This window comes from Miscanthus floridulus, chromosome 18 (genome assembly GCF_019320115.1).
Source record: "Miscanthus floridulus cultivar M001 chromosome 18, ASM1932011v1, whole genome shotgun sequence".
NCBI classification, from domain to species: Eukaryota; Viridiplantae; Streptophyta; class Magnoliopsida; order Poales; family Poaceae; genus Miscanthus; species Miscanthus floridulus.
The window spans coordinates 54925073-54997161 of record NC_089597.1 but is presented as its reverse complement, the minus strand read 5'-3'; the positions used below and the strand labels follow the sequence as shown (position 1 = coordinate 54997161).

The 72089-nt window shown below is 43.0% G+C and overlaps 1 protein-coding gene, 1 long non-coding RNA gene and 1 pseudogene across 3 annotated transcripts; 1 reads left to right on the top strand and 2 right to left on the bottom strand.

Annotated features, from left to right (window-relative positions):
* Positions 1 to 25648: 25648 nt before the first annotated feature.
* Positions 25649 to 27235, bottom strand: LOC136520839 (3-ketoacyl-CoA synthase 5-like). Its single transcript, XM_066514500.1, has one exon. The coding sequence runs from the start codon at positions 27174 to 27176 to the stop codon at positions 25704 to 25706; it is 1473 nt and encodes a 490-aa protein (XP_066370597.1). The 5' UTR covers positions 27177 to 27235; the 3' UTR covers positions 25649 to 25703.
* Positions 27236 to 45722: 18487 nt separating this feature from the next.
* Positions 45723 to 48234, top strand: LOC136521872 (uncharacterized). Of its 2 annotated transcripts, none has more exons than XR_010775688.1 (4): positions 45723 to 46139; positions 46348 to 46488; positions 46953 to 47213; positions 47581 to 48234. It is a non-coding gene; the product is annotated as an uncharacterized lncRNA (long non-coding RNA). The 2 variants fall into 2 exon arrangements; XR_010775689.1 differs by having other exon boundaries at positions 46953 to 47721; positions 47793 to 48234.
* Positions 48235 to 60482: 12248 nt separating this feature from the next.
* The window catches only part of LOC136523866 (3-ketoacyl-CoA synthase 5-like), a 14219-nt pseudogene continuing 2612 nt past the window's right edge, over positions 60483 to 72089 (bottom strand).

Genomic DNA, 72089 nt, shown 5'->3' with positions numbered 1-72089 from the left:
CAGAAAATTGGTAGATCGTCCAAGACCTCTCGTGCGAGACCCCGAGCGAGGTAGAAATTCAGTAGGCCATCTAAGGCCTTCCGTGCGAGGCCTCTAGTGAGGCAGAGAGTAGGTGGCCTTGGACATGGCCGGGGTTTAGCCAATAGTTGTCCCTTGGTTTTGATTTTGACGGGATCTAAGTGATTTTTTCGATTGTTGCTTAGGGGACCCCTTCTCATGGTACCCGACACGTAGTCATTATGATGAAAATCATGTTAGACCCTTCCATCGATATAGCATCTGGTTTTAAGGACAAAACCAGATACACACCATATGTGAGCCCAGGAAGTCAAATCTCACATATAGCTACAAATAAAGGTAATATCAATAGATAATGCTTAATATATAACATACTTAGTGTAAAGGACATAACCTTAGATAGCAAACAGCGAAAAGATAACTCTGATCTTCGGGTGAAGACTCCAATACCACGGGGACAACTGACTGGTTGATCACAAGCCTAATTCCTTCAAACTCTAGCAATCTGGTACCCATCCTGAATTTTTATCCAAATATTTAAAAAGTAAAGCAAGCGTAAGTACATGTCATACTCAACAAATATAATATAGGGTTCATGAGGCTCAAAAGGTTGACACTGGTTTACTGCGATTAGCTTTTAGTTAGTCACAATTTTAAGCAATTGAGTAGCAACAAGTTTATCACAACCCATGCAAACACATGATTAGGTAAACATGAATAATGAACAGCTTAAACAGTAATCATTAGTGTACATCTTCATCATCGGTATCATCCATGTTCTTCATCTATTCCATAAGGGTCCAAGGCCGCTCGTGGCTGTGAGCACGGCTGATATACTAGTTTTACACTCTACAGAGGTTGTACACTTTCACTATGAGCCGTGATTTACCGTTTCACTCGAGGCGGCCAACCTCTTGACCTACTACCAAGGAAGGTCAACAAGGTTTACTATGAAGCCTTTCAAAGGTTCGTCTAACAAGTTAGGGCTGCTAAGGTTTCCCCATCAATAAGCATAAACCCCCCTCCAAGGAGTGACTAACAAAATACCAAGAAATCAAAGTGCACCCTCTTGGTAGGCTGAGATCATACCTATCAGAGCCTCTTTTGCACCATAAAGGTAACCACTAACAAGCTAGAAAAGGTCCTCATACTGAGCTAAAGCTAGAGCCATGTAGCCCTCCTAGTTGTACTGTAAGTCCCGGATGTTCGCTTACAGATAAGTCCTTAGGGAGAGGAATCTAGAGCACCATAAAATAGTCCAATGCTCTAGTCCCCTTATTCCTTGTTGCTAAAAAATATCTTTTAATATTTATTGCATATACCATTAGTCAAGTTACAAGATCATGGCTTTAGTTGAGCATAGCATCATACTACCCAATGCAATAACCCATAGGAATCAAGGAATCCAGGATATCAAATAGCTAGGAAAATTACTACGGTTGCCAAGGTAGACACATGCATATGATTAAAATGGTATTAAGGTGAATAGGACAACAAGGAAGATCCCATGCTACACTTGCCTTAAACTCAGATCCTTCTTCTAGTCCAAATCTTTAATGAATTGCTTTTGGATTCACCACGAATAGCTCACCGACTAGACATGATCATAAAACACCACACAAGCATCTATGCAATCATACACGAAGCAGACAATAGAAATAAATTAGAACAATACACCAAACATAACAAACAACAGGTAAAAAGGTTTTAAAGATGTTCTACACGTTACTACGAACACACAGATATGAAAAACACTCTAATCGGAGCTATAACGAAAAAGTTATGAATTAAACAAGATTTTCTTTAATAAAATAATAGATTAAATCTAACCTTGAATTTCAAAAGTTAAAAATATATTTAACTGTAGGATGAACATGTAGATTACTCAATTATGAATCTAATGCAACTTGAATGGATCAAAACGGAGTTAAAACAAAGATTTTATGGCCTAAATAAGACTAGTGGCAAAACTGTAAATAGATGAAAGCGTATTTTGGATCTAACCGAAGAAACTATGTTTTCAAACGAAGAAAAAATATTCTGAATCTAACAGAGGAATTTTACGCTTTCTGAAAGAGAAAACGTATTCTAAATCTACTAGAAAGAAATTACGTTTTTGGAATAGGAAAACGTATTCTAGAAGTGCGCCATGGACTGTGGGTTATATTACGCGAAACTGCAGGGGCCCTTTTGCAAATAAACCCGGTGAACGGATACGGGCGATCTTGGACCGTTGGATTGAATCTGGACGGCCCAAATTAGAAAGGAGGGGGAGAGAGAGTCACCGGCCGGAGAAGAAAACCGGCGTGGCGGAGCTCCATTACCGGCGGCGAGAAGCTCCCCGGCATGCCTGGTTTGGGCCCTAGAGGCCATGGTTTGACGAGCCAAGAGCACAGGAAATAAGAGAAGAAGACGGCGAACTCACCTAGGGCCTTCTTGTGGTCGACGGCGGGTCTACGACGTCGGGCAGCGCGGCGGCGACGACGAGAGGAGGAGAAAAATCTAATTTACTACTCGAGGGATTTCCAAACTAGGGGTTCCCCTTACGGTAGTTTTGGTCTGCTTTGCCCAAGGTGTTGGTACATATTTATAGGGAGAAAAACTTCTCACATCTACATCAACTAGCAATATGGTACTAATTGATGTTGCACCGTTCATATTTACTAATGGACATAAATAATCATTAAAGCCCATTAGTAAATAAATACATGGGCCTTTGAGATTTATTAGAATTATTACACATGGGCTTTGAGAGTTGGTTGGAAAATGAGATATATTATTTATTTTCGTAATTAATTAATTTCGTGAATAAAATAATTCTTAAAAAGTCCAGAATTGATATTTAAGCCACGAAAAATACTCTGAGGCCTCCAAAAATTTGGAAAAATTTTCCAGAGACACTTTGGAACATGATGAACCCAAATAAAATATTTGGAGCTCATGAAAAGATTGTTGGGAACTTAGAATATAAAGAGTAATGTGAAGGAGGTAGGAATTAAATTCCAGAATGAAGGTGGATAAGTCCTAGAGATAGATATTCGTCTCCTAAATGTATTTAAAAAACACATTTTGCATCATAGAAACACAAGGTGCGACCGGCATGAATGCAACAAACATGTTTCTACTTTAAGATAAATTTTAATCTAATGAAAATTTATTATTTCCCCATGTTTTCATGAGCATAAAAATACAAAATTAAATCGTTTTAGCTCTAATTCAAGAGAAGCAAATTTTAGGATGTTACAGTCGATGTTAAGTGTGTAATAGCACTTGTTCAAGGAGCCTTTGTAGCGATTGTTCCCTGTTAGAGTCCCGCCCCAAAGTGAACGAATCAGGTACCTTGCTTCTGAGAATCACCCTACCAGGACAACATGTGATAGTTTAACTAAATGTCGGTAATTGGCGCACACCGGCCATAGAGATGTGAGCCGTCCAAGTAGTCGGCGTATCTCGCAAAAAGGCAATATAGCCAAGTCTCCAGCGTATGCAACTTGTCAAGATTGTGTGCTGGGTGACAACATCATAGTCGGAGACATGTGTAGCAGCGTGGATAGCCAAACTATCTCGCAGTTTAGAAAGTAGCAGCATGACTACTTGTCGAAGAAGTAAACAACGCTAGGTTGTGTACCTTGTATAATAGATGTGAGCTTAGTCGCAGAGATGTGAGCCGTCAACGGCATATCTATGTAGCGGACGTAAGGTAGCGGCGTGGCCACCCGTTCGTGTAGTGACAAGGAACGAACGGGGCCGTTGCATGCTGACGGTGATAACCGCCGTGTATGCTGACAACGATGGTCAGAGCCATTGACGACGAGGGCCAAGGCAGCGGCAGCGGCGAGTTGTCGACGCAAGCCTCGGTGGCGAGTCGTCGATGAGGGCCAACGAGAGCCATAGCGGCGAGTTGTCGACGAGGGCCGACGAGAGCCATGGCGGCGAGTTGTCGACGAAAGGCAATCCACGGAGGCACGTACCTCACCCAACGAAGTAGTAGTCCGAGTAAGGTAGCCTGCGAAGGCACGTACCTCACCCAGATCTGGTTCTTTGTAAGATAAATATACAAATTTTATAGTTATTGATATTCGGGATATCAAGTCAGGAGCAGGTCCTATGCATTTAAAATAATAAGTCGGGAACGGATCCCAGTATTATGAAAGGCATGTAGAATTTTTCGTGTCTTGCTCTTGTTGGACTGTGTAAATGCCCTGAGTAGCTGACCCCATATGTGTAAGCACTTGTGTCTCTGACGTATGGTTGTGAGGTTTATGACCGTGGCCATGTGAGCCATGTGAGTAAACAGTGCGTCACATGTGAGTTCGTATTACTCAAGTTATTTCACAACCGTTAAGAGAAGACTAGAGCAGTCGGCGCTGCGCTAAAAAAGAGAATGCTACGGAGCACATGTTATACTACAAGCGTGGAGCTATATGGGTAGTCGGAATACAACTATTGTATGGCTGCGGAGACGCATGTATAATATCCGGAGATATATAAAAATTAAAAAAATATATAGAAAAATATTAAAGCTTGACTTAGCTTGATTCATGGCCGGGTGGAGTAGTCGGCGTATCATGGAGGTGTAGTCGGACGGCTTGATGCAGTCAGACATCTTGCTTCTGGCATGGATGGCTTGATGCAGTCGGACGGGTACGTGGAGTAATAGTCAAGCTGTGTTAGTCGAGCTAAGGTTGAAAACCCCCCAGTATCAGCTTGACCATTGTGGCCGAGTAGTGACATGGTGGTCAAGTAGTCGGTTGGCACGGCCGAGTAGTTCTTGATCGTCTGGAACCCTTGCCGACTAGTACGTGGAATCCGAGTGATCAGCAGCAGCTAGGTCCCGTGCCGACTAGTACGTGGAATCCGAGTGATAATCAGCAGCAGCTATATCCGGGTCCGAGTATGCCGAGTATATTGGTCAATATGCTGAATCTGGAGGCCCCGTCTCGGTGTCTTAATTTTCTTCATTAGCTTGGATAGTACTCGGCTCTAAGTCTTGCCGTAGAGTCGTACATGACCGTGATGATAGATCGCCGCTCCGTGTCAAACGCCGCTTGGTTGCCGAGTACCTCCAGGTGAACTCGTGCTCTGATCCGTGTCTGCCGCATCGTATTGGCCTTGTCCCGGAGTCGGATAGTCAGATCATGGAAGTATAGACGCCGTGCTTTGTATGATGTACGTATACGTGCAAGTCAGTCTGGTATGAGCGTTTGCATGCGAGAAGATCTTCTCGCATCCCTTTGTAAGCCCTACGTCACCAGATTGACTCTGCCTTGGAGTTGCGTGCTGAATCAACTTGCCCTTTTGCGTCTGCAACTCGCTGCATATGTGTAAAGTCTGGACGTTGCGTGCCGCAGTAAAATAGTCTTCATAGTTTTTCCCGGTACCGCTTTGCAATACAAATAGCAGTTTTAGTAGATCGAAAATTGGCGAGACCAGAGTGCCTTTTGCTCGATCACCGAAATCAAGTCCTTGTTGACTCTGACTCGACCCCATGACAAACAGGAGACGTCTCGTCGAACAGGAATCCACAACAGATCGCAGCGGAGATCAATACGCGCCGAGTCGACGAATTTGTCTAGCTCCTTCATACACATGCCGTGTACGCCGATGTAGATGGAATCCAGCACCGCGGCGGACTGTTTGCAAACTGCCTCCAGAACGTGCGGTGACAACGAGGTGTCCTGAGGTCATTGGAGGGCGTGGCGACGTTGTCGGCTCGGGCCGAGAAGAGCAGCCGCCTCGGGCCGATGATCTGCGGAAGGATGCCTTAATAGTGCGCCGTTGACGGGACACCGTCTCATGGATCCGAGTCGATGTCGACTTGATATGGCCGATGTATTGACCATATAGAACGATGGGGATCAGCATGGAGAAACCCAGCTGCCGCGGACGGCATGGGAGATACATGTTGATCCCGCCGAAAAATCATGTTGTCGAGGTCCATCGAGCTCTTGATCGCGAAGTCGCCGAAAGCCCCTACCTGGCGCGCCAACTGTCGATATTTGATGACCGACAACTCTTCAACGGGATTACCCGGGACAATGATTGAAGGGCTTCGGCGTACGCAGAACTCGACAGTAAACGCAAAGAGACAAATGATCTATACTGGTTCAGGCCCTCGTGATCGAGTAATAGCCTTTACGTCCAGTCGACGTGTAGCCTTTTGCATTGGATTAACTGATATGATTGTGTATCATGGTCTGCCAATCTAGGGACCCCTGCCCTTCTTTATATAGTCCAGGAGGCAAGTCTCCTAGTCGGTTACAATATAAGAGTCCTAGTAGGATTACAGGGTAGCAATGTTACTAGAATTACATGTGGAGAATTCCTAGTCGGACTAGATCTTCTTCCTTCCTTGCGGGGTACCCGGGCACTATGTCCCACAACTACCGGGTTTATATAAGTGACGGTATGCGCGTATCATCATGTTTAACGGGGACGGTCATACTTAATCTTGTATAAATTGGGCAGTTCTGTCACACCCGGCATTAGAGCAAGATTAAGTGTAATACTATCATGTACATAGTTTGAAAACAAAGTCTTGGTTTTGAAAAGCCTATTTTGACAAAAAAAACTTAGCTATATGCAACTTGTTTCAAACCAGGGTTTCAAAACTATGCTAGCGACAACCTCCATTAAGCCCTACTTAAGGATTACAAGGTGGCTAAGTAAACTAACACTAACTATGGAGAGATTTATCTTATTGTAATTTTTATTTCGTCGTCCATACGTCGTGCTATTGTATGGATGCCATTCACTAATGGTAATGTATGGATCACTATACCCCTACGCTCAGTCAGGTAAGCAGGTAAGAATGACCGCTTTTGCTAACTAGTGGCCAAATGGTGGAGGAAAAATCTTATGTATTTACATTCTAGTGTAGCTACGCTCTTGTAATTAGTTTGAGAGCTAGCTAGTTTCTCAAATAGCTTGGTTAGTGAGTCTCTTTAGTTTAGTCTTTGAGAGCTCACTAACTTAGTAATTAATGACTTAGTCCTTGCTTGATATAGAGATCATGGATAACTTTACTTTCGATATATATATATATGTATGTGGGGTTGGGCTGAAATGAAATCTTCTGCAGGTACACTGACCATGAATGCATAGATTGAATGTAGCTAACGACTAGCTATATATATCGAGAGAGTACGTGTTATGCCACCGAAATAGAACGTGATTGCCCTTATTAGAATGGCAACTTTGTGAGGACGAATAGGACGAGCATGCATCATGATTGTTATCATGCGCATTAACACGCCTTCCTCTCCTCTGTTCTAGTAATAACTTGCTACAATTAATAATCAGTGTAATGTTGCTATCTTCTTTGTGTAAAGCTAAGCAAAATGCCTTGTTCCATGCTGCTTGAATAGTTGTGTTTGAAGATAGTGTGTGATTAGTTTTGTCTTGTATGTTTGCTTTCAAAGAAAATAGATGACAAGTTAGTAGTTAACAAAAACTTCAATCTTTTGAAACTAAAGCTTGTAGTTGTATCTTGCTAGTAGCCTGCACATGCATTTTTTAATATAATGTCAGGTTCTTCCTTTCAAATTAACTTCACATGAGTTCTTTATGTATGTGATTGTCCTGTTATCTAGATGATACCATAGTTTGTCCAACCTTTTGTCCTCAGTAAGCATATGAGTTGTTATCGAGCCTTATCGTTGTGCTAATCTCGTGGTTGCCTTTAAGTAGACCTCCTTGCTTAAAGATCTGAGCCTATGCATGTGGTTGCTAACCTTAGATACCTTTTCTTAAAAATATGTACCTATGTATGCCTTGAGCTTTTGTTTAATTAGTTAGTCGGAGTTAAGTTTTCCCAAATGCTAACTTAACACCGTTGAGTTTTCAGAAAAATGCTAACTCTTGCCTGTGGTATGTCCATGTGCCTGTTTGTGAAGCTATGCCCAAAACCCTTTTGGGACCTCTTTTGTTGCCTATCCTAACAACCATCTTGTCTCTAAAAACTTGATCATATCCACACTCTTGTTTAACTAAAATTTAATAGTATCATGTTAAAGGTAGCACATATTCGCATTATGATCTTTAAACTAAGAACCAATGTGTTACACCTTCATCGACATGTCATATCAAGAATCATGCATCACGACTGTTGTCACTCTTAAGCATTGCAACATGTCGCATTGGTATTACTTCGACATCATGAGTCCCTCATCTTTTTAACCACATGCACACATATGCATGATTGAAAGGGATATGCTTATAGTTAGTGGGACGTAGCATGTTTGAATGCGAAGTTTCTTGATTTGGTGCTTGTTGGTCGTTCTTCTTCCTCACTTTTGGTGTTGTTCTTTGGTTTTTGGTGTCTCGATTAGTGGTGGTGTTACCATGTCCGACCAACTATGGTGCTGCGATGGGATTAGTGTCCCTGTATGTGCGCGCCATACAGTTGTGCCGTTGGTTTCGTATGTGCGCGCCATATAGCTGCTACTGATGAGAGCACAAATTTGGATTTTTGTTGGGTTTTCTAATAATCTTCCTTTTTGTGTTGACGTGACCGAACGAATCGGAAGAAAACATGAAATTATGGGACGCTTTTGTACATGGCAGTACAACATCATATCTTTTACACTAATTCATGATCATGCTACATATGCATCATGTCATAAGCTAAGATCTATGCATCACCAAGTTGCACTACGTATATCATCATGTAGGATGCACCATATTATAACCATTTCATTCATACATGGTGTCATCCCATATATGCATTGCACCCTTCATGATGGCATTGCACCATGGGTTGCATCATCATTCCCTTAACATAGTGTTATGCATATGAGATGCATCATGATGTCGTTCATATTGGCATCTTGCATGTAGGAGTCGTGTAATTAAATAATAAAAACCCCTCAGGATCGTGTTAGACCCATTTCAGTTTTTCATTTACATCAGCTCTGGAGCCCTCAAGATAACACCAAGTGATTTGTAGTTGGCAGTGCTGATTTAGTTGCAATGTCTACAAAACAGTGGTTAGAAAAGATGCAGACACTACTCATTAGCAAGCTTTGGATGCCCTGGAAGACTTCCCTAATTATTCCCATCTGTTTATATCTTTGGGCCTTGTTCCTTGATTTTTCAATCCCATGAGATAAATTATTGTTGCCTAACTCCACCCACATATTCATTGTCCATATATGACTCAATTCGTGCCATGTGGGATTTCTCATTGGTTGTGTGTTCAGTAATTGTGTTATGATTGACGACTGACGATGCCATGACAAAACCGAAGACATCCTGTGGACTGTAGCCACATGGTTGTGCTGCTCGGCATGCGCTGGTATCGTAGTTTCTAATCATGACCCATTGTAGAGCTACACCGATGTGTTATCTCCTCGTGATCTTCTCTTGATCTATACCTCAATGTTTGGTAAGAAGATCTATATATCAGACCAAATGCAGCCGGACTTCCTCCTAATGTTGCAAAGAGGATAACCTCTGAAGAACAGGTCACCGACATAAACATTAATAGATTGCAAGAGGTGTTAGACAAAAGACTCTGCTCGACTGTCTCTGTAAGTAATGCTAACCATCAATCAAGCCGCATATGCCATCATTGTTGGATCAAAAGGACACACAACACTTAAAGTTAGACAAGTCATCAGTCGGGCAAGAATCAATGGAAATGTTATGCTCCTTAATAGGTCACCCTGTGTTCATGATCTTTCTGTCCAAGTTCTCAATCTTTATGTGTATGGTGATCATAAAGTCAAAATCAATTTTCTCTAGTGTGACCCCTTTTCTATTGACTTCGATAGTGATTGTTTGTATGCCTCAACTATGATTATCGCTACTGGTCACCCTGTGTTCATGATCTTTCTATCCAAGTTCTCAATCTTTATGTGTATGGTGATCATAAAGTCAAAATCAATTTTCTCTAGTGTGACCCCTTTTCTATTGACTTCGATAGTGATTGTCTGTATGCCTCAACTATGATTATCGCTACCAAGAACGAAAGCTTGGAACTTTTAGTGTTGAGAGACAACTAATTAGTTGCCATAGTGGGAAGGTTAACCTCTAGCTAGGTAACGGCTCTCTGGTAGCTACGAAGGCTATGTCTCACAAAACAATGTTAAGCAAAAGAACCAGTAAACTAGTCAGCAATGCTTGTACCACTTTCATTTCTAGACCCTGAGGAAATCAAGTCAATTCCACCTTGAACAATCACTTATATAGTACAAGATGTATTATTAGCTAAGTGGATGTCCAAGGAGAATACATCCTTCATTAAGGCCAGCACTGTAACACATGTGGATACTAACGAAGAATCGGTTCAGGACTCATTCTCGGATTTGTTGTCCTCCAACCTTCGTGATAAGTGTCTAAGTGAAGCTCTGAAAATTTTGGATATACTAGATCTGCTATCGATGAAGCTATATATATTCCGTGATAATTAGAGAAGTAACCTGTAAGAATTACAAGGTTCCCCAAACTCTTTTTGGATGAAGCACAGAAGGACCTTTAGAAACAGTCCCTTATTCTTGAGCAGTCAAGGTGTCTAAGTAATTAACTCATAGCAGTGCCAATTGAAGATAAGTTGAAAAGTGTCACACAACAGATTTCGGATTATGTTGTGAAATCCTCATACTTTGAGCTGCTGATTGATTTTGAGAAGATTTGCTCAATGCCAAAGTAGTTCAACAAGTAGGTTTTAATTGGCTTGTAACTGTACTGTAAGGGAAATTAGAACTCAAGCCGTTTGATAGAGGACTATTTTTCAAACTTGGTGAATAAACACTCAGCCATTGAAGATAAGTATTTTCCAGAAGCCTAAGCATGTACCAGTTTCTCATAACACAAAGTTCATCTCCTCATGGTCTCAAACGATATGAAAGATTATATATGCTATATTCGCTAGAAAAACAGATGATCTAAAGTTACTAGCCTTTACTTGAGACCAAATTCTTGTCAATACACCGAAGGCAAAGTACTTTAGAGAATGTTATCTTGGATTCCTCCCAAAGTAGCAATGTTGTCTTGGATCTTCCCAGAATATACAATACCTCGTGGGAGCCAATAAAGAAAATTCTCCAGATAAAGTCAGCCACAAAAGGATGTGAAAGTTCATAAAGTTGTCCTGTTTTTAATAAGCTGGTGTGCTACTGCCATTTACATTCTATTTGGAACCAAGTAACAACTTACATCTGGCATTCTTGTGGAGTTGTAAGAAGCTAAGTGTTATCTCAGATGTTGGAAAAGCTGACATGCTTATCTCCCCTTGAAAAGTCTTTCGCCCTGAATCTCGGGACGAGATTCTATTAAGGGGGGAGGGCTGTGACACCCCAGGTGTCAATTTCAAGTTAAGCAGTGAATTAACTCTAATCTAAACAAGTCAAAGGATGATTGTGAGCTTTAGTTTAACACCTGACAAGTGGTGATAGAGGTGGAGTCAAATTTTTTCAAATATGACCTAACTTAAACTTTTCAAAGGCAAAGACAAAACTCTTTATTGCACTCATCCTTGGTGGAAGTTGTAGTGCATACTTGTCTCCCCTTGAAAAGTCCATCATGTCTTTTCATGGGCATCACCTAATCATGAACATATCCTAGTCACATGAAAAAAAATACATGTTGTTTTGGATAAAAAAGTTATAAAAATTATAATTTCCGCTTTGCTTAAAAACACTTTTGTTAATTGAGTAGAAACATGTGATGTCAACTAAACCTTGCATTCATGTTCAAACAACTCTAATTTAACTCTTGAACAAAAGTTAGTTAAGGTTTATATTTGAAAAATGTGAAGAAAATGCTAAAAATAACTGAAACTCTAGTTTAAACCTTTTCATGTTGCTACTTTGGTCAATATAGAACTTTGGTTTCTATTTCAGTTTTGAGGTTTGGCCTTTAATAAAAAGTTGTAGTTTAGTTTGTGTACAGCGAACCTTGTTTTTGGACCCAAGCCTAAATCAACCTCTAACATGTCCAAATAGTGATCACAAGTATAAATGCAGTGCTGTTTTAGCTTTCCAAAAATCTGTCCCTAAATATCAGTTATTAAGTTCAATATTTGGTGAATTATTAAATCAATTTTCATAAATAAAATTTGTGCAACTTTGCTTCTATGGATTAGTGTGATGTTTGCACTTTGATATCGAACTATTGGTTGGATTGTTTGATCAATGTTTGGCTATTAATTATTTGCCCAAAGTAGCAAATCAATTCATTTGTAGCACTGTAAACTGAATGCAGTTTTCAGTTTCAGGGTTAGGTTTTCAAAATTCAAAACCATCCAAACTATCAAGTTTATGTGGATACTCATTTAAGCAATGTTGGAGATCCCTTTTAGTTCTACAACTTTTAGTAATGGAGTTTTAACCCAGGATGAATGGTTTGAGAGAAAAATAGAGAGGGAGAGGCACTGTCAGTTGTCAGTTGGTGAGCAGTGACCGGCTGGCAACAGCCTGCTCAGCTGCTACACTGCCGCCGATGGCCACCTTCTCGGCGTTTTGCCGTCTAGGCCACGCCATCACCATGAACAGGGGCTGAGCTGCGCTGGTGAACCTGGAGAAGACTCGCCACACCCAATTAATGCTCCCAACACCGGCAACTCCTCCTTTGCTTCCTCCTCTATTGCCGCCGCCCTCCTCTGCTCGCCAATCAAATTCGTCGTCACCGTTCAACCCCCGCTCAATTCGTTGCACCAGTAGTTGCGCCTACACTGCCCTTCCTTCCCCACCTAGCTGCGACATGCCTCGTCGTAAGGTGAGCGCTCCTAGCCCAATGCCACCGCCATGGGCGCCATGGCCGCTGAGCTCGCGCTCGCCGTGGCCAGCGCGTCTCTGTCTCCCTTTTTCTTCTTCTCCTTCTTGTTTTAGCTTCACCAGGAACCTATTTGTAACACCCCAAAATTTGCCTCTTTTGAAAATTGGTTTAAAATGGTTTATTTATGAATTTTGTGCTCATGACAGTGTAGGAAATAAAACTCTTTGTTAAATTAAAATTCATCATAAGGTAGCAACATGTTTGAGCATACATGCCCTTGCATTTGATTTATTTGGGTTGAGTGGTTTTGATTGAAAATTTAAAATGATTTAAATTGCTTTTACAAATGAAATTAAAATTAACTTTGTAATAAAAGAAAAGAAAATTTGAAAATAAAAGGATTTAAAAAGTTGTAAAAATTTATTTTTGAAAACCTACCAAAATTTCTCACTTTTATTTGAATTGAAAAGTATATTCAAAACTCTATTTGAATTTGGTTCAAAATTGAATTTGGTTTTGAAAACAAAATAGAAAAAGAGTTGGGAAATGGAAAACTTCTCTCCTCCCAATCTTTCCCGTGCGGCCCACTCAGCTCCACAATGGCCCAGCACCACTTCTCCCCGCTTGGCCTAGCATTTCCCTTCCACCCTTCTGGCCTGGAAGCACAGCAGCCAAGCAGGCCAGCGGAGCCCAGCAGCTGGGTCGGCCCACTCTTCCGTCCTCTCGGGCCGCTCCACCTCTCCTCTCTCGTGGCTTGTTTCCCCCTTAACCCGCGCGGGCTGTCTCTGAGCCGGCCCAATTTCCTCTCCCTACCGAAGGCCGCAGCCCAGCTCAGCAACAAGCCACGCAAGCGCACGCTCCTCCGTCTCTCTCTGGCTAACAGCTCGACCCCGCCTCTTCTCTCACCGACAGGTGGGACCTACCTGTTAGCTTCATCCCTTAGCTCGAGCTCGTAACCAGCACGGAGTTCTTTGGCCGTGTCCGTCTCCGTCTCCACCCCACTCCGCTGATTTGCGTGCGCCACAAGCCGTCTCGCTCCCATAAATAGCAGTCGCACCAGCACCGCTTTCCCCGAACCCTAGAAGCAAGCGCTGCCGCCTAGAAACGAGCTCTAGTGCCGTTTGTGCCCTAATCCACGCCGCCGCGAACTTCAAGCCACCTAACCGTGCCCGAGGCCTCCACCATGCCGTCGCAGCTTCCCCCAAACCATCCATCGAGCTCGCCTCGAGCTTCTCTTGCTCCCCGTAATCCTCCCATGCCCTGTGGTGACAGAGAATGTCGAAGCCGACGCCACCGATGAGGTCCAGCCATGGCACCGCCGTCCAGGTACTGTGCCGGCGACCCCCATCTTCCCCTCTCCGCTCTCAGCTGTCCGATCCAAAATCAAGGGCCAGGATTAGAACATACCGATTCGCTTGTAGTTTTGCAAAAAGGCCATTACAATTATTTGAATCTTAACCCGCCGTCCCTGGTTTCTTTCAAAAGATCCCCTAAGCTTTTGCTAAATAGGATCCGCCGTCCTCGGCGGGTTTAAAAATCATATTTTATTTATTTTAATTCAAAAACCAAGTTCCACTTATTTACAGAATTGCCACAATCTTCTATAGGCCATAAAATCTCTGTTTTAATTCTGATTTAATACGTTCAACTTGCGTTAGGTTCGTAATTCTATAATCTGAATGTTCATACTGCTGTTAGATATGTTTTCAACTTTTAAAATTTGAGGTTAGATTTAATCTATTATTTTACTAAAGGAAATCTTGTTTAATTCATATCTTCTACATTTTAGCCTCGATTTGACCTGTTCAAGTTGTGCTAGATTCATTACCACGAGATCTACATGTTAGTAACATTGTTTATCATATCACTATTTCTAAAATTTCATGATTTAAACTCTAACTTGAATAATAATTATGCAACTGGATTTTATAAGTAAAATATGATTTGTTTTACTTTAGTTTTATAATTCAAATTCAAATTTGACTTAATTCAATTTATATACGCTTTTATATAGTTAAAACACATGAAGCTTATAGTTTTGTATTTTCTCTTATGAGTAGATCTTTTGGTAGCCGTTTCTTTCAAACTGTAGCTCCGATTAGCGTGAACCTCGTGTCTGTGTGTTCGTAGCGATGCATAGAATCATGTTTCAAACTCTTTTACTTATTTTTCTATGATTGGTGTACTATTCTAATCTAGATCTATTGTTTGCTTCATGTATGATTGCATGGATGCTTGTGTGGTGCTTTATGATCTTGTCCAGTCGGTGAGTTATACGTGGTGAATCAAGAAGCAGATCTTTGTAGTTTTGGACTTGAAGAAGGATCTAAGTTTAAGGAAAGTATAGCATGGGATCATCCTTATTGTCCTATTCACCTCAATATCACATTAATCATATGCATGCGTCTACCTTGACTGCCACTAAGGATTTCCTAGTACTTTGTACCTTGTGCCTTGTTACCTATGGGTTATTGCATTGGGTAGTATGATGCTAGTGCTCAACTATAACCATGATCTTGTAACTTGACTAATATAATATGCAATAAACATTAAAAGATGCTTTTTAGCAACATGGAATCAAGGGTCTAGAGCATTGGGTTGTTTTATGGTGCTCTAGATTCCTCTCCCTAAGAACTTATCTGTAAGTGATCATCCGGGACTTATAGTACAGCTATGAGGGCTATATGGCTCTAGCTTTAGCTCAGTATGAGGACCTTTTCTAGCTTATTAGAGGTTACCTTTATGGCGCAAGAGGGGTGTGTTCTGGGTTGGATATAGTGCGACCTCTGTTCGTCGGTGTATAGGCTGATAGGCTATGCGTTATTGTGCCTGTTGGAAGGGGAGCCCTACATTCGCAGGCCACAGAAACCTAGCGGCCCTAACTTGTTAGACGAACCTTTGAAAGGCTTTATAGTGAACCCTGTCGACCTTCCTTGGTAGTGGGTCAAGAGGCTAATTACCTCGGGCGAAAGGGTAAATCATGACTCACAGTAAAAGTGTACAACCTCTATAGAGTGTAAAACTGGTATATCAGCCGTGCTCATGGTCACGAGCGGCCTTAGAACCCTTACGGAATAGATGATGAACACTGATAATACGGATGATAAAGATGCTCATTAATGGTTAATTGTTTATGCTATTCATTATTCATGTTTACCTGATCATGTGTTTACATGGGCTTGTGATAAACTTGTTGCCACACAATTGCTAAAAGATGACTCATTAAAAGCTAATCGCAGTTATACCAGTGTCAGCCTTTTGAGCCTCATGAACCCCATGTTATATTTGTTGAGTACGACATGTACTTACGCTTGCATTACTTTTCAATACTTTGGAAAAATCCTGGATGGGTACCAGATTGCTAGAGTTTGGAGGAATTAGGCTTGTGATCAACCAGTCAATTGTCCCTGTAGAATTGGAGTCTTCACCCGAAGATCGGAGTTGTCTTTTCGCTATTTGCTATCTAAGGTTATAGTCTTTATACTAAGTACGTTATATATTAAACATTGTCTATTGATATTACCCTTATTTATAGCTATATGTGAGATTTGACTTCCTGGGCTCACATATAGTGTGTATCTGGTTTTGTTCTTAAAACCGGGTGCTACACTCTTTTGCTTAACCGCTTGACCGTTGAACGTTTCAAGCATCGGCTTCACCATAACACTGCGCGCTGTCGCCGTGCTCTGGGTGCCGCGCCGCCATGCGCATGGCCATGCCTCACTGCAGCCTCGCCAAGCCTTAAACCTAACCCCTAGATCCCCGTGTGAGCTCCCTGGAGCCCATGCTCGTGGCCACCGGCCAAACCTTGGCTGGAGACGGTGAGTCTGTCGCCGTCGTCGTGGCTTAGCGCCACCGCACCGCCGCTAGCGCCACTGCCTAGCCTAGGAGTCGAGCGCCCCACCTTAATCTACCTTGTTAGATGTGGAGTGAGACAAGGAGTCCAACGGTGGTGGTTCCATCGCCAGCAACCTCGCCGACGGTGAGCTATCGCCTGTGGACCGGGCAACCCTGCTCTGTCCCTATGGCAAGTGGGGCCAAGCTAACCGAGGTTTCTACACGTCAGTCGCTCTGGGTGCATGGACCGGGTGCGCCTAGTGGCAGTTAGGGTGGTTTTTGTTGTTTTCTTTTTTAGAATTTGTTTCAAACTTGTAAAATTTATAACTTAAGCTTGGGAGATCCAATTTGGGTGAAACCAATTTTGTTAGTTTTGTCTTGTTTGTGCTCTACATGTTAGAATCATAAAATTTGTTGTTTGACAACTTTTTATTTACTATTTTTATTTACCTAGAATAATACCTTTTTAGCTTCCACAAATGATATCTTGGGCCATAAGTATAAAAAATTCATGAAGCCAATTTTCATGGTTTTCTAGTAACTTACTCTAGCTCAAAAACATATAATCTCTACTGTTTGGCCAACTTTTATATGTTGTACTGTTTTCCTAGTAAATTGTATGTTTAACTTGTATTGTTTGTATCCTAAATTTTTTTTTGTGTGTGTGTGTGTCTATATATATATATATATATATATATATATATATATATATATATATATATATATATATATATATATATATATATATATATAGAACTACTATCCTGTAGCTGGCTACAGAATAACTTATTCTGTAGCCACTTTGAGTTACGATAATTACTATGTTATTTTACAAGATTATAGTAACTCCTTACTAAGTGGTTTAATATAACGTTATGGTAAATATCCCCATATGTTATAGTAACCCAACTATCGTAAATATGTATTGACATTATGGTAAATTAGTATATAAAATTATAGTAAATGGAGGTGGCTACAGAATAACTTATTTTGTAGCCGGCTACTGAATAGTCTCTCCCTATATATATATATATATTGTGAGGAAATTTAGGTGATATGCTATTCACAGCATATGTGTGCTGCTGTATTTTCTAGGAATTAAATTTATACAGCAGCTGCCCTTTTTCCTTTTTGTACATTGTTGATTATATAAATATAAGATGAATATGCTAATGATAGAAAATGAATGCAATTTCAAACTTATCTATGCATACTACTTGATGCTTGCCCAACTTTTACCCTTTTTGATAAATGATTGATGATCATGCTATAGTGTTTTGTGAACCCCTGTTGATGTGCTAAAAATACATAAAACTAATGTGCCTAGGTGAATTAAAAATAATTGCCATCTCTACCAGAGAAGAGATATGCACCTACTCGGTAAAAAGAATTAAAATTTGATTAGCATCTTGCCATTTCTATGATGTATGTTTAGTAGTAGAACCTTGATCAAGATTGACATGGCTAAATTTAGTGTTACCTACATCAACCCTAGTGCTTTTGTTTGATACTAAACTTAATTAGTTCTCGATAGATAAATGTTACGGTGTTGTCTTATTGCTATCTTAGCATGACAAATTTGTGTGATGTTTAGTTGGCACTTTATTCATCCATGTGCCTAGGTCAATTTTTGTTATGACCTTATACTTGTCCTTGTTTGCAATCGCGTGATGTTTTGGTTTTGCTCTTTCTCATATGCATGCATTGCATATATTATATAGGTACGCTAGATGTATGACGAAAGGGTGAAGAACGTGGTGCTGAAACCAACCAAAAGGTGATGTTGGTGAACGGATCTAGAAGATGGGAGGACCTCGGGAATACATGTCGGGCAAGAGATGCTCGCCAAGCGAATATCATCTAACAAACACTGACCTAGTGTTGAACCCCAGGCAAGCCCCGGAGCATTCTAAGCCTCCTACCTCTCTTTTAAAATACACTTGGGTTTATATTTTGTATTGTGCATTAAGTATAGGAGCTGAATTGAAACCCATTACCGCATGTTTTAGCTTGTCTACAATATATATACCCGTATCCATACTAGTATGTATAGGTCGCTCTATGCCTAGCTATGCTTAGACCGGTAGAAGTCGGGTGATTCCTGTCGCCTGCGAGACATATGTGGCTACTCTGACACGGTTGGCTATATTTGCTATCGTGGAAAAGAACCAGGTGATAATGGATAACTGGAGATCGGACGGGATCTGGTGCTATTATGGTTGTTGTTGATGCTGGCTAGACATGTATTCTTTGATCCCGTCTGTGTCATTTAAGGACCGCTTCGTTGTCGGACCTTGGTTGAGATTCGAGGTGCCAAACACATAACAGGAGCCTAAGTTATAGTTGACCGTGAAGCCGATTAGCTCATTCGGGCTGAGTATATTGAACCGTTAGCATTGCTGGGAGGAGAGCTTGAAGGAAGGGGACTGTTCCAAGACCATGTTTGCTACGGACTATAGGGTTTATATAAGTGACGGTATGCCCATGTCAACGTGTTTAACGGTGTAAGGAAAATGGACCCTTGGCCCATTTACTTTGGATTTTGGTGTTTGATGACCAACACAACCAAATTGGACTAATGAATTTGCAAGTGTCTGTTTTGTAGTCCAATAGGGTGCAAGACGTGACTTGGACGAAGGCGACGTGATGATCTGATGATCAACACCTCAAGCAAGACATTAGAAGCACAAGTGAAGACCCAAGATATCAAGCAAAGTCCAAGCACGAAGATAGGAACCAAGCCGTATGCAAGATCACAAAGAAACGAGCTCGTAGAGGCGATCGGATGCAAGGACCGGACGCTGGCAGCAACTGACCGGATGCAGGAATGCAGCGTCCGATCGAGGACCGGTGGCTCGGTAGACAGGCGACCAGACGCGAGGACCGGACGCTGGCGGCAACTGACCGAACGTAGGAACGCAGCGTCCGATCGAGTACAGAGAGGTTCCAGGCGCGCGAAACTACGACCGGACGCGTCCGGTGGTAGGCGACCGGACGCTAGCAGCGTCCGATCGGTGGTTCACGGCTACAATGGTCGGGATGACCGGACGCGTCCGGTCAGGACGATTCAGCGTCTGGTCGGTAGCAGAATTGCGGGAGTTCGACCCCAACGGCTACTTTCTCAGTGGGGCATATAAATACAACCCCCAACCGGCCATTTGAAGGAAGTGGAGCTGAGGAAACATACCAAGGGTGTTGATACACCATTTTAGTGATCTCCACATACATAGTGCTTAGTGTTTTATTAGGTGATTAGCATAAGTGCTTTGCAAAGTGCTTAGGTTGATTAGACCACCGCTCATGCGCTTGCTCTAGGTGTTTGCCTAGTGTTTAAGTGAGGTTTGCATACCTCTTGCCACCCCGTGCTTGCGAGCACAAGTGTTGTACATCGGAGGGGCTTGAAGTCTTGCGAGATCACACCAACCGCGTTTGTGGTGTGGCCGCCACCGTGTACCAAAGGGAACAAGGCCCGCGGCGTTTCGGCCGAAAGCTTGATAGTGAAGACGGCGGGGAGCATCCGGGAGAGGCTTGCCGAGAGGCACATCGGAGACCCACTTGCGCGTGGGGAAGGCCCGAGGCTATCCACGGAGTTACCCGGCCAGGAGCTTGGCCCTTGCGAGGGATTCCTTGCGAGGGGCTCCAACGAGGACTAGGGGGAAGCTTGCGCGCTTCTCGATACCTCGGTAAAAATACCGGAGTCATCGATGGGAGTTTGCATATCTCTACCTTGCTCTTTAAGCTTCCACATTTACATTGATCATATTATTATCATTTGCGGTAGAGATAGCAACACACTAGCAAAACCGTAGTTGCACATCTAGATAGATTATCTTTTGCGTAGGTTTTGCTAGAGATTGAAAAAGAGGCCATAGTTTAGAGTTAGATTTTTTAAGTTGCTTAATTCACCCCCCCCCCCCTCTTAGGCGTCACAGTCCCTTCAATTGGTATCAGAGCCGGTTGGCTCATATTTGGACCCTTGGCTTAACCGCCGTTGAGCCGATGCGATTGTAGAGTGGTTGGGATGGATACCGCTAGGCCTCCATAATTTGACGGCACTAACTTCCCATACTATAAAGCTAGAATGGCTTGCCATCTTGAGGCGGTTGATTTAGGTGTATGGAGAGTCACTCGTGATGGGATGAAACCCATTAAGAATCCCGAAAAGCCCACAAAGAGTGACGAAAAAGAAATGCATTTTAATGCTAGAGCTAAGAATTGCTTGTTTGAATCCTTTAGCATGGATGTTTTTAACCAAGTGTTTACTTTAAATACTGCTCATGAAATTTGGTTTAAACTCCAAGAGCTCCATGATGGCACAAGTAATGTCCGTGAGCAAAAACATTGTCTAGCTAAGCAAAATTATGATTCCTTTGCTATGAATGATGATGAGCTTGTTCGTGATATGTATTCTCGATTGAATCTAATTATCAATGAGCTCCATTCTATCGGATTATTAAAGCTAGATGATGCGGACATCGTGAGGAAGATCATCTCCGTGCTACCACAAAAGAAATATGCAAGCATCATCACCATTCTTCACAACATGGAGAACTTGAGCAACATGACCCCGGGCATTGTCATTGGCAAACTAGTGGCATTTGAAATGTCACGTAAGATGGGTCAAGAAGAAGCATCTTCATCAAGCAAAGGCAAAGCTCTCGCTTGTAGCGAGAAGAAAAAGATGAAGGGCAAGAAAGTTGAGTCAAGCTCAAGCTCAAGCTCCTCAAGTGAAGAAGAAGAAGATGAGGATGATGATGATGACGAACATGAATCAAGTGATGATGATCAATCTTCCTCCTCCACCTCCGACCTTGATGAAGAATCAATCAAACTTATCAAAAAGGTGGAGAAGATGATCGTAAGGCTCAATGTCAAGGGTGTGCCCATCCAAATTCAAGACCTCATTTTCACTAATCAAAGAAACGAGCAAAGAAAGAGGGGATGCTATGGATGCGGCGAGTTGGGGCACTTTGTGGAAGTTTGTCCAAACAAGCCCACACCCAAGACAAAGAAGAAGGCGTGCAAGAACAAAGCCCTCACAATAATAAGGTCATGGGATGATTCTTCAAGTGAAGAAGAAAACCATCACAAGAGGCGAGGCCACAAGCACTCATCATCAAGCTCTTCTCGTGTGTGCCTTATGGCACGAGGTAACGAAAGCTCATCCTCTAGTGAGAGTGATAGTGATGATGACTTGCCTTCTTACAATACAATTGTGCAACAAAATCTTAAATATTCTAAAGTTTGCACTAGACAACAAAAGAAGCTCAAAACTTTAAAAGAAGAGCTAGGTAGTTCACAAGAAGCATACAAGAATTTGCTTGAACAATATGAAAACTTTGCAAATCTCAATATTGAACTATCTACTAAAATTGAGCAACTTGAGGATAGTGCAACAACAAATGCATGCACAATTAATGATAAGCAACTTGAAAAGAAAAATAAAAAATTAAAAGAAAAGTTAGCTAGCTCACAAAATGATTATCAAAGTTTGCTTGCTAAAATGGAAATCATGTGCAAACATTGTGATGAGCTAACAAATAAAGTTGCTAATCTTGAGGCCGTCAAAAACATCCCCATCAAGGCATCTAAAAGAAATGACATAATTAAAAAGGATGCATCTACCTCTTGCAATGATTTATGTTTAGACTCACCTTTGTGCAACCAAGCTTGTGTTGAGAAAGTGATTGTAGATACATGCACACAAGAGGTTGCAAAAGAGAATGAGCAACTCAAGCAAGAAGTAGCTCGCCTCACCAAGGACTTGACTCAAGTGAAAGGCAAGGCGAAGCAAACCCAACTTCATCAAGATAACACCGTCAAGGGAGTGAAGAAGCTTGATGAAGGACAAATCGTGGTTTGTTACGTGTGCCACAAGGAAGGTCACAAGTCCTATGAGTGCAAGGTGAAGAATGGGGGAGGAGCAAAGAAGAAGGAGAAAAAGCAAACAAGCAAGCTCTCCAACACCTACACCAACAAGGTGGACAAAAAGGCCTCCACACCTTATCTCTTGAAGAAGAAGAAAAATGACAAGGTGGTGGCCATCAAGGTGAACAAACAAGCCAACAATGGGGTCAAACGCTTTTGGGTGCCAAAGGAAATCATTTCAAACATGAAGAGCACCAAGAAGGTTTGGATCCCGAAAGGGAAGTGAGAAGTCCATCGGACTTTGGGGAATTTGGAGACTTGGCAAAGTATGGGTGCATTTCATGGGGTGCATCATGTTGGACAAAGTTATTGCTAAGTGGGTTAGTGAATACTATGGACCCAAATTCCCCTTCCCATGACAGGTAACTAGATTCAATTTACTTCAATTGGTATTAGACTTAAAATTTTTCCTACAATTGGTATCTTTTAGCATCTAGTTACTCTTCATGCCTATGTTTGCATTTGAATTCTTATATCTTTTGTCATGCATACACTAGGTATATCATATGGTAGGTGTGCTCAGTTTCATTCTTAACCCTTGGAGCAAACCTACACGGTTCACAATTGTTTAAGAGCACGGCACATAGCTTGTTTTACTATTGTTCATCTAATATGTGTCAATATCCAAATTGTAGATAATTTCTTCCGAATATCCATTTTTAAAAAAAATGATTCTCACATTCATGAGATGTCATCTTTCAAGTGGTATTTTTTTTCCAAAATCAATGTGCATGATTTCTCCAAAGTATTCTACTTTTGTGTGCACATATTTAAGGGGAGTAATTCTACAACTTGGATGCTTTGAGACTAACACTTTTACAAATGGTATCAATCTTTCAAACCTATCACATGTGTAGTAGTCTCATTGTAAGGAAATTGGAGTCCCTGGAGTTAAGCATCATTCTTCAATTGGCATCATCATGTTGATTTCATTTCATTTTTATATGCTTTCTCCATGCATTATATAGATTAAACTCTCTTGTGCAACAAATTGCTAATTATGCATATGCTTTGCTTTCTACCATATGTATGCATATATTTAGGGGGAGCTTAGTCTATATAATGCGAGAGTCAAATTTTGTGATCCATTTCACTCTATACACAAAGGATCATGAAATTTGACCCTCCCTTGTGCTACTAATGTCTTCCTTTTCGGTGTTTGATGCCAAAGGGGGAGAATTTGGAGGACCAAAGGCAAGCATTAAGTTAATGTTTACAAATGGTAATGGTCCAAGAAAGGGAGGATAGTGGATTATGGATTAGTTTAAGTAATGGGGAGAATTTATAAGAAGCAAAACTTTAATCCATAATGCCACATGGGGACATTTGCAAGGGCAAGCTAGGTCTTCAATTGGTATCATAGTCTTTCATGTAGTATCTCTTAGCATCATAAACTTGCCCTTTGCATTGCATCCTAGCAAGTAGGTAGTTGTTAAATTTAAAATTTTTATTATTTACTTGCTTTGGTCGTGTTGGCATCAATCACCAAAAAGGGGGAGATTGTAAGAAAAATGGACCCTTGGCCCATTTACTTTGGATTTTGGTGTTTGATGACCAACACAACCAAATTGGACTAATGAATTTGCAAGTGTCTGTTTTGTAGTCCAATAGGGTGCAAGACGTGACTTGGACGAAGGCGACGTGATGATCCGATGATCAACACCTCAAGCAAGACATTAGAAGCACAAGTGAAGACCCAAGATATCAAGCAAAGTCCAAGCATGAAGATAGGAACCAAGCCGTACGCAAGATCACGAAGAAACGAGCTCGTAGAGGCGACCGGACGCAAGGACCGGACGCTGGAAGCGCGACCGGACGCTGGACCGGTGGCTCGGTAGACAGGCGACCGGACGCGAGGACCGGACGCTGGCGGCAACCGACCGGACGCAGGAACGCAGCGTCCGATCGAGTACAGAGAGGTTCCAGGCGCGCGAAACTGCGACCGGACGCTAGCAGCGTCCGATCGGTGGTTCGCGGCTACAACGGTCGGGATGACCGGACGCGTCCGGTCAGGACGATTCAGCGTCCGGTCGGTAGCAGAATTGCGGGAGTTCGATCCCAACGGCTACTTTCTCAGTGGGGCTTATAAATACAACCCCCAACCGGCCATTTGAAGGAAGTGGAGCTGAGGAAACATACCAAGGGTGTTGATACACCATTTTAGTGATCTCCATATACATAGTGCTTAGTGTTTTATTAGGTGATTAGCATAAGTGCTTTGCGAAGTGCTTAGGTTGATTAGACCACCGCTCATGCGTTTGCTCTAGGTGTTTGCCTAGTGTTTAAGTGAGGTTTGCATACCTCTTGCCACCCCGTGCTTGCGAGCACAAGTGTTGTACATCGGAGGGGCTTGAAGTCTTGCGAGATCACACCAACCGCGTTTGTGGTGTGGCCGCCACCGTGTACCAAAGGAAACAAGGCCCGCGGCGTTTCGGCCGAAAGCTTGATAGTGAAGACGGCGGGGAGCATCCGGGAGAGGCTTGCCGAGAGGCACATCGGAGACCCACTTGCGCGTGGGGAAGGCCCGAGGCTATCCACGGAGTTACCCGGCCGGGAGCTTGGCCCTTGCGAGGGATTCCTTGCGAGGGGCTCCAACGAGGACTAGGGGGAAGCTTGCGCGCTTCTCGATACCTCGGTAAAAATACCGGAGTCATCGACGGGAGTTTGCATATCTCTACCTTGCTCTTTAAGCTTCCGCATTTACATTGATCATATTATTATCATTTGCGGTAGAGATAACAACACACTAGCAAAACCGTAGTTGCACATCTAGATAGATTATCTTTTGCGTAGATTTTGCTAAAGATTGAAAAAAAGGCCATAGTTTAGAGTTAGATTTTTTAAGTTGCCTAATTCACCCCCCCCTCTTAGGCGTCATGGTCCCTTCAAACGGGAACGGTCAAACTTAATCTTGTATAAATTGAACGGTTTTGTCACATGTCTCCCCGCCTATAGAACCACCATTTGCAATGAGATGGAGTCTTGGTGCGAACGTGGAGGCTAGAGCTCCCAGCCACGCTGCCACATTTGAGACTGCCTAGTGGGTTGGGAATACGTATCATCTTCTCTCTCTAAAGGCACTACTACTGTAGACTTGACTTGGAAATGACCTCAAACATAAGTAGTTGTTTCCTTTTTCCTTTGTGTGTGTGTGTGTGGGGGGGGGGGGGGGGGGGGGATGCAATTGTTGATGGCCAAGCTTGTTAGTGCTTCATCACGTCTGGAATGTCCACCGGGTACCTGTGGATGGACGTGGCCCAGGGTCCCTCCGCGTTGGCGGCGGGCGCGATGCACTCCCACGCCGCGCTGTTGCACTTGAACCCGGACCCAAACCCAATCATCCACACTCGGTCACCCCTCCGCATACGCCCCTTGGCCTCGATGTAGGCTAGCTCGTACCACAGCGAGCTGCTCGACGTGTTCCCGAACCGGTGCAGCGCCATCCTCGACGCCTCTACCTGCTCGTCCGACAGCTTGAGGCTGCGCTGCAGCTCGTCGATGACGGCGCGGCCGCCCGCGTGGATGCAGAAGTGCTCGAAGGCCGTGCGGAAGTCGGGGATGTACGGCTTCAACTTGCCGCTGAGCACCTTCCGCGCGATGAAGGAGAGCGCGAACAGGAGCTGCTCCGAGGCTGGGAGGACAAGGGGTCCCATGGCGGTGATGTTAGCCTTGAGCGCGTTCCCGGCGATGGTCATCAGGTCCTTGTTCAGGTTGATCCCGACGTTGCCGTTGTCGTCCTCTTGCTGGAACACGCACGTGTACGCGCTGTCCTGCGCGCCGGTGAGCGTGCGCACGACGTGCTTTAGGCGGAACCTTGCTTTGGCAGGGGAGTTTGACAGCAACGCCGTGGCGCCGCCTATGCGGAACAGGCAGTTGGGCAGGAGCATAGCGCGCTCGCTGCCGAAGTAGTAGTTGGGCGTGATGGTCTCCGTGGAGACAACCAGCGCGTGCGTGCCTTTCGGAGCGACCTGGAGGAGGTTCCTGGCAAGCCCCACGGAGATGAGCCCGGCGCTGCACCCCATGCCGGAGAGGTGCACGCTGCGGACATCGCTGCGCAGCTTGTACCTGTTGATGATCATGTCGACGAAGGACGGCGTGGGGCAGAAGAGGCTGCAGTTGACGACGACGATGTCGATGGCTCCAGGGCTGATGCTCGTCTTGGCGAACAGGTCGTCGAGCGCCGAGAAGACGACGAGGTCGACCTCGCCTCGCGCCGCGTCGAGGGTGCAGTAGTTGTAGGGCGGGATGTAGTGGTGCGCGGGAGGCAGGCACGTCTCCTCCCCGAGCCCCGAGCGCTCCAGCAGCTTGGTCATGAACCGGATGCTGCGCTCGTTGAGCACGGGCACCTGCTTGGCGTGCTCCAGGAAGCAGGAGAAGGGCACGCGGCAGTTGGACGCCGTGCGGAAGCAGGCGTAGTCCACCAGGTACACCGCGCGCGGGCGCAGCATGAGGTACACCGTGGCAGCCGCGGCCGGGACGAACGCGGCCAAGATGAGGTGCACGGGCCGCGCCTCGCGGAGCCGGCCAGCTAGTTGTTCCTCTGGTCCGAACCGCGCCACGGCGACCAGCGCGGCGGCCGTGAGCGGCACCGTCACGACGGCGAGGATGTTGTCCACGACGCGGCGGCCCACGGCCTTGAGGCCCTTGCCGAACAGAGGTGGCGAGCTCATGCTCATGATGCCCCGTTTTCTTCTCTTTTTGTGCGATGCACAGGCACTCTAGTGGGTGTGCAGTGTGCTTGCGCCTGCGTGTGGTGTGGATTCCGGTAGGGAGCACAGGGTGAGGTTGTTTTAAAGCCGTGGCGGCGCAGGAGCAGGACAGTCGCTTTCCTTGACTCACACGCGAGCAGGCTAGCTCACACTCACAGTTGCCACCTCACTACTCTACTTGTTGATAGATAAAGCTGGTGCGAGGCAGGCTATTATTAGAAAGGATTTCAGTTAAGAAATAACTGATTCTGGTTCGCCGACAAGTTCGCCGAGCGTTCTTTTTTAGTTTATTTTATTTTCCATTTGTACACGCGGGGCAGTTCTTTTTTTCCTTTTTCTATCTAGATAATAAAGAGGGGAAATTAAAAGTTGGTTGTGAACTGTGATCACTGCCGGCGAGCCAGTTCAGGCAAGCATGGCGACCAGGCCAACCGTTACGGCCTACAGATCATGTACGGCACCGCTAATCACAGTGTGCAGTGACTATTCACGTTTAGTCCGGATCACGGCATTAGTGCTTTGCCACGAGAGAATAGTACGCATGCCACCACGGAACGTACGTACGCAACTGTTGGCCAGAAGAAGAGTGAGGGAACAAAGATGAAGCTCACATGCATGCATGGCTACCGCTTTTACGGACACACTCACACTGCACGGGACTAGGGTACGGCCGTACGGGTCACCACGACGTCTGGTCAATCCGCCTGCATTGTTAAGGCAGTAGTACTGGCCAGTGGGTACTGCTGCCACGGTTTTTCCATCGCGACCATAAATTCCTGCTGCGGATTGAGCAAAGAGCGAAAGGAGGAATTCGGTGGCAAGCAGTTGAATCGTTTTGTTCATCAATGACACTGCACCCTTGGTGGCCTGCCCGCATGCCTCGGCTCTGCGGCAGGCTACGAGGGAGCATTGGGTGTTGCCGTCAGAGCAGTAATTGGCCAAGGCTGATCCATATTGGATGATGATGTTGATACACAATAATTCTTTGGAGGTATTGTCAAATGTTTTCATGCACTTTTGGCATACTTGGAGTATATGAAATAGGGTGATCCATGAGGATATCTGTCCTTTTATAGCTAGCTCGGTCACCCTTCTAACCAGGTATATGTCTTCCCTGACTAATATCCGACAACAGGGTGAGTATATGAATTCAAAAGGGAAGCGTTGTGTTGAGCCTGCAGCCAGTAATGTTCAGAGGCAGTCAGCAGTTCAGAGGAGGAAGCATTGGGTGCCACCACCGCAGGGTACCTTCAAGATTAATGTTGATGCTGCTTTTAATCAGTTATCTTGAGATGCTGCGGTGGGAGTCGTGATCCGAGAACTGCCTGGCGTATTTATCTCATTGCAGGGATGCAGAAGAGCCCGAAGCTGTAGCGTGCCTGGAGGGTGTTCACGATGAGATGGCTGGAAATTCCGATGATCCTAGAATCTGATTGCCAAACGGTGGTCACTAAATTCCATACTAAGGGTAGTGATCGTTCTTCTGTGGCAAGTTTTTGCCAAGATGCACGACGCTGGCATTTAGATCAGAATAATGTGACGCATGAGTTGGCGCATTTTGCGATTATGTCTTGCGAGAGTCAGTGTTTTTTTTTTTTTTGCTTGTTTTTCGTAGTGGGTTGTGTCCCTCTCTCGTAAGGATGTTACTTAATTTTTAATAAAGTTCTTTCTTTCGCAAACAAATAATGACAATACACCATTTTTCTGGAAGAAAACTAGGGATTTTCTTGAACCGTTGGCTTGTTCAAAAGCTGGACAGCGCGCCCCGGGATTAGGACAGATCTCTTATCTCTAAAATATAAGCGATTGAACTGGAGAATGAATTGGTTTTCGTCCACTGGTTTTCTTCAGTTCCCTGTACTACCATAGCAACAAATGGACAGCAAGAAGGCCCTCTAAGAGGAAAATAACACGCACACCTGATACCGTTACAACGATGGAACCAATAAAGACCAAACCGTAGGTTCTCACCTTAGGTAGTGTTAATCTAAAAAAACATTAGGTAGTGTTTAGTTACAAGGATAGGGTGATCCCACGATGAGATATCTCACTTTCTATAGTGTTTGGTTGAGAGTCAATTAGAGACAGGATGATTCCACTAGCGAATATTCCCACAAAATTTGGCCGACAGGGCCCGGTGAGATAAGTCCCGAACGTGCGTGCGTAAGAACAAGGGAGAAGAGGAGCGGGGCTATTCAGGTGCCGGAGTTCAGGAAGAAGGGGACCATGTGATGCGCCGCTCCTGGTGCAGCAGCGCATAGGCGCAGTGGCCACGTCCGGGAACGAGGCAGTGCTCCGAGGTGCGGGGATGAGGCTACACGACCACAGCCGCAGGCAAGCTCACCGGAGAAGGATCCACGGGTGCAGGGAAAGAGGGAGCTATTGCAGGCGGCGGTGTGCAGAGGAGCCATGAGCGCTGCGCTCGAACAAGCCGCGGGGGCAACATTTTTAGGAAGAATCACGTATGGGTGCTGCGGGGAAGAAGAAACGAAAGGTGAGATGGGAAAAAATATGGCTGTCTAGTGAGACCTATATGTCATAGGTTCTATCCCACTTTTTGTAGCACCCGGTTTTAAGAACAAAACCAGATACACACCATATGTGAGCCCAGAAAGTCAAATCTCATATATAGCTACAAATAAGGGTAATATCAATAGACAATGCTTAAATACATAACGTATTAGTATAAAGAATATAACCTCAGAGTATAGACAGCGGAAAGGCAACTCCGATCTTCAGGCGAAGACTCCAATCCACAGGGACAACTGACTGGTTGATCACAAGCCTAATTCCTCTAAACTCTAGCAATCTGGTACCCATCCGGGATTTTCATCCAAATATTTAAAAAGAAAAGCAAGCGTAAGTACATGTCGTACTCAACAAATATAACATGGGGTCCATGAGGCTCAAAAGGCTGATACTGGTTTAACTGCGATTAGCTTTTAATGAGTCATCTTTTAGCAATTGGGTGGCAACAAGTTTATCACAAGCCCATAAACACATGATCAGGTAAACATGAATAATGAATAGCATAAACAGTAATCATTAATGAGCATCTTCATCATTAGTATTCATCATCATTAACCATTAGTGATCATCTATTCCATAAATGTTCCAAGGCCGCTCGTGATCATGAGCACGGCTGATATACCAGTTTTACACTCTGCAGAGGTTGTACACTTTTACTGTGAGTCGTGATTTACCCTTTCGCCCGAGGTGATCAACCTCTTGACCCACTACCAAGGAAGGTCGGCAGGGTTCACTATGAAGCCTTTCAAAGGTTCGTCTAACAAGTTAGAGCCATTAGATTCACTCGGCAAACAGATGTAGAGCCCCCCTTCCCGATGGCACATTGACGCGCAGCCTATACACATGGGGATAGAGGCCGCCCTATACCCGATTTGGCAAGCCATTCTTACGCCAATAAAGGTAACCACTAACAAGCTAGAAAAGGTCCTCATACTGAGCTAAAGCTGTACTGTAAGTCCTAGATGATCACTTACAGATAAGTCCTTAGGGAGAGAAATCTAGAGCACCATAAAACAGCCCAATGCTCTAGCCCCCTTGTTCCATGTTGCTAAAAAACATCTTTTAGTGTTTATTGCATATACCATTAGTCAAGTTAAAAGATCATGGTCTTTAATTGAGCACTAGCATCATACTACCCAATGCAATACCCCATAGGTAACAAGGCACAAGTATAAAAGACTAGGATATCCTTAGTGGTAGTCAAGGTAGATACATGCAGTATGAATTAAGTGATTAAAGGTGTATAGGTAACAAGGATGGTCCCATGCTATACTTGCCTTGAAACACCGATCCTTCGGTAAGCTTTAATCTTCAACGTTCTTCTTCTTTTTCTTCTTGATCACACATATATCTCATCGACTGGACGAAATCATAAAGCACCACACAAGCATCCATACAATCATACACGAAGCAAACAATATATCTAAATTAGAACAGTACACCAAACATAAAATCAAGATGAAAAGTTTGGAAAACGAATCTACGTCTCGCTACGAACACATAGACGCGAAAAACACGCTAATCGAAGCTACGGTGAAAAAGATACATCTACCGAAAGATTCGCTCATAGGAGAAAATATAAAACTATTAGCTTCATGTGTTTTAAATATATAAAAACATATACAAGATATTTCATAGAGATTATAATTTAAGTCAAATTTAGATTTGATTTATAAAACTAAAGTGAAACAAATCATATTCTATTTATAAAACCCAGTTGCATAATTGTTATTTAAGATATGATTCAAACCATGAAATTCTAGTATTAGTGACATGATAAACACTATTACTAACGCGTAGATCTTGATGCTATGAATCTAACGTAACTTGAATGGACTAAAACGGATCTAGGACATAGAAGATATGATTTAAACAAGATTTCTTTTAATCGAATAATAGATTAAATCTAATCATGAATTTTAAAAGTTAAAACATACTGAACAGTAGTATGAATATGTAGATTATGAAATTACAAACCTAATGCAATTTGAATGGATCAAATCGGAGTTAAAACGGAAAAGTTATGGCAAAAACAAAATCAGTGGTAAATCTGTAAATAAGTGAAAACGTATTTTGGATATAAACCAACGAAACTACGCTTTCCAAAGAGGAAAACAGATTCTGAAAAAGTGCTATGGGCTGCGGGTTTGAAAATAGAAAACTGGAGGGGCTCTTTTAAAACAAACCAGCGACGGCGACGACAACGGCGAGAGAAGGAGGGGAAAATATAATTTACTATACGAGAGATTTCCCAAACTAGGGGCTCCCCTTATGGTAGTTTTGGTGTGTTTTGCCCAAGGGGTTGGTTGATATATATTGGAAGAAAAACTCCCCACATCAACGTCAACCAACGATATGGTACTAATTGATGTTGCACCATCCACCTACACTAATGGACCTAAATAATCATTAAAGCCCATTAGTAAATAAATGCATGGGCCTTTAGGATTTATTAGGGTTATTGCACATGGGCTTTGAGCGTTGGGATAAATGAGAGATTTATTATTTTCGGAATTAATTAATTTTGTGCATAAAATAATTCTAGAAAAGTCCAGAATTGATATTTAAGCCACGAAAAATACTCCGAGACCTCCGAAAATTTGGGGAAAATTCTCAGAGACACTTTGGAACATGATGAACCCAAATAAAGTATTTGGAGCTCATAAAAATATTGTTGGGAACTTTGAACATAAAGATTAAGGTGAAGGAGGTAGAAATTAAATTCCAGAAAGAAGCTGGAAAATTCCTAGAGATAGATATTCGTCTCCTAAACGTATAAAAAAACACACATTTTGCACATAGAAACACGAGATGCGACCGGCATAAATGCAACAAACATATTTCTACCTTATGATAAATTTTAAATTAATAAAAATTTTTATTTTCCTATGTTTTCATGTGCACAAAAATTCACGAATAAATTATTTCAGCTCTATTTCCAAAAATTCAAATTTTAGGGTGTTACACTTTTGATGTTTGTAAACCAAACAAAAAGTAGACCAGTTCCATCCTCAACCAAATAAAATAATGGGATATCCCATTCCTAAAGTCTAAGACAGATCCATTCCAACTCATTGTATCTCTCAACCAAACACTAGCTTAGAGAACAATTCATCGAACTCCACACAATGCCTCCGGTGGGTAAAAAAAGCTTCTGCAGATTGTTTCACCCATGACCTAAGCTTCGGGGCTGGTCCACTTATCATCATCAGAGTTATCCGGTGACTGCATTCTTCTTCTTCTTGGATGAAAGGAGTAGATAATTAGAATTAAATTTTGCACATTGCGTATGTCTATCTGAAGTCACTTACAAAATTAAAAATTTTAAATTCAAAATATGAGAACTTATAACGAATATTTGGTACTCTAAAAGATCTTAAATCAAAAACTTGTTAACTATGTTGTAATCTCATCGAACACTACAATTTTGATATAAAGTTTATATTTATTGGATTCCATTAGAAAGATTGACCTATTTAATTGCAAACCACCTATTTATTTGCAAGTCGCCTATTTTATGATGTTATCAACAGTTCTTAGAAATAGACATTTGGCAACACATGGACGTTAGCTGTTATCGATCATCCTTGAAAATTAATTTTTAGGGACGGTCTATTTCTATTTTATGATGTTATCAACAGTTCTTAGAAATAGACATTTGGCAACACATGGACGTTAGCTGTTATCGATCATCCTTGAAAATTAATTTTCAGGGACGGTCTATTTCTACAACCATTTGCATCGGCGACTGAAATAACAATCATCATTGCGGGAAAAAAGAGAGTGGTACCTCTAAAATGCGTTATAATAGAGGTCGCAATTTTTATATTGGTTACTGCATACACCCTCTGAGGCCTACTACTTATAGTTAGTACAAATCTGGCAGTGGTTTCTTACTTAAAAACAATGACCCGGATTGATGGCCATGCACAACCTCTAACTTCTTGTGCTGACCTAATAAAATTCTTGGGTTTAGGCCATTTTCAACTCAGAGAAACAAGGATCAATGGACACTATTACCTGAAGTCAATGGCGCTATGGTAACCTGGTACTGGTAGGCAGCTAATTGTCTGCTCCATTTGACGGGAAAGTAGAGTAATCGGACTTAGGCCTTGTTTAGATGTGTATGTATTAATTTCAATCCACATGTGTTGAAGTAAATTGGAGTGGAATTAAACTAAGTTCCATTCTAATCCACTCCAACATATGTGGATTAAAGTGGATACACATGTATTCAAACAAGGCCTTACTTGGGTAATTGATCCATCGAACCCTTGGCTTGAGAGCATACCTCTTGATGGAAGCAAAAGTAACGTACTGACGATTCAGCACATCTTCCGGGTCGCTCATCTTTGATCAATGCAGGAGCCAGGAGCACAGTACGATCAACCTGATTGGTCTTCGAACCTACTCTCAGCGTCACTAAATAACTGTTGTTTTTTTTTGTTTCGTGCCGTAAGTTTGACTAAATCCATAGTAATTTTTTTGCAACATTTATATCTCTAAATAAATTTATTATGAAAATAGATTCAACAATTTATCCAATGATATTAATTATGTACCATAAATATTAATATTTTTTATATAAAATTAGTCAATGTTATTCCTCGAGAAGCGAGAACGACAAGTATTTAGGGATGGAGGGAGTATATGAATGAAGAAGTGCGGCCGTGGAGATGGCGTCAATGGCATCTAACAACGCGATACTCCTGGTATGCAATCTCAAGGAAAAATCAGCTTACAAATATTTATATACTCGACTTACTCCCCCATTCTAAATTATAAGATATTTTAATTTAACTTTTCTAGATACATTATTTTTTTAACATATCTAGACAAATTGTATATCCAAATGTATAGCGAAAGCTACGTATAAAAAGCCAAAACAACGTTTTATAATCTAGAATGGAAGAACTATAATGTACCATAGAGCGCAATGCATCATTCAGCTTGTTTAAGTAGTAACAAAAAAATAAAAGAAACTATCTATATGCCGACAAAAGGCTATTTTATAGGCGGTTATTAGCTCAGGGTCTATTAATATTGGTTGAAATTAATTGTTAGACATAAAGCTTAGTTACCCAACTATTAGATACTCCAGTTGTTTCAATTCATAGGTCATTTTGACATTTCTAGATACGCAATTTTTATTATATATAGACATATTGTATATCTACAGTGGTAGAGAATCGACTTGCAGTCACAGTTAGTGTAGCACCCGGTTTTAAGAACAAAATCAGATACACACCATATGTCATATGAGGAGCCTAGGAAGTCAAATCTCACATATAGCTACAAATAAGGGTAATATCAATAGACAATGCTCAAAATATAACGTACTTAGTATAAAGAATATAACCTTAGATAGCAAACAGCGAAAAGACAACTCCGATCTTCGGGTGAAGACTCCAATTTCACAGGGACAACTGACTGGTTGATCACAAGCCTAATTCATCCAAACTCTAGCAATCTGGTACCCATCCGGGATTTTTATCCTAAATAATTAAAAATAAAGCAAGCGTAAGTACATGTCGTACTCAACAAATATAACATAGGGGTTCATGAGGCTCAAAAGGCTGACACTGGTTTAACTGCGATTAGTTTTAATGAGTCATCTTTTAGCAATTAGGTGGCAACAAATTTATTCACAAGCCCATATAAACACATGATCAGGTAAACATGAATAATGAATAGCATAAACAGTAATCATTAGTAAGCATCTTCATCATCCGTATTGAAAGCATCTAGGCACCTAGTTGGGTTTCGGTGATTAATGACAACACGAGATTACTATAACTAATGTGTGTTTTGTAGAGGAAATTTGAGTTAGGTCATGGTAATGGCAATTGATTGGGCAATCATGGTTTTTCATGCCCCTGACGATGAAAATTGTTTCAGTTTTCAAAGGATGGACGACAAGTTAAGGACAGACTAGTTCTAAGTGTCGTTTGGTGTTGAAGAGACACTTAGAGTAGTTTAGGACTTTGTTTTTCTTTGGTCATACTATTAAGGAGGGTATGGACTAGTAGCTTAACCTAGGTGAGTCTAGTGGGTTAGGTATGGTGCATATTTGTCAAATCTAGCACTAGGTAGCTCAGGAGTAGCCTTAAGATCAATTGGAGTAAACTTCAATCACATAGGATTTTGAGTTGAAAGTGAATGGAGGATCAAATGACTAACCGGACGCTGGTCTGGTTGTGACTGGACGCTGGAGGGTGAGTCCGGTCAGTTCATTTGATCAAACTGAAGTCGTCTGGTTACGATCGAACACTGAGTGAAAAGTGACCAGACGCTACGCGCCTACGTTCGGTCAACTCTAGAGAGGAATTTTCCTGATCGGACACGTCCGGTCAGTGCTGACCGGACGCTGGTCAAGATCCAGAAACTGATCGGACGCTTAACAACGAAGTGACCGGACTCTGGATACCAGCGTCCGGTCAACATCAGTAAGGTTCCAGAGAGCGTTTTTCTTGACCGGACGCGTCCGGTCAGTACTGATCGAACGTTGGTCAGAGTCCGATCAGAACTTAACGGCTCTTTCTAACACAGTGGCGGGGATAACTAACCGGAGCATCCGGTCACCCTGACCAGAGCGTCCGGTCACCCCATAGAATGCTGACTTAGCCTCCCAACGGTTTGTTTTGAATGAGGAGGTATAAATACTTACTCCACTCGTCCAAGGGAGGTCTCTTGCCTATTTGTTCAGCTGAAAAACACCTTGAGAGTGCCAAGGAGAGCAAGAGCCTAGTGAGGTGGTTGAGATTTGAGAATCTAAGTTTAAGGTCCTCATTAGTGCAAGGAGAGTAGCAAGTATGCATCCACCCTTCTCATTAGGCTTGTCGTAGTCAAGTGTGAGTTTGTGCTTGTTACTCTTGGTGATCACCATCACCTAGACGGCTCGGTGGTGATTGGGAGTATGGTGATCATCCGGCGGAGTTTGTGGATGACCCAACTCAAGTTGTGAGCGGTTGTGGGCGATTCACCGCGATGGAGTGTCGAAGAATCAGCCTATAGAGAGCACTTGATCCTTGCGTGGATCAAGGGGGAGCTACACCCTTGCGCGGATGCTCCAACGAGGACTAGTGGGGAGTGGCGAGTCTCTGATACCTCATCAAAACATCGCCACGTTCCTTTCCCTCTCTTTACTTTAAGCATTTACATTTGAGCAATTCATTTCAAGTCTTTACATTCCTAGAATTGCCATAGCTAGAGTCAGATTGGAACTTAGGGTGTCAAAACTTTTATGCGATAGAACAATAGAAACACATTCTAGGCACAAGTGGTGAAGTGGGCTAAGTGTAGGGCTTAATTATTGCAAAGAATTTAGAATTAGCCCAATTCACCCCCCTCCTCTTGGGCTATCTTGATCCTTTCACGTATCATCAGTGTTCATCATCTATTCCGTAAGGGTTCCAAGGCCGCTCGTGACTGTGAGCACAACTGATATACCAGTTTTACACTCCGCAGAGGTTGTACAGCTTTCACTGTGAGTTGTGATTTATCCTTTCAGCCCGAGGTAGCTAATCTCTTGACCCACTTCCAAGGAAGGTCGGCAGGGTTCACTATGAAGCCTTTCAAAGATTCGTCTAACAAGTTAGGGCCATTAAATTCACTCGTACAACAGATGTAGAGCCCCCCTTCCCAATGACACAATGACGTGCAGCCTATACATAAGGGGACAGAGGCCCCACTATACCCGATTCGTCAAGCCATTCTTACATCAATAAAGGTAACCACTAACAAGCTAGAAAAGGTCCTCATACTGAGCTAAAGCCTAGAGCCATGTAGCCCTCACAACTGTACTGTAAGTTCTGAATGTTCGCTTACAGATAAGTCCTTAGAGAGAGGAATCTAGAGCACCATAAAATAGCCCAATGCTCTATCCTCCTGGTTCCATGTTGCTAAAAAGCATCTTTTAATGTTTATTGCATATTCATTAGTCAAGTTACAAGATCATGGCTTTGGTTTGAGCACTAGCATCCTACTACCCTAATGTAATAACCGATAGGTGACAAGAAATCCAAGATATCAAATAGCTATGGAAATTTACTACTGTTGCCAAGGTAAACACATGCATATGATTAAAGTGATATTAAGGTGAATAGGACCACAAGAAAGATCCCATGCTATACTTGCCTTAAACCCAGATCCTTCTTCTATTGAATTGTAACCTCCAAAAGACATCTTCTGGATCACCAACTTCTTCTATTTCGCCATCGTACTTCTCATCGACTGGACATGATCATAAAGCACCACACAAGCATCCATGCAATCATACATGAACCAAACAATAGAACTAAATCAGAACAGTACACCAAACATATGAAACTAGCAAGTGAAAAGGTTTTAAAGATGTTCTACACGTTGTCATGAACACACAGGACGCGAAAAGCACTCTAATCGGAGCTATAACGGAAAAGTTATGAATTAAACAAGATTTCCTTTAATACAATAACGATTAAATCTAACCTCAAATTTCAAAAGTTGATAATATATTTAATAGTAGCTTGAACATGTAGATTACGCAATTACGAATCTAACGCAAGCTTGAACGGATCAAATCGGAGTTAAAACGAAAGAAGTTATGGCCTAATGAAGATAGTGGCACTTTTGTAAATAGATGGAACTTGATTTTTCGAATTTAAAATAAATAAAATCGAATTTTGGATCTGCAGGAGGACTGCGGATACTATTTTATCAAAAGGCAGGGGCTCTTTAGAAAAACTGTAGGGACGGCGGGTTCTATACTAGAAAAGGGCATGGGTTCTTTTGCAAAACTGTCGGCTAAAGGGGTATCTTCTAGGTCGTTGATCTCAGATCGGGCGGTGCAGATCAAATGGGGAAATGGGGGTCACCAAAGCGGCGCTGTGTGCGGCGGCGCCATGGCCGGAGAGCTCAGCTCCTCACCGGAGTACTTAGGGAAGGGCCTACGGCCTCAGTTTGGCTTGAGAAAGGTACAGAGAGCAAGAGGAGGCCAAGGCGAACTCGATGGAGGGGCTTGGGACGGTTGCGAAGGCATGGTGGCGGCATAGAGCTTAGTTCGGTGGACCGGTGCTCCGACGAAGCAACGGCAACCACACGAGAGCGACAGAGAGCGAGAGATAGGGCGCGGATAGGGCTGGCGACCTCCTTACCGTATCCCAAAGCATGGTAGGGGCCCCTCGTCGACGACGAAGCGGTGGATCAACGATTCAAACGGTGACGGTGGCTTTAGGGTTGCAGCGGCTTGCTCTTGAGCAGCGACGGCTCGCAATAGGGATGGATGGGGGCAACGTGAGCTCTGACTCCTATTTATGGGGCAAAGAGGCGTGGGGCGCACGACAACGACGCGGGGCGAAGGCAGACTCACCGGCGGCAATGTTCAGCTCAGAAGAGTTGGAGCCAGGCATGACACGAGGTAGGAGACACGGCTGATGCGTGGGCCCATGGTGCCAGCGAGGGATAGAGCGGGGCCGAGCTGTTAGTGAGCCAAGCGAAGGAGGAGGCGGGGCGTGTCCGCGCGGCTTGGTTGCTGGGGCGGCCCAAAGGAAAGGGAGGATGAGCGGCCAGCGGGAAAGGAGAGAGGGATGGGGAGGAGCAACAGGCCGGAAGGGAGGAAACAGGCCGGCTGGGCCAGAAGCCGAGAAAGGAGGGAGAGTGAGGAAAAATTCCTTTCTTTTTTTTTCTTAAACACATTTTCAAATCCAAATTCAAATCACATTCAAATTTTTTTGCAAATTTCAATCAAACCAAAGTATCACAAAATAAATATGCATCAGCATGAATGCACAAACATGTATGTAGACCTTATATTTGGTTTTAACTTTAACAAGGTTATTACTTTTCTAAATTGAAATGCTCACAAAAAGGCATAATAATTCAAATTCTTCTATTTTAAAATCATGTAAATTTTAGGGTGTTAAAATTCTACCCCTTAAGATGAATCTCGTCCTCGAGATTCGAAGATGGTAATCGAAGAGATATGGATACTTTGCCTAGATCTTCTTCCCTTCCTCATGATTCGTAAATTATTTCAAAAAGCTAGGGTACTCCACCACCTTAGTCTCTTCCAAGGTTGCACCTTTCATATTTGATCACCATCTTTCGTTGTGCCACTCTGATAACCTTACTCAAAGTAACTTGCTCCACTGATTCCAAGATTTTGACAAGTACTCCAAACAATTCTCAGGTAATTCCAATCACTAGGCCACCTTTCCCTTTTAGTCCATACTTATTAGACCTCTTTCTTCATATATTCATCTTCCAACGGAGCCTTTTTCACTTTCCTGGTCAGAAAGAGATTCTACTACCAATCTTCAAAACATTAAGGATTCTGGTTAAGTTGCTCGAACCTTGAATAAAATTCGTAGTCCTTGGTGTCACTTGAACCTTCTTAGCACAATTCTCCAGTTGCTAAGGGCATCAGCCATGACTTTGCTCCTCGAAGTGATAGCACTTTTCAAGTCATAATCAATTTCATTCCAACGAGGATAACACAAGCTCAAGACCATCTTAATGAAAATATCCTGTAGATTCTTGTGATCCTCCTAGATGTCACTTTTATGCCCAAGTAGATAGTATCTTCATGCTCCACAATTGAAACACGTTTAGTCCTCGATTTTCCTAGTCGGGACAGCAGATCTAGAACTAAAGCCCCCGTCCCTTAGTCCTTGGGTCAGGCAATCGGAACTACAGGGACCTTCAACTCAGCGTCCAAGGGGTGGCACCTTTAGTCTCATTTGGTGTTAGCAACCAGTTACTAGATGTCTCTTTTTCTTTCCTGCTTTCCTTTTCTTTTATGGTCTCTTTTCCATTCAATTCTTTTTCATTTCAAATAATTTTTCATATACTGTATTATATGCTACTACTATATGTCCATACATTTAAGTTCTTGTTCGAGTACGATATTCAAATGTACGAAAACTATACATATATTTCAAAAGCTTGTATACATAACTAACAAAAGTGGAAGCTGGATATTTCTAATGTATATATTACAATGAGATCATTGCCATTCATCATTCTTATCATCTAGTGAAGGACGTATGTGTCCATTTGATGGAGCTTTTTCGCCAAAACAACAAAAGTGGAAGTTGGGGTTGCATCATATCATATATCATATCATATAAGAACCCTTGTTTTGAGCTAGCTTTTCACTAGTTGCACTATAGATCCACAGTCCAACCATCCTAGCCGTCCGTGTCTGTTTCCCTCCAATATCCTAGCCATCCACGTCTGACTAGCCTCTCGAAGCGTCTATGCAACCTCAGAAACCAACATCGATTTGTGCCTCACTTACGGTCACTAGGCCACTAAGGCCCACATGTCATAGTCTAATACAGAAAACATAAACATGAATGTAATAGGTCAATACAGCCTCATCCTGTATGCTCTATCCTTCACGCTGCATCGCCGGGTGTGACATCTCCCCCCGCTTGAGGTCCAGCTTGCCCCCAAGCTGGTGCATCTAGAAAACATTTCTTCATAACATTGTAGTTCTCCCACGTCGTAGCAGAAGACGGCAGCTACCCCTAAATGACCCCAAGGCACTAGAATGAAAAGCAACAATGAGTTTTGTTTGCAAGGCAGAGTTACTTCCAATCCATACCTTCTCTTGTTGCCTTGATGAGACCATTATGTAGGCCTATACCCATTGTCATCAGGGCTGGACAGTGCTAACTTTTGGAGATGTTGCTGAGCATGAGGGTCTGTGGCATATGAATTGATGACCTCCTAGATCCATGTAGGCTTGTACTGATGAAACAGCTTGTACAAGCAAATAAGTGAGCAACCCTTGAAAGTGCATCAGCTGCTGCATTCTCCTTACCCTACCTATATATGATTTTGAACAGTAAACCCATCAGTCTTGTCATTGCCTTTTGTTGCATATCAGAGTGGAGATTTTGCTTATTTAAGTATACCAAAGATTTATGATCAGTCACTATGAGAAATTCCTGTCTCTAGAGATAGTGTCTCCACCTTTCAACTACCATAATCAGAGCTAAGAATTCATTTTAATAAATGGATAAGGCCTTGTATTTCTCCCCTAGTGCCTTGCTCAAATAAGCTATGGGTTGGCCCTGTTGCATAAGGACAGCTCCAATCCCATCTTGACAAGCATCAGTTTCAATAGTGAATGTAGCTTGGCAATTAGGTAATGCCAAAACTAGGTGCCCTAGTCATGGCCACTTTGATCCTTGTCAAAAGGCAATCTGTACTTCAGGAGACCATTGAAAGGTTTTGTATCTGAGTAGATTTGTTAGTGGTTTTGTCATGACACCATAATTCTTGACAAACCTCCTATAATACCCTGTGAGGCCTAGGAAAGCTCTCAATTCTGTGAAAGAAGTAGGCTGGGGCCATTGGAGCATGGCAGGAGACTTTGGATGGATCAGTTGACACTCCCTTACCTGATATAATATGTCCCAGGTATTCCTAAACTTGCTTGGGAAAATGAACATTTAGTTTCCTTAAGAAAGAGCTGATGTTTCCTCAGGAGTTCCAACACTTGTTGCAAGTGAATAATATGATCATCCAATGAAGAGCTATAGATAAGAATATCATCTAGGAAGACCAGGATAGATTTCCTTAAAAATGGTTGAAGGATGTGATTCATTAGACATCGAAATGTAGCATGTGCATTTGTAAGACCAAATGGCATGACCTTGAATTGGTAATGGCCATGGTGGGTCTTAAATATTGTTTTGTGTTCATCTCTAGGTGCATCCTAACCTGATGATACCCTGACCTCATATCTAGCTTGGTAAATCACATGTGCTCCAGCTAACTCATCCTAGTATTTCCTCTATTACATGCATAGGAAATCTGTTCTTGATTGTCATATCATTCAGTTTTCTATAATCTACACAAAATCTCCATGATCCATCTTTCTTTTTAACCAACAAGACTGGTGATGCAAAAGGGCTATGGCTGTGAGCTATTAGACTAGCTTGTAACAGTTCTTGAACTTGTCTCTCTATCTTAGTTTTATGGTTGGGAGAATAATGATAGGGTTTGGAGTTAATTGGAATGGCTCCAGGACACTAGAGGTATAGTATGGTCATATACTCTTTGTGGAGGTAAAACTTTGGGATCTTGGAAGACATCAGCATAGGCTACAAGGAGATCTTAGGATAGGTTGTCGTGGTGTTGATGGATGTTGCAATGATGTGTTTATAGAATCATGCAGTTGATCAACCAAGACATAAGCCTAGACATCATTGCCTTTAGCAGAGTTGTATACCTTTGTTGCTGATATGGAATGCAGTTGTAGAGGTGGGTCTTGTAGGCCCTAGAGATTTACTAGTTTGCTTTGCTCAGAGAATTCCAAAGTTTTCTGTTCCCAGTCACACTGCATGGGGCTATGGGCTTGTAACCAATCAAACCTCAAGATTGCATCATATGGGTGCATATCCAGCACCACCATATCTGTGCATAGGGTATGGCCTTGACAGTACCACTTTAGGTTTGAGGATTCTCCTATCCGTTACCAGAGAGTCACCATTGGCCAATTTCACTGTTCTAGGTGGCATTTTCTCTGTTGGCAGTTGAGCAATATCCACAAAGTGTGAGCTAATAAAACTATAGGGAGCTTCCACTAGTCCAACAAAACTAGCATAACTTTGTCCTTGACTCTTGATTTAAGTTTGATGCAATTTGCATTTTCCTGACTAGAAAGTGCATTGAGGGAAAGTTGGCATAATTCTTCATGTAATGCATCTTTAGCTTCTAACTCATTCAGAGTATCATCAGAGAGCTCCCTATCAAGATCATTGAGTACCAATGCATTTGCTTGAGGCTTGTTTCTTTTAGTGTAGACTTCTAAGTGCCCTAACATAAACTTTTCACCACAACTGAAACATAGGCCATTGGCCTTTCTGTAATCTCTAAGTTGCATGTCTCTCCACAATGAAGTTTGTGGAACTATGGTCTTGTTCTCCATCTTGGGTGGGTGGTACTGTCTATTCTGAGCTATTCCTCTATTGTATTTGTATTTGGCTCTTTCCAGCATGCCTCGTTGTATTCTTGCTAATGCAGCTGCTCTAGTGACTGTTGCTGGTAACTGAAGTTCTACCATATTCCTGATTTCCTCCTTTAGACCCATGATGTACTTTGGTGTGAAAAACAAGTCATCATAATGAGGATTATGCATAATGATACTGAACTGCAAGGCTTGAAATTTGGTTGTATATTCTTCCACTGTAGTGGTCTGTTTCAACTCCAACAGTTCATTCATGGCAGCTCTTAAGTCATCAGCTCCAAATTCTTCTTCTACAGCTTCACATAATTGAGCCCAAGTGCCCAAAGTATGTGTCTGCTTGTAAGCTTGATACCACTTGGCTGCATTTCCTTGAAGTGCAGAGTGGCTGCTGTGATCCACATGCCTTCAGGTAAACTATAGAGCTCAAAGTAGCTTTTACAGTTGTCTTTCCATACTTTTGGATCAGTGCCATCAAAAATGGGAAATTGCATCTTGGGAATGTTCTATCGAGTGAGGGAAGTCTTGTCACTAGCAGTTTTGCCACCTGAACTTTTATGCCCAAAAGTATGAAGAGGTCTTTTGGTTTTGGATGATTCAGGCTTCTTACCATTCTTCAGCTCAGCAAAAATATTTTGGAAGTCGGGTTCTTCATCATAGAGGACTAAAACTGATTCATTGTCAACTTCCAGCTTGTTTTCATTCTTGAAGTGATGTAGTGTCAAATGGGCCACAGCCTACCCATTAGCCTTCACTTGCTGAGCAATCATGTGCTGCTCTTGGGAGTATTGATCTATGGCAGCACCTCTAATGTCCAACTATGTCTTGAGTTGTTGTTGCACCACCCAAGGTCATTCATTTGAGTGAACAGTAGATCAAAAATTGTCCATAACCTGGCCCCATCTGGATTTTTCATCATCAGCACTTGGAGACATTGTGTCCAACAAGATTTGGGTTTGCTTTGAAGGCTTTGGAGGAGCCATGATGACTGATGAAAAATAACAAGCACATTAGCAGGTACTAGCAACCGGTTTGGACAACTCCTCCACGTTATCGTGCCAAGTACTATCACTGCACCGCCCAGGAGTGAGGCGAAACCGAGGGATTTTACACGAGAACAGAGCATCGCAACCCAAGTTTACGGACACTCCCCCCAGCCAACGCCACCGCACCGATTTGAACACATCCACTACAAAAATTTACACAGGAACAATTGCCCTGCAACCCTCGCCTTGGTGTCCAAATGTGCAAGATGAAAGAGAAGGAGCAAAATTGATAGTGCTCACAAGGGTTCTCGCCACCGAACCAGAAGATGTCGATGTTGTCCCCCAGTCATTTGTTGAGCATAAGATGGAGCCGATCCGCGTCACCGGGTGGTGGTTTAGGGTTTGGTGGAGTGAGGAAGGAGGTGGATTGGGGTTTGGTGGTGGATTGGATGATGGCGCTCGAGATGAGTGATGCCTACGTCGCCGCTGACCCAGCTCAACCTAAGGAGGGACCTCTGGGATCTCAGCTCAAACACCACTGGGGCATGAATCGAGATCGCCTACCGACCGGAATTACGAGCTGTAGATCAAAGCAAACGGATTCGAACGTACCGCGATAGAGTTGAGCGCCTTGTCAATGGTGGTTGGTGGAGGTGGTGGCGCCGAACCTGTGGATCCATTGTCGGGGATAGGCGGAGTTGGATAACTAGCGGAGATGAAGAGCGGCGAGCGCCCAACACCCACACCGAGGATTGACGTCTCCGATACCACTTGTCACTCCTGTGGCCGCCGGCTTGCCACCGTCGACGTGAGCACGAGAAGGTGGGTACCGAACGAGGACGTCGGCGAGGCAAACCCCTCGGCCTTGGCGATTCTGTATTACTGAACAGTCTGAAGTCGGACCCGACATAGGACACGGCACATATGTTCCTCACTTACCGTCACTAGCCACTAAGGCCCACATGTCATAGTCCAATACAGAAAACGTAAACATGAATGTAAAAGGTAAATACGCCTCCTCCTGTATGCTCTATCCTTCACCACAGGTCCGCCGCGTCGCCGGGTGTGGCACGCCGCGTCGTCTCCACCACGCCCTCTCCCTCCCTGATCTCTCTCCTCGTCGAGGCGCGCGGCCCTCGTGGCCGTCGTCACGTGTGCCTTCCTCCAGAAACTTCGTTTCCCATCGCCTCCTCCGCTCCCTCCGCCACCTCTGCGCTCTCTGCAGATCTCCTCCATGACTCCTCCACTCCGGCATGGAGCGCACGGCCCCGGCATCAGGGGCGACCTCCGGCACGACCCATCCCGGCCCCCGGCGAGAGGGGGTCCTCCGGCGCAGCTCCAGGTGTCAGGGGGTCAACGCCTGCAGCAGATCCTCCAGCGTGGCCCCCGGCGAGGCAAAACGGATGGCCGCCGGGGCAAGGATGCTGCCAACACCTTCGCCGCCAGGTGCAAACCGAGGTCCGGCATCTCCTCGCCCTTATTTCTTTACGCTGGTAATTTCATATGTATTAATTGCAGTTGGCCAATTGCCTCTTGCGGACATATATTATGGGTATGATCCATTGCGGCCACTTTATTTTAATTGCTTCATTTGTTATTCACTTTTGTACCAACAGGCTCCGTTGAGGCATACTCAAGTAACTTCAATCTCTTTGTGATTTTCCAGGGACCTAAATGTACAAATGAGTCACAGTCTCTGTCTATCAGGCTGAACCATTAACAAGTATGTCATGTACAAACATTGCAAGTAACCATTACTGATCAGGGGCATGATCTTCAAGAAAGAGTTCAATAGCTTGATTATTGTGTAAGCAGTAACTTTCAATACCATGCTTTGTTCATGCAGCTCAAACCTCTTTATTTTTTTTGCAATTAAACTGTATAGCTACACCATTATCATTTTGTATAGCTGCATTGTCAGGTTTGGTGTATGCCATCCTGGGTATTCATCGATTCTCTAGTTTGGGTGTTGCGACGATTCATATCAATTTTATATACCTGCACTGTCAAGTTTGTTGTATGCTATCATGACTGTCCATGCATTCCCAGTTTGGGTGCTGTGAAGATTCATATATGCAGCCAGCAGTTCAGTGCACTTGGGAATTCTTGTGTTTTTCTTTTCCAATTAGCCATTCACAAACAGACTTGAGATGAAAAGGTGCAAAAAAAACTGATTCAGTTATTGTTAGGCTTCTTTGCCTCATAGTGCCTGTTTATGTTGATATGCTTACAATAGGTTCTTATATATAAGTTTGGAATGCTTAATTTCAGGAACAGCTGAAGGAATGACGCAAGATGTTGCTGAGGTTTCGTATGAATTTTCAATAAAAGGAGGACCAAATGTTCTGCGACGATTCATATCAATTTTATATAGCTGCGCTGCCAATTTTGGTGTATGCTATCATGACTATCCACGCATTCTCCAGTTTGGGTGCTGCGAAGAATCATATATGCATAACTAGCGGTTCAGTGCACTTGGGAATTCTTGTGTTTTTCTTTTCCAATTGCCCATTCACAAATGTTTACGAGGAGGTAAGAACTTTGATCATCAATTGAACCTACCTTTATTTTTCCACTCAGAATTTTGATCTGCTACAAGCCTCCAGTGCATACCTCAGTTAATACCATATTCCTGATCTTCCTATATATGTATCTATTTATCTATGTGCTATTGTTAATTACATATGGTTTTATTTTCTATTATTATTTATGCATTATATAGTGTATTACTTATTCACAAATGTCGATGATACATTACGACAAATTATGTAGCCAAACACACTTTTTCCTGCCTCCCAGATACTCTCAATACTGTCTGGTCCACAAATATTTCTTTTTTTTTTTTTGGCCTCATACCAACAGTTTGTTCTGTCAATGGTTTACCATTTAATAATGTCAGTGTTGCTTGGCCACGACGACGCATACGCTGCCAATGTGGGCATGTTCATTTGCTTCGTCGAAGTTACAGTGATGGATCCCATGCTTAAATGTTTAACGTCTACATTATTTACTGTCTGCAGAAGAGCTTATGAATATTGAGGTCAATGAATGTTCTATTGGTATGCTCATTTATGATTTTATCTTCTTCGCTAATTAGTCAAGGGAATGCAGGCAAGGTGGACTGTACATTTCGGCTGACCATACCATCTTGCTCTCCGAGATCGAGTATCCATGATCATGCACAGTACAGTATGCTTACATAGTTTTTTTTGTTAAGATTACCAATGCTGTCCATTTATGTTAACATATAGATGCAGCCTACTTTGGTTTGGCCTAATTAACACTGTTTTCCTTATGTGGCATTACCTGCTGATGTGATTTCGGAGGTCTTTAATTCAAAGTTATACAGGTGCCGTGCTTCAAAAATGCAGCAGTTTCTGTCTTCGACCACAACGTCCTTGGATAAAGGATATTATTTCTATTAACTGAGAACTTACTATGGCACTATCTCTACTCTTTGAACAAACAAGAAATAAGATAATTATATATTGGCCTACATTTTTCATGTTATTTAATTATAGCTGACTTCTGTATTGTTTTTCCATATGATAAGTATCTATTCTCAGATTCACTGTTGTTCCTTTGGCTATATGAATGTGGTTTTTTTTTGTGATGACCATACGAATGAGTTGCGTATGGCCAGTTTGAAGGCAGCGCTTTAGAACGTCTGCCTTATTTTTACTTGTCTTTACTATTGGCCCATCAAACATCAAATCAACTGAACGGCGGGCGCAGCGGAACACATCAGCTTTACTCTGTCGGATCTGTGTATTGTAGGCGTGTGTGCCTAAAATCCATCCCGCAGCGAAGCGCCGGGAACCAGCTAGTTATTAGGAACTATGTGGGCGAGTTCCTAGGGGCTGCTGCAGGCTCTGTTCAGTACCTATCTAGCGCTCTCCATGTTGAAGCAATTGCTTGCTTGAAAGGCTCGAAGCTGGCTCCTGACCTCGGCATGAACCAGGTGATTGTCGAAACTGACGTACAGAACTTGGCATTGGCACTAAGGGCATGCTTGGTTGGATTCTAATTTTTGTTGAACCAAAATCATCAAACAAACGCACAGAATATACTCGATCTAAACTGGAGCGTCCGTTCCTAATCCAAGGGCTGAGATCCGTCGCCTGAAAAAACAAAAAAAATCAGACGTCTGATATATAGCAAAACCCTTTGGTTTATCATGATTTTGGTTGGACAAGAATTAGAAGCCAACCAAACCTGCCCTAGAATCCAATGACTTTAATCCGAGCTAGGAGTCATCTTCAGATAGATCAAGTCCAAAATAGCTTTTGATTTTAAGTGTTGTAACATCTCAAAATGTCAAATATAGGTCTTGCAATCTTGTGGCCGACTGTTTTTGCTGCTTATGGTGTATCTTTAGGTGTTGATGACACTAGTTATTAGGAACCAAAATCATCTCACAAATTAGCCTCCATCTATGTAATTTATTTTTTTAATTAGTCTATATTTAATACTCTTAATTAGCATCTGAACATCATATGTGACTAAAGTTTAGTATCTAGTATCGGGCGATTTGCTTGATGGTTAATGTTAAATGGAATTAGGCTACGATAAAAAAAAGCATTAAGTCCACTTTTGGCCCCTCCACTATTGTGTCAGTCTAATTTTAACCCTCAACTACAAAACCGTCTAGTACCGGTACCCCAACTGTCAAAACCATTTACTTTTAGCACCTGGGCGTGGGTGAGGCTGTTTTGTCCAACGTAGAGCGGTTTTGACACGCAACCATTCATCTCAATGACATGTGGGGCTCACGCGTCATCGACTCAACCCCTCCCTCCCCGTCCTCACGGCCTCCGCCTGCCTGCTCCACTTCACTCCGGACCTCTGAGCGCGCCCGCAGCGTAGCCACCAGCGCTGCCGGCAGGAGGCCGTCGCGCTCTGCCGCGCCCGCGCCGAGCTGCTCGCCGCGGCCGTCCGCCACCGCTACGCACTCGCCATCCGCCACCTCCACCCCCACCCCCACCACCACATGTTCCCACCTCACAATCCCACAACCCAAGAAAGAAGCAGCACCACGTGGATCTGACCTCCAACACCATCCAAGGAACGATCCAGGCTCCAGAGCCGCTCCCAAGGCCGGAAGGAGGCAGACAGCAGAGGAGGCAAGCCATGGTGGTGGACCTGATGTCCTGCGGCGGCGAGGCCGGGGCGTAAGAGCAGCTGGCATTCTAGGACGCGGCCGCGGTGGGGCTGCGCAGCCTGGAGCTGCTGGCTTCCTCGCTGTCGTCCCCGTGTGCCGCGGGGTGGGCGGAGTCACCGCCGCTTGGGCAGATCGCCGACCAGGTGGTGTCCCGGTTCCGCCGCGTCATCAACCTGCTGGACCGCACGGGGCACGCCCGGTTCCGCCGAGCGCCCGCTGCCACGCCGAAGAGAGAGAGAGAGAGAGAGAGAGAGAGAGAGAGAGAGAGAGAGAGAGAGAGAGGCGAAGGCTCTGAAACATGCATGTCCATTATCTCTGCTATGTGTTGATCGAATAGCATGTTGGCTGTTGGAGTATCCACCATTTATTATACAGAAATGTTTCCAGGGCGTCCGGACAGCCAGACGTTGTCTCCCTAGCCCTGCGCAGCGCACCGGTCCAACAGGCAACCGGCCTGCTCCTCTACTCCTCCATCTTTGCGGCTCATAACTTTCCCCGTCCGCCCGTCGTTATATTCACCGCATTGTTGGCCCCTCCGCCTCCCGTCACGGAGTCCCACTCGTGGCCATGCTGAGCGGCACGAAATCCAGGCCGCCATAGATCCCCTCCCATCCAAGCTTCTTGCTGTAGCCCCCACCCGCCCTTTGCGTCATCGTCATTGTCGCGCCCTATCTCATCCATTGAAGCAACCCGCCATGGCCTTCTCTAGCACGCGGCCCACTCCACCTCACGGCCTTCTCCAGCGCGCGGTCCACCTTGTCCACCAGAGCGACCCACCACGACCTTTCTCAATCGGAGCGGCGAGCTCCGTGTCGACGAGCCTCCATTCGTCCAAGCAGTAAATATATGCTACACTGAAAGCGCATATTGCAAGAATATGTTTTAAGTGTTTCACATGTTTTAGAGGTATGTTGCAAGCGTTGTATATCGATGTTGTAAAAGTAGATTGGGATGTTGCATATGTTATAATGGCTATACACGTATGTTTCAAGTGTATATTTCAAATGTTTTATCTGTTTCCAGACGTATGTTGCAAGCGTTTTATGTAGATGTTGTAAAAGTAGATCTGAATGTTACATATATATATATATATATATATATATATATATATATATATATATATATATATATATATATATATATATATGCATGTTGCAAGCATATATTTTTTAAGTGTTTCAGGTGTTTATATATATTTCATCAGGAACAAGGTAGATATTTGGGGGACGGAAGCAAGCGTAGTCAATGAGATACACCGCCCGTGGGCGCCGCATGGTGTGTACGATCACTGCTGTGCCCAAGAGGAATCCAAATGAGAGCACGTCCGTGTTCCTGACGGACTGAAGCAGAGTGGTGAACTCATCAGATCTGCTTGCTCCCACGACGATAGCTGCGCAGTGGCGAATGGCACTGCGATTATCTGACGGACTGAAGTATGTGTAGAGAGGTGAAGACCCCTGGGCTACCTGGTCACGTGTAGTGCAACTGACAGCCAACTAATAACCATCACTAGTTACGAAGTTGCTTCCGTTACTTGCCACCCATTTGTGTACCAAGGAATTGTCCTACGGGTCATTGCTTCGTCGCATGCAATTAATGTACCTGTGCTATGCATTCATTGGATAGAGCGATGCCCATTGTTGCATTGCTTTGTTGTGTCAGGAACTCAGGATACTGTCTTCGTTAAACTGGTATGGTATATGGTCTTGCTAGAGGTCAAATTTCAAATCACATTAACCAATATATTATCTGAGCCCCGTGGTGATTTATAGAGATTTGGCCAGATAATGTCAAGATCAGCAGTTTAATTTGTATCCAACGCTAAATGGTAGGTTAGCTCAAGTGAGCATACAAAAAACAGTTGTGCTTTTTTACATTCTCTTTGAGGGGGAAATTGTTTAGTTTTATAGTTGTATACAGCTACAGTGCACATGAAAAGCATGTCGGCTTGGAGGCACACATGTATATATTAATTGCTAGAATAAAATTATAACCACGTTAAGCCACCTCGAGATCTTGCAGCCATTTGACACTAGTACACAGAACATTAGTACTGGTGGTTCCAAAACCAATTTTTACTAGCGTTTTTGGCTTCCGCTAGCGTGAAACTTGCGAACTTCAAGGACGTTTTCTAGAGAACCACCAGTGTAATAAGAAAACTATCTGTGTAAATGCATTTACGCTGACGGTTAGTTTAAGAAAAACGCATGTGTAAATGCATTTCCACAAGTGGTTTATGTAAATTTGGCGCATCTTGAAATTGATTTTCAGAGACGGTTTAGTAACATAAAGCGCCAGTGAACTATCTTTAAAAATGAAATGTCCGCACCATATACTTCCCGCCAGAGACAATTATATTTAAAAATTCAAATGAACCCTACATCACAGGCAATTATATTTCCATGCATGACAAAAACAAAATTTACTTCATCCTAACGTAGTCATCAACCCAAGTATATACTTCAAACATAGCATATATATACATCAAAATTTTCAACCCATAAGTTCCATGAATTCTGTAATAATCATCTTTGTTTAGTTCTAGCCTTGAAAAATCTACAAGATCTCGTACTCTGGCTGTGCCAACTCATAAGTTCCATGAATTCTCTAATAATCATCTTTGTTTTGTTCTAGCCTAGAAAAATCTATAAGATCTCGGTACTCTGGCTATCCTAACTCAGAGGTAACATCATGATATTTCCCTTTAAAGTGAATAATTTCATGCATGAAGAACCGGCACATGTCCTCACATATATGTTCATGATGCCTTTATCTTTGAGGCTTTTCTGCGTTGGCTGGCAACGATATACCTGCAATGAAAGTTTATAGTCATCACATATTTACAAGTGACAATGCATTTGCAACACTAATGACAAAACTTCACATAGGACTATTACTTACTTTGCTAGATTTCGTGGTGTACCATCTGTTTTGTCTGAGAAACTCGCACACGTAGTACCCACAGAGGACCGACCTAGGTGGTTTCTCATGGCACTATATAATAGGCAAGTGGTTGCTTAGTTGCTACATTTACATACATACTAGACATGTATGACATTTATTTAAAATTTACCGACCATTTGTTCTTTATGGACAACGGCTTTGATTTTCATTTTGTATCTTATTTTCACCGATGAACTTGTTCCACTTGTATGCCCTGTAGAGCTCAAATAAAATCACCAGGTCATTTCCAAACTCTCATCGATAATATAGAAATGTTAAAAAATATGCATGCATATCTCGACTTACTGTTGTACAAGTGTCAAGATTTTTCATACGTGCTGATCAGGTAATCTAGGGAGTCAAGGACGAATAACCTTTTGATGAGAGTCTAACATAGGGGCATGTTAAGTCCCTGAGTTAAGGGCATGACAGTCTGACTACCCCCCCCCCCCCCCCCCCGCCCGTGGCCGGCTCTCCGAATCAGGCGAGGGCTCGGAGGGCTACACCCATCGGGTGCGCTTGTGTGCACCCACTCACAGGAAAAGGATGGCTTGACAGATGACAGCCTACAATTGGCCCTCCACCAAGGAGGCCCTTGACACCAAAAAGTCGAGCCTGAGAAGGCAAGAGCCGTCATCGCCTGGGCTCGAGGTGTCAGCCAGCACGCAGGGATCCCCGACCAAAGGGGAGCCTCGGCTGAGCCTCAGCGCTTGCGGTTGTCCCACAAACTTGGCTCAGGGCCAATGTCCCGAGCCAAGACTAGAAGCCAGCTGCAGAATCTGTCAGGCGCTTAGAGATTGACAAGCGTAGAAGCACTACATCGCAATCCGATCACACCACCGCGAGGCACTGCCGGCCACTCCTAGGCAGGGTCACGCGTGACTCGTGTCAAGACAAGGAACTCCCGAAGCCCATGACGGGGGGACTCTGGGCTCGCCTGGTAGTCCCTCTTGGTGGAAGGAGGATCCTGGCGTGTCAAAGAACCTGGGAAGGTTCACCCAAAGAAGGCACCACTGTGGTAGACAGCACCTGGCGGTTAGCACCAGGCTACAACAGAGGTCTCAGGGAGTGGTTGAGGTTTTGTCAGCCCCCAGTTACAAGACAAAGAAGGTCTAGGACGGCGTGAAGACGGCGAAGACCGAAGCCCAAGGCGAGAAACCCTAGGTTACAAACCACCTGGTCTGTACCCGATGCCCTCCTCGGTGTATAAGGGGAGGCATGGGCTCCAGTAGAAGGGATCGCGCAAGCGACCAACCACAATAGAAACCAAACAAGAGCATAGGACAATTGGGTCGAGTCTAATTGATTGAACAATCTCACCAACAATCCTAGGATAGCATGCACAATCCCCTGCTACTCTCTCTCTCTCTCTCTCTCTCTCTTAATTCCACCACTGTAAGTACTACCGTTTGAGTATTCCTAGCACGAAGAACATCATACTGCTGAACATAGGGCTCAGAAACCTGAACTAGGATAAATCGCCCGTGCCCCTAAGTGTTTTAAGTGCTCAAGCCACCGAAGATTCCACACATATTCAATTCTATCTTACCCGTCTCCATTTTTTTTCGAGGGCGAGGAGACGCCCGCACCCATCTCCAATGTTTCTGTGCGGTGCCGTCGGCGGCAAGGCGCTCGAAGCCGTCGATGCCGAACTGTAGGTTGGCCAGCAATTGTCGCGGAGCGCCTCGCTGAAGCCCGCGTCCCTGAGCAGCCTGCCGGTGTATGCGGACAGCACGGCCAGCAGCAGGGCCCCCATGGCCAACGACGGCGGCGACACGTGCCTGCATGCTTCAGCCTGCCGGCGTACGCGGACAGCACGTCCAGCAGCTAGCACCACGCTCCCTGCACGGCTTCAGCCTGCCGGCGTACGCGAACAGCACGGCCAGCAACACCGCGCCCCCATGGCCAACGGCGGCGGCGACCACTACGTAGAAAACGATTTTTTTAGTAATGGATCGATTTTTTTTAGGGGCGGCTGGTGATGGAGCCGTCTCTACAGTGGCGTGTTCGGGTGCCCAGACATCAGCTACCTCTACAAATGGAACAGCAGGGGCGGCTGGTGTTACGAGCCGCCCCTACAAATAGGGTCTGATTTGTAGGGGCGGCTCAATCACCAGCCGCCCCTAGAAATTCTATTTGTAGGGGCGGCTGGTGATTGAGCCGCCCCTAAAAATGGCCCCGTATTTATAGCTCATATTTGTAGGGGTGGCTCAATCACCAGCCGCCCCTACAAATGGCCCCCATATAAAACTGAGGCAGTACCTTCTTCCTCCTCGGTTCACTCACTCCAACCCGTAAAAGAAAGGTGGAGAGACCTTGGGCACCTCCCAAAAATTGCTCTACTAAGGGGGAAGGTTTTGGTCTCAAATCCTTTGGTGGAGAAGTTGTAGAAGGTAAGAAAAATGCTATTCCACATTTTTTAAAGTTTTAATGGTTGATTAGTGAATAATTAGAGTTTTGTTTTTCTCTCTCTTCTATGGTGCTTGAGTTATTTATGAGCAAATTAGACCCAATTTTTAAATGTACTAGGGTAAATTAGGGAGGGGAACAAGACCATACCCTTATTTGGTCCATGTTTCTTGATTTTAGTGAACCATTAGTTAGTTTTATGGATGTTTCATGTGCATGTGATCTAGATCTAGGGTTTGGTTTTTTTATTAATTTCGTTTTTGTAAATTTATGTTTGATAAAATTGGACTAGGGTTTGTATGAAAGATATTGGGTAAAGTATAATTATTGCTAATTGTTGTCTTTGAAATTGTTGATTGTAATCAATAAATATGTATTTTAATTATTTATGGATAAATGGGCCATTAATTAATTTTCCTCTACCATGGTGTGTTTGTATACTTCATGTAATTATATTAGATTTATATTCATATATATCTGAGGTATATACAATTATTCTCAAATAATTATTACTTTGATTATTTTTTATATATATCTAAATAAGTAGTCCTTTAATGTTTGTTTTGTTGTTGTTGTAAAAGATGGAGTACAAGAACTCTTGGATGTATGGTTCGTTAAGGTTCAAGGCAGGTTTCCATGAAGAGGTGGATAAATTTATTGAAGCCGCAACGAAGCATGCAACGACATTGAAAGAGAATAAGGATACAATTATTTGCTCCTATAAAGATTGCAAGAACCGTATAGCATGGACAGATGTGACTATCATCATATCACATTTGATTATACGAGGATTTGTTGAGGACTACACAGTGTGGATTCATCATGGTGAAACGGTTATTGTTAACGACGAGGATAAGGAGGAATACGACGATGAAACCATAGAATTCCTGTCCCAATATTCAGCCGAGCTTGATGCACAAATGGATTTTGAGTTTGACAATGAACAAGGTGGTGATGCTGGTGGTTGGGATGGTAACGACAAAGGTGGTGCCAATAATGATGGTGGAGTACGTGTCGGAGTTGAAGATGATTTAGATGACATGATTCGAACCCTTGGACCAGAGATTTTACTAAATAGTCCGAAAGGTCTAGAAAATTTGAAAAGAGTGACAAAAGCATCGAAGGAGACTGTGTATGGTGTTGAAAAGGGTTGTCCGACACATTGGACATTGCTACGTTTCGTGCTTGAGCTGCTCATCCTGAAGGCTAAGTACGGCTGGTTAGACTATAGTTTCAATGATCTATTGCATCTCCTGTCATGGGTGCTGCCACAACCAAACTCAGTTCCCGCCAACACATACCAAGCGAAGAAGATCATAAGTCCATTGATAATGGGGGTTGAAAAAATACATGCATGCCCCAACCACTGTATACTTTTTCGTGGTGAAATGTTCAAGTCATTGGATCAATGTCCCCGATGTGGGGCCAACCGGTACAAGAACAATGACCTTTACGGTGGGGACGAACCATCCACGGGGAAAAAGAGGAATAAGAAGGGTACAAAAAAGGTGGTACAAGAATCTCAGCCCCTAGAGGACACTCCATTAGGCAACGATGCAAAGTAGAGAAGAATTCCTGCCCTGGTAATGTGGTACCTGCCAATGACCGACCACTTGAGACGTATGTTCCTAAACCCTAAAGAAGCTGCACTCATGACATGGTGGGATGATGAGCGCAAGGTGGATGATGATAAGATTGCACACCCAGCTGATTGTAGTCAGTGGCAAAGGTTTGATGAGAAACACAAAGAATTCAGTGATGACCCAAGGAATGTACGGTTTGACCTAAGCACCGATGGAATGAATCCCTTCAATGAGAGGATGAGCAACCACAGCACATGGCCAGTGATCTTGACCATGTACAACATCTCAACATGGTTGTGTCAGAAGAGAAAGTACCTTCTCCTCACTATTCTTATTTCTGGCCCTAAACAACCAGGCATTGATATAGACGTGTTCCTCGAGCCCTTGATGCAAGAAATGGAGAGACTATGGAGGCATGAGGAGCAGATGTACGATGCATTCCGAAAGGAGGACTTCATATATAGAGCAATAATATTTGTTACTACCAATGATTAAGGTTGCGGCATACATTGCCTTGGCTTTCAAAAATCTCCAACACCACTCTACTATATGGCTACCATACAACTTCAAGTAAGCTCAACTCAATACTTAAAGCTTTGTTCGATATATTTCATTCGATGCAAAAGGGCTTATCTAGTTCTATGATTAAATCCATGCAGCAACCACTGGATTTGTATAGTCATCGATGTCGGGAGGAGCATGGCATGGGTCTTTGATTCATTAGATAAGGACACAGTGACATACAAAGACTTCATATCGATTCTCAAGACGTATACATATCGACAATCCTCATTAGCTTATATGTTTATATACATACTTGTAATATTCACTTTTGGATACTAACAAGTTGTATTTGCTAAAATAATTCGAACAGGACATTTAGGTTCTATGTCACTAATCATCATGGAAGGCATGATCCAGCAAGGAAGGAAAAGCTGGCTATAAAAACACTATGTGCGGTAAGTGTAACTTACTTCTTCAGAACTCCGTTACATGGCTGTCAAAAACATTACTTAACATTTTCATATGAAAAACACACAGTGCCCCAAGCAGAAGCCTGGGAGTGTACATTGTGGATACTATATATGTTCTATGATGGGTAACACCGGTGCCTACAGGAGACACCCCTTAAGAGTAAGTTTGAACCTCTTCACCTGTAATATAAAAACTTCGTAAATGGTATGAAATACTAAACTGAAACTTATTTTCTTGTAGTAGAGAGAAAAGAAAGGAATGAAAAGAGACCCATACAAGGATGACCAACTCTTAGAGCTTGTCGACGACCTTTGCAACTTCACATTGGACCAGCTTGTACACGTCAGAGGCGCCTACCATGACCGAGAGTCTAACTTAGGTACAAATCCTCAGTACCAACACCTTCGTGAGACTGAAAGGCTAGCTCTAGGACGTTGATAACAATGTGTATGGAATTTATATATTTAATAATGGATTGTATATATTCATGTGAATTGGACTTGTAATTGTAGTTTATAGAATACTCTTATGCTTGTAGTCGCGGTCGTGGGGTGTTCGGCAACGCGAACGTTGGTCACGGGGCGTTCGGCAATGTGAACGCGGTTCGGAACGTTGGTCGCGGGGCGTTCGGCAACGCGAACGCTGTTCGGAACGTTGTTGTGGGACGTTCGGTAAAGTGATTTTGAATTGAAAATTTGATTTTTTTTGCGGGAAAACGTACAGTATGGGCGGTTCTAGATTGAACCGCCCCTACAAATACCTGTTTGTAGGGGTGGCTGGTACTACAGCCGCCCCTACAAATCTATTTGTAGGGGCGGCTGGTAATAAGAGCCGCCCCTACAAATATATTTATAGGGGCGGCTGGAAACACTAGCCGCCCCTACAAATCGATTTATAGGGGCGGCCTGAGAACCATCCCTACAAATGCATGATTTGTAGAGACCCTTGCGTAGGGGTGGCTGGGCAAACCGCCCCTACAAATAGTATACAACCGCCCCTAGAAATGCTTTTTGACGTAGTGGACGCGTGCCTGCACGGCTTCAACCTTGACGACCACGGCAGGCGTTGGGGCAGCTGGAGGCGTGGCGCGGGGCTAGCTGCGGCATGCGCTCCCGTGCGGGCAGGTCGTGGATCGGAGGGAAGACGATGTGGAGGAAGAGCTATTTGTTTCCTCATCCATTGTTTTGACTTTTTTTTTTCTTACGATGGTCTACTCATCCATTGGGTTTGGGTTTGGGTTTGGGCAAGCTTGGATTTCTCCAAACCCTCCCCAACGACAGGTATATAGGTTTATCCTTGGTTCAGGCTTCGGAGCCCTACGTTCAGCAGTATAGTGATCTTCATGTTAGAAATGTCCAATCCGGGGTTACAACGATGGAAATCAGGAGAGATTGGTAGAGGATCGCTTGGTGCTATCCTAGAGTTCATCGGTGTTCTTCCTCAGTCCCTCCTCCTCTATAACTTTATAGGAGGTAATAGTTAAATATATATGTATTTATTCTTTAATTTGGTGTCACATGTCCAATTGGGATCCTCACGTCGGGTTTTTCATTCACTAGGTGACAGATACAAGTTGTATTATGTTTTGGTTCCCAGTACAACGTTCTTGTAACATATTTTAATTGAGAAGACAATGCACTATAAGAGGACAACTGGTTTGCACAAGAAAATGGAGGCCAGGTGCTTTTGTTGTCACGCATTTGTAACATGTTTTAACATCCATTCACTATAGTGTTTTCTTCGTGCTGATGCTTATCCTGATTTGTTGTGAAAGAAAAACGCTGTTCGTTCGCTGAAAAGTACCGCTCAAGCAGTTCAAGGAAAGCCAACGTACGTGGTGCAGAAATGTGACGTGCACACCAAAAATGAGGCCAGGCCACTCAATCGTTTCTATATAATCACGGAGCGAAGGGTCCCCCACTTTCTTTCTTTCTTTTTTGTCCATGTGATTATGGGATTTCAGTTTTTTTTCGTAGATTATTTATTTATTTAATTAATTCATAAAATCTTATAAATCAATGCTCCCTTTGTCTTAAAATATACATAATCTAGTTTTATCTAAGTCAAACTATAGTAATTTTAACTAAATTTATATAAAAGAATATTACCATCACTACATCAAAGAGGTATATTATAAAAATATGTTCCATAATATATCTAATTAAGCTAATTTGAAGTCCTATTTATTTTTCTTTTTTTCTATAAATTTGGTCAAAGGTACTATAGTTTGACTTAGGACAAAACTGATTTCCTTATATTTCAGGATATACACTACTAAAATGGTGGAATTCTCCTAGTATTTTTAAGTATTTGATAAAACACTACCACTAGTCATAGCACATGAGAATATCACTAGAGACATTTGGTAGGGAAATTTTATACTAAATTTTGAATGTCAAAACACTAGGAGAACCCACCTCACTGGGAGAAATTTAATATTATGGTTGTGAGAGGGAGTAGCTCAGATTGCTATGATATGAACTATTACCTCCTATAAAGTAACTGTAGTATTGTCCATGTTAAAAAGAATGCTTTTTTTTAACCTAATTGAAGGGTAATCTTTATTATAAGGGTGCAAAGTAATAAGGTACAGTTCCGTGACATGCAATCTTTAGTTTCATATACAATAAAAGACATGCATTCTTTTTTGTGAAACTAATAAAAGAGACGTGCATTCTTGTAGGAGCGTGCATGGTTTGGGGGATTGCATGTCCTCAGCCGGCGTGGCGCTTAGTAGTTAATTTGTTTGATACACTCCCACACAGCGATGTTGCACTTGTACCCTGAACCGAAGGCAATCATCAATACTCGATCACACTTATGCATTCTACCTTTCGCCTCAATGTATGCTAGCTCGTACCACAAAGAGCTGCTTTGATGTGTTCCCGAAACGATGAAGCGTCATTCGTGACGGCTCGGCATGGCTATCAGATAGACGGAGGCTATCTTGGACAGCATCAATCACTGCTGGTCCACCGGGATGAATGCAGAAGTGCTCTATCGCCACGCAGAAGTTTGGGACATACAGTGCCACCTTGCCGTTGAGAACCTTCCTCGATATGCAGGAAAGCAAAAACCGTAGCTTTTCTGATAGTGGGAGGATAAGGGGCGCAATGGAACTGATACTGGTCCTCAATGCCTCACCAGAAACAGCAATAAGGTCCTTGGAAAGGCTCATCCCCAAGTTTCCCTCTCCATCTTCGTCCAGCATGACACACCGATGAGCACTTTTGGAGCACCTGATTTTAAAAACAAAACTAATACACACCATATGTGAGTCTAGGAAGTCAAATCTCACATATATCTACAAATAAGGGTCATATCGAAAGACAATGCTCAATATATAACATACTTAGTATAAAGAATATAACCTTAGATAACAAACAATAGAAAGATAACTCCGATCTTCGGGTAAAGACTCCAATTCACAGGGACAACTGACTGGTTGATCACAAGCCTAACTCCTCCATACTAGCAATCTGGTACCCATCCGGGATTTTTATCCAAATAATTAAAAAATAAAGCAAGCGTAAGTACATGTCGTACTCAACAAATATAACATGGGGTTCATGAGGCTTAAAAGGCTGACACTAGTTTAACTGCGATTAGCTTTTAATGAGTCATCTTTTAGCAATTGGGTGGCAACAAGTTTATCCACAAGCCCATATATACACATGATCAGGTAAACATGAATAATGAATAGCATGAGCAGTAATCATTAAGGAGCATATTCATCATCAGTATCATCCATGTTTGTCATCATTAACCATTAGTGATCATCTATTCCGTAAGGGTTCCAAGGCCGCTCGTGACCATGAGCACGGCTGATATACCAGTTTTACACTCTGCAGAGGTTATATACTTTCACTGTGAGTCGTGATTTACCCTTTCGCCCGAGGCAGCCAACCTCTTGACCCACTACCAAGGAAAGTCAATAGGGTTTACTATGAAGCCTTTCAAAGGTTCGTCTAACAAGTTAGGGCCGCTAAGGTTTCTCCATCAGTAAGCATGAACCCCTCCAAGGAGTGACTAACAAAATACAAAGAAACCAAAGTGCACCCTCTTGGCAGGTCGAGATCATGCAAACTGGAGCCCCTCTTGCACCATAAAGGTAACCTCTAACAAGCTAGGAAAGGTCCTCATACTGAGCTAAAGCCAGAGCCATATAGCCCTTACAGCTGTACTGTAACTCTCGGATGATCACTTACAGATAAGTCCTTAGGGAGAGGAATCTAGAGCATTTAGAAAAGTAGCTAAACACTCCAGCCCCCTGTTTCTATGTTGCTAAAAAAATCATCTTTTAGTGTTTATTGCATATACCATTAGTTAAGTTACAAGATCATGGTTGTAGTTGAGCGCTAGCATCAAACTACCCAATGCAATAACCCAACGGTATCAAGGTACATGGTAACAAAGTACTAGGAAATCCTTAGTGGCAGTCAAGGTAGACACATGCAGCATGAATTAAATGATTAAAGGTGTATAGGACAACAAGAAAGATCCCATGCTATACTTGTCTTAAAACACCGATCCTTCGGTAAGCTTTAATCTTCAACGTTCCTCTTCTTCTTCTTCTTCTTGATCACCACGTATATCTCATCGACCGGACGTAATCATAAAGCACCACACAAGCATCCATACAATCATACACGAAGCAAACAATAGAACTAAATTAAAAACAGTACACCAATCATAGAAAAATAAGTAAAAGAGTTTGAAACACGATTCTACGCATCGCATGAACACACAGTTGCGAAAAGCACTCTAATCAGAGCTACGGTTGAAAAGATACAACTACTGAGAGATCTGCTTTATATGTGGAAAAGAAAACTATAGGCTCCATTTATTTTAACTATGTAAAATCTTATATAAATTGAATTAAGTCAAATTTAGATTCAAATTATAAAACTAAAGTAAAACAAATCATATTTTATTTACAAAACCCAGTTGCATAATTATTAATCAAGATATGATTTAAACCATGAAATTTTAGAAATAGTAATATGGTAACCACTATTACTAATGCGTAGATCTCATTGCTATGAATCTAACGTAACTTGAATGGGTCAAAACGGAGTTAAAACGTAGAAGATATGATTTAAACAAGATTTCCTTTAATAAAATAATAGATTAAATCTAACCTCGAATTTTAAAAGTTGAAAACCTACATAACAGTAATATGAACACATAGATTATGAAATTACGAACCTAACGCAAGTTGAACGGATCAAATCGGAGTTAAAACAGAGAAGTTATGGCTAAAATAAAATCAGTGACAAATCTGTAAATAAGTGAAAGCGTATTTTGGATCTAAACCGACGAAACTACGCTTTCCAAAGAAGAAAACGTAATCTGTGATTACGCCTTGGACCGTGGGTTAATACTTAAATACTTATAAGGGCTCTTTTGCAAGACTACAAGACGAAGGGGTACGGGCTAAATCGGGCCGTTGGATCTTCACTGGTCGGCTTGGATTAGATCAGAGGGGAAAGGAGTGAGGAAAGCCGGCTGGAACAGTAGCTGGGCGCGGCGGACTCCATTGCCGACGGTGAAGGAGCTCACTGGAGTTCGCTGGAGTAGCGATTCCGGGCTCGGAACTCGACGGTAAGGGGACGGGAGGATGTAGAAACCCACCTTGAACTCACCTAGGGCTTGTAGCGGTCGGAGAGGTCTCAGTCACAGCGTGCAGCTCGATGGGGCGGCGGCGGCGGCGGCAGATGGCGGCGCTAGGTTGCGGCGCAGCTGCGGCGTCTCGGCGAGGCGGAGGCTTGCTCTAGGGCTCGGGATTGGAAGCGGCGGACACGAGGCATCCGATTTTATGAGGCAGAGGCGGCTTGGGCGGCACGGCAACGGAGCACGCGTAGCCGGTGCGGAGTCGGACTCATGGCGACGGTGGCTGTGGAGTCTGGCGTGGGGACGGGAGGTAGCAGACGACCCTGACAGGGTGGCCCCACCTATCGGTGCAAGAGAGAGGGAGGGCGGAGCGGATCAGTGAGCTTGCTGGGCCGACCTGCCCGAGTTGGGCCGCTGCACGAAGGGAGGCGCGGGGCGCGAGCGGGCCGGCATGGAGGAAATGCCACAGGCGCGGGAGCAGGCCCACAGGCCGAAAGCAAGGGAAGGGGAGAAACAGGCCAGCGGGAAAAAAACAAGTTGGGCCAGGTGCCGGGTAGGAAGGAAAAACAAAGAATCCCTTTGCTATTTTGTTTTCAAACCCAAATTTAAATATGAATCAAATCAAATTCGAACATGGTTTAAATTTCTTTGAACCAGATCAAGTTAAACATTAATTCAAATATTCTTTTCAATTCAAATAAAAATGGAAAATTTTAGTAGGCTTTCAAAAATAAAATTTATAACTTTTTAAATTCCTTCATTTCCCAATTCTCTCTTATTTCAAAGCTATTTCAAAAACATTTTAAATTCATTTCGAATTTTGGATTCAACCACTCATTACAATAAATCAAATACACCGGCATGTATGCACAACCATGTTGCTAAGCCCTATGATAGATTTTAAAATAACAAAAATTATTATTTTCCTATGTTTTATGAGCACAAAAATGCGAAATTAAATCAATTTAACTACATTTCTAAAAGGAGCAGATTTTAGGGTGTTACAACTTTCGCTGCACCTGGTAATCATTCGCAGAAGGTGTTTGAGTCGGAATCGCGTCTTATTCCTTGAATTCGATAGCAATGCAGCGGTGCCACCCATTTGGAATAGGACGGTGGGCAGATGCATTTCTCGTTTCCTTCCTTGATAATTTATGTGCGACATTGACTCCGTAGAGACCACTAATGCATACGAGGCATGTGGAGTGATCTGCAACAGGTTCTTGGCCAGCCCCACCGAAATGAGACCCGCACTGCACCCCATACCAGACAGGTGCACACTGCGGATATCGCTGCGAAGCTTGTATCTGTTTATGATCATGTCACTATAGGTTGGTGTTGGGGCAAATAAGCTGCAGTTAACAACCAGTAAATCGATGGAAGATGGGTTGATGCATGTCTTACTGAACAGGTCATCAATTGTTGAAAACAGGATTAACTCAGCTTCAGCATGGCCCTGACTAAAACCAAAGCTCGGAGGTATGTAATGGAGGCTAGGAGGCTAGGCGGCAAGGCAGTCTCTTCACCGAGGCCAGAGCGGTCAATCATACGTGTTAAGAAGTGGATGCTGCGGTCATCAAGGAATGGCATGCATTGCGTCATGTACTCTTTGAATGAAGCCAGGGGAACACGGCAGTTACAATTTGGCTTGAAGCAGGCATAGTCGACTAGATATACATAGTGGGAGCGGTTCACGAGGTACAAGGTAAATGCAGCTGCTGGTAGCAAGGCAGCTAGCAACAAGTAAATGGGTCGAAGCACTAGTAGAGAACAGACCTTTATCCAAGGGCCAAATCAGGCTTTAGTCTCAGGAAATATTGCGCCCAGAACTAGAGAGACCTTTAGTCCCGGTTGGTGGCTCCAACCGGGACTAAAGGTTCCTGCCCAACGGCTCCTACGCCAGGCCGTTGTGGCAGGGGACCTTTAGTCCCGGTTGGAGCCACCAACCGGAAGTAAAGGTCGACCTTTAGTCCCGGTTGGTGGCTCCAACCGGGAGTAAATCTCTTGTCCCGGCTAGTGGCGTGGCCTGGGACTAGAAAGTAACCTTTAGTCCCGGTTGGATCCACCAACCGGGACTAAAGGTCCCCCCTATAAATCCTGCTGGCCGTCTTCTTTCTCCCCGAGCCCGCCCGAGAGCTTTAGTTCAAATTTAAGCAGTGTTCTTGCTCTTTCTCCATCGATTTCTTCGATTCCTCCATCGATTCTTCGGTTCTAAAGGTTACCAACTTCATACTCTCATGTTTCACCATTGTCTTATCTCATTTTGTTCACTATATATATATGGTTCTTTATTGTGGTTTTTTTCATTTGTTAGCAACTTGAGCTCAAAATCACTTCAAGCTTGCATATTTACATGAAGGAAGGTTAAAGTAGCTATTAAAAACTAGTATTCACCGTTTATTTGTAGCATGCATAGCACACTTCATTGTTTAGAGATATAGAAAATTTTAGAGTTTTTTTAATTTTATTTGTTTATAAAATGAGAAATTTATAGTGTATTAAAAAATGAGTATAGGGACTAGTGCCTCCGACTGGTATGACAGATGCAATGCAAGGCCGTGCAATAGGAAGCAAATCCGTTCTCTTTTGACGATACGCCCGAACAGCCGGGCCTGATAGATTTGGTGGTTGAACGGGTCCGTCGGCCGTCGTCGTGCGACTGTACGACAAAGAACGGCATCGATCGACCATAGTATTTTATTGTCCGGAGTCCGGTCCGGGGTGCAATGCAACGCAATGACAATTGATAATGCGTTGCTAGGTCAAAATATGGTCATTTCTATGGACTCCGCGACTAAATATTTTATTTTAACTTTTTATGAAATAAAAAACTTAGAAAATAGTTAGAAAATTATAGAAAATCCGTACTAGTTGAACTTGCGGACCGTGTTCAGCTCGGCGAGCATGTTCTCTGCCGAGCAGTAACGGACATCAAATAGGAGCTTTGATTCTACGAGGGAGAGCGACAACGGTCGTGGAAGACCGTGTTCCCTTCCTCATAGAATCGGAGCTCTTCCTTGACCAAGTACGGTGCCGTCCGATGGAGAAATGCTCGCTGAGATGATCACGTAAGCAAGATCAACTAGTACGGATGGTTATTTATTGAAACATGTTTTTGAGCTATAAATCCTGCTGGCCGTCTTCTTCCTCCCCGAGCCCGCCCGAGAGCTTAAGTTCAAATTTAAGCAGTGTTCTTGCTCTTTCTCTATCCATTCTTCGATTCCTCCATCGATTTCTTCGATTCCTCCGTCGATTCTTCGGTTCTAAAGGTTACCAACTTCATACTCTCATGTTTCACCATTGTCTTATCTCATTTTGTTCACTATATATATATGGTTCTTTATTGTGGTTTTTTTATTTGTAAGCAATTTGAGCTTAAAATCACTTCAAGCTTGCATATTTACATGAAGGAAGGTTAAAGTAGCTATTAAAAACTAGTATTCACCGTTCATTTGTAGCATACATAGCACACTTTATTGTTTAGAGATATAGAGAATTTTAGAGTTTTTTTAATTTATAGTGTATTAAAAAATGAGTATAGAGAGTAGATGGCAACTGCTTTCGGGTCCTCGGCCTCTCATGGGTTTCCAAAGCAACTTAGGCCGTGCCTCCCACTCATTGCATGCGGCAAGTGTTGTGATGAGACGAAGATTGTGATGGAGTACCGAGTAAAGAAGGAGGGTCCCAACAAGGGTCGCATTTTTTACAAGTGTCCGGATCGCAATGTGAGTTATTTTATCGTATTTAATGACTATAGTTAGTTTATACCTATTTTCATGATGGTTGTGATTAAAGTTCTAATTTTCTGTTTTAATTTCAGTGGGATGGCACTGGATGTTCAGGCTTCTACTGGGAGGAAGAGTATGTTGAACTCATGCAAAAATATCTTGCACAACAGGTAGATATGGCGGCTAATGAGGCAGTGATCCAGCCGAAGAAGCCCAAAGATGTTGAACAAACGGGGGATCTGTCTATTTTAGTTGGGATTGGTCGCGAAATCCTTGTGCTGCTGAAGTGCATTTTAGCTTTAGTGTTTTAGTGGTAGTTGGGATTGTCTACATTGTAGCGAGGCTTTCTTAAATTTATAGCTTTTGTGGTGGTATGCATGTTGTATAATTAACTAATTATGTTCTATGTTTTAATATGGTATTTATGTCATGTAATGCAGATGAGTCGGCATTGGATGTACAATGCTGATCGTCGCTCCCAAGAGTTCATGGACGGCGTGCATTCTTTGTTACGTGCGGCCGAGGCAAACAAACGTGATGGTTTCATGTGCTGCCCATGTGCCGTATGTAAGAATACGATGGAATATGCTAACTCAAAGACTCTTCATTCACACTTGTTCAAGTCGGGTTTCATGCCAAACTATATTTGTTGGACGAAGCACGGAGAAACCGGAGTTGTAATGGAAGAAGGTGAAGAAGAACAATGGGGCGATGATGACATTTTTGCTGAATATGGTGCCTTCAATGATACTGCAATGGGGGAAGCTGAAGAAGAGGTGGGGGCAAAGGAGAAGCCCGCTGAAGAAGAGGTGGGGGCAGAGGAGAAGCCCACTGAAGAAGAGGTAGGGGCAGAGGAGGAGCCCGCTGACGATCTTGGTCAGGCCATTCGTGACGCACAAAGAGAATGCGAAAGTGAAAAGGAGAAGATCAAGTTTGACCGCATGCTAGAGGATCACAAGAAATTGCTATACCCAACTTGTGATGCGGGGCAGAAAAAGTTAGGTACCACATTGGAATTGCTGCAATGGAAGGCAAAGAATGGTGTATCTGACAAGGGATTCGCGGAGTTACTAAAAATCCAAACGAAGATGCTTCCGAAGGATAACGAATTTCCCAGCACTATGTACGAAGCAAAACAGGTAGTCTGCCCTTTAGGATTAGAAATCCAGAAGATACATGCATGTCCTAATGTCTGCATCCTCTACCATGGCACGGAGTACGAGAAGTTGGATGCATGCCCTGTATGTCACGCGTCGCAGTATAAGATCAGGCGAGATGACCCTGGTGATGTTGAGGGCGAACGTCCCAAGAAGAAAATCCCTGCCAAGGTTATGTGGTATGCTCCTATAATACCACGCTTGAAACGTCTTTTTAGAAATAGAGACCATGCAAAGTTGTTGTGATGGCACAAAGAATACCGTAAGGTAGACAATATGTTGAGACACCCTGGTGATGGGTCCCAGTGGAGAGCAATCGATAGAGAATTCCCCGAGTTTGCAAGTGACGCAAGAAACTTAAGGTTTGCTTTAAGTACGAATGGTATGAATCCTTTCGGGGAGCAGAGCAGTAGTCACAACACTTAGCCTGTTACTCTATGTATCTACAACCTTCCTCCCTGGTTATGCATGAAGAGTAAGTTTATTATGATGCCGGTGCTCATCCAAGGCCCAAAGCAACCTGGCAACGACATCGATGTGTACCTAAGGCCACTAGTTGAAGAACTTCTACTTTTGTGGAACAAGCCAGGTGTACGCGTGTGGGATGAGCACAAGCAGGAGCACTTTGACCTGCGAGCATTGTTGTTCGTAACAATCAATGATTGGCCAGCTCTAAGTAATCTTTCAGGACAATCAAACAAGGGATATAATGCATGCACGCACTGTTTCGGTGACATGAAAGGTATATTCTTGAAAAAGTGTCACAAGGTCGTGTACCTTGGGCATCGATGATTTCTTCCTGCAAATCACCCCGTAAGAAAGAAAGGCAAGCATTTTAAAGGTAAGGCAGACCACCAGACCAAGCCTCGCAACTGAACTGGTGAGGACATCCTCGATATGGTCAATGATGTGAAAGTAATATTTGGAAAGGGACCTGGCAGCCAACCTGTTTCGAAGGACACCAACAGTCACGCACCCATGTGGAAGAAGAAGTCCATATTTTGGGAGCTACCCTATTGGCAAGTCCTAGAGGTCCACAGCGTGATCAACATGATGCACCTGATGAAGAATCTTTGTGTGAACTTGCTAGGCTTCATGGGCGTGTATGGGAAGTCTAAGGACACAATTGAAACACGATAGGACCTGTGGTGTTTGAAAGAATGAGACAACCTACATCCAGAGAAGACAGATGATGGACGCCAGTACTTAAGTCCTGCTAGCTACACTCTTAGCAAAGAAGAGAAGGACAACTTGTTTGAATGCCTAGATAGCATTAAGGTACCATCTGGATTCTCCTCGAATATAAAGGGTATAATAAATGTGCCAGAGAAGAAATTTGGACACTTAAAGTCCCATGACTGCCACGTGCTCATGACTCAATTGCTTCCAGTTGCATTAAGAGGAATTCTACCACCAAATGTACGTCTAGCCACCGTGAAGCTATGTGCATTCCTCAATGCAATTTCTCAGAAGGCAATCGATCCAACGGATCTAGCAAAACTATAGAATGATGTGGTTCAATGTCTTGTTAGCTTTGAGTTGGTGTTCCCTCCTTCCTTCTTTGATATCATGACACACCTCCTAGTTCATCTGGTCAAGGAGATTACTATTCTCGATCCTGTGTTCCTACACAACATGTTCCCCTTTGAGAGGTTTATGGGAATCCTGAAGAAATATGTTCACAACTGTGCTCGGCCAGAAGGAAGCATCACCAAGGGCTATGGAACAGAGGAGGTCATTGAGTTCTATGTTGACTTCATTCCCGATATTAACCCGATTGGTGTTCCTAAACCGCGACACGAGGGGAGACTAAGTGGAAAGGGGACACTAGGGAAGAAAACATATATTGGTAAGGGTGATGATTATTTCATTAAAGCACACTACATAGTTCTACAGAACTCCTCCTTGGTAGATCCGTATATCGAGACACACAAGAACCTCCTCCGATCTGAGTTCTCAGGGAAGTCTGAAGCATGGATTACGCGTCAGCACATGGAAACTTTCAGCGACTGGTTGCGAAAAGAATGTTAGGGTGATGAGAGTATTGATGAGGAGCTGTATTTGTTGGCTAGGTAGCCATTGTGGCATATCCTCACATACAAAGGGTACGAGATAAATGGGAATACATTTTAGACAGTAGCACAAGATAAAAGGAGCACCAACCAGAACAGTGGTGTCCGCATAGATGCCACCGACCCTAGTGGGAACAAGCAAACATACTATGGCCGCATAGAGGAGATATGGGAACTAGACTATGCATCTCATTTTAAGGCACCTTTGTTCAAGTGCCAGTGGGTAAAGACGACTAGAGGCGGCGTAGCAGTCGACGACCAGTATGGAATGACAACAGTGGACCTCAACAATATTGGGTACAAAGGCGAACCATTTGTCCTTGCGAAGGATGTGACTCAGGTGTTCTATGTCAAGGACATGTCTACAAAACCGAAGAGAGGGAAAAATAACCACCACCCAATCAATGATGAGCTAAAGCGCCACATAGTTCTTTCAGGAAAAAGAAACATCGTCGAAATCAAAGACAAGTCAGACATGTCAGAAGATTATGAAAAGGATGACCGAATTTCACCCTTCACAGTGAACAAAGACCCTAGCATCCAGCTAAACGATGAGGACACTCCATGGTTACGACGCGATCATAACCAAGGGACATACGTCAAGAAGAAGTTAATTACTGTGTCCGCTTGATATATATATTGATGTTCAATAGTGTGTATTAGAGATATTATGTAATAATTGTGAATTTATGTTTGATGTTGAATTATGTCACGTTGAAATGATGTGAAAACAAATTTATATTTGATGTTGGGATTATGTCACGTTGAAATGATGTGAAAACAAATTTATGTTTGATGGTGGGATTATGTCACGTTCAAATGATGTGAAAACAAATTTCCAGTCGAAACACAAGAGTTTTTCTGAATTTAATTAAACACTATATTTTTGCATTATCGAAATAGTAATTTAAACACTATATTATGTTTTAAAACTTGTTAAAAAAAATTAAAACTTTAGGTCACATAATTTTCCTGTGTGCAATAAAGCAAAATAGAATCTATATATTTTTTAAATATTTTTATGTCTTTTATTTAATTTTCAGTGTAATTAATTATCCTTTTATCATTTGTGTAAAAAGAAATATATTTAATTTTCATTCGTCGTTTATATGACTTGTTTACATATATGACTTGTTTATATATATGACTTGTTTATATGACTTGTTTACATATATGACTTGTTTACATATATGACTTGTTGACATATATGATTGTTTACAAATATGAATTGTTTATATATATGACTTGTTTATATGACTTGTTTATATATGTGACTTAGATTTATTTTGTTTATGACTTATTGTACATATATGACTTGTTTACATATATGACTTGTTTATATATATGTGACTTAGATAAATTTGTATATGACTTATTGTATATATATGACTTGTTTATATATGTGACTTAAATTTTGTTAAATTTGTTAGATATGGCTGCCCCGGGAGACAACATGGAGGAAGAAATGATGAATATTATTGCCAATGCTGGTGAGCAGGATGTTGATGACGGAAGTCAATACCTAGCTATTGAAAATGAGCAAGAAAATGTTTTGCAAGAAAATACAGGCGAGGTATATATACTAAATATATATTATATGTGAATATTGTATATATTTCTGTGTACAAAAGATATTTTTTTTATATGCAGCCTCCCTCGCCTCCAAGGAAGCCAGCCCCTAAGAGGTCCGCCCCGCAAATGAAGCCATTGCCTTGCTTGCCGGCAAAGAAGCAGAAAGCAAATACTCATCCAGTTATTCCCCAAAAA

What these genes read in the sequence shown, in the direction of transcription:
- LOC136520839 (XM_066514500.1), bottom strand. Translation starts at nt 27,176, where the DNA reads ATGAGCATGAGCTCGCCACCTCTGTTCGGCAAGGGCCTCAAGGCCGTG.